Source organism: Tursiops truncatus, chromosome 17 (genome assembly GCF_011762595.2).
Source record: "Tursiops truncatus isolate mTurTru1 chromosome 17, mTurTru1.mat.Y, whole genome shotgun sequence".
Classification (NCBI taxonomy): domain Eukaryota; kingdom Metazoa; phylum Chordata; class Mammalia; order Artiodactyla; family Delphinidae; genus Tursiops; species Tursiops truncatus.
In genome coordinates this window covers 5,172,424-5,244,512 of record NC_047050.1, presented here as the reverse complement: position 1 = coordinate 5,244,512, position 72,089 = coordinate 5,172,424, and the positions used below count along the sequence as shown (strand labels likewise).

The 72,089-nt window shown below is 41.2% G+C and overlaps 1 protein-coding gene and 1 long non-coding RNA gene across 3 annotated transcripts; one reads left to right on the top strand and one right to left on the bottom strand.

Annotated features, from left to right (window-relative positions):
- Window positions 1-36,086: 36,086 nt before the first annotated feature.
- BPNT2 (3'(2'), 5'-bisphosphate nucleotidase 2) lies at window positions 36,087-66,904 on the top strand. 2 transcript variants are annotated; one of them, XM_019925306.3, is made up of 5 exons: window positions 36,094-36,682; window positions 49,399-49,561; window positions 50,643-50,738; window positions 60,464-60,625; window positions 62,122-66,904. In XM_019925306.3, exons 1-5 carry the CDS (start codon window positions 36,296-36,298, stop codon window positions 62,391-62,393), a joined length of 1,080 nt encoding a protein of 359 aa, XP_019780865.1. In that variant the 5' UTR covers window positions 36,094-36,295; the 3' UTR covers window positions 62,394-66,904. The 2 variants fall into 2 exon arrangements, with proteins under 2 accessions (XP_019780866.1, XP_019780865.1); XM_019925307.3 differs by lacking the exon at window positions 60,464-60,625 and having other exon boundaries at window positions 36,087-36,682.
- On the bottom strand, window positions 52,915-57,648 carry LOC141276887 (uncharacterized). The gene is made up of 3 exons (XR_012327153.1): window positions 57,510-57,648; window positions 54,450-54,597; window positions 52,915-52,996 (listed from the first exon to the last, which is right to left on the bottom strand). It is a non-coding gene; the product is annotated as an uncharacterized lncRNA (long non-coding RNA).
- Window positions 66,905-72,089: the final 5,185 nt, after the last annotated feature.

The following is a 72,089-nucleotide window of genomic DNA, read 5'->3' as shown; positions in this document are numbered from 1 at the left end:
GTCAGGGCACAATTTTGGATTTTATTATGAGTTAAATTGGAAAGTCATGTGGACGCTCTATTGTAAATAAGCAAGGGCAGAAATGCGGAGACCAGCTTGGAGACCAATGCATGATCGAAGCTGAAGACGACAGTGGTGGGGCCAAAGAATTTCAACATAAAATGGAAGCGAAGGATATAAAATGGAAAATCTCATGAATGTGCTCTCAGGAAAACGAAACTTAAAGACTGAGAGACAGGTTTCCTGTAAACGTCTGATTTATAGACAATTGATCATATTGGAATTTTCGTAAATGCAAGGGATTTGTCAGGGGTTTTGCCTCATATCAACCTTGGGAAAGTTTGCTTCTGGCTCCCAGAGGCATGAACAAGAAGTGACCCACGTAGGGTTGGTCTTGCAAAATAAGCTGAATTGAGTTTTGTTTGTATGACTGGACTGGGTTTGTCTGCTTGGGAAATTTTCAAAGCTCGTCTCTGTTTGGTTTTGATTTTAAAAGACTCTGACTGAACTCTCCCTTCTTTCTGTTCCTGACCATAAGTACAACCTACCTCAAACCCTCAACAGACTCGCCTGTGTCTTGCTACAGTTTGCATGTCCTGAAATGAAATTCCTCTGCTATTCTCAAATAAACTCAGCTTTGACAGTTTCGGGCCTGTCTCATTTTACCCTTTTATTTAGGTCTACAGTAGCAAACCAAAGCATTCCAACTGATATAAAATCTGGCTTTGGGTAGATAAAATTAGGAAATGAGGCCACAACCAATGATACTCAGAATATGAAATTAATATCGCAATTACATTCTTTTTTTTTAAATCATGAGACAGAATAAATCGAATGGTTTAAATACTTTGAATTTTTCTGCATTATATAAATACAAGGTCTAATTTACTATATTGAATGGTTAGGGTTTAGTCTTTAAATTACATAGTATATCGCACAAGTCTAATGTAAACATAGCCTAAATTCACCCAGCTTATAAATGCATACAACTCATATGAAAGTCATGCTTTGAATAGAGGAGAGATATATGTCTAATAAAAACAAATCTAAAATACTTTAAATTATAACACTTTTAATGAAGAAATTATTATTACTAGTATTATTGTTACTAAAATTATTATTACCAGAGATTCCTAAATTTAAGAAAATCTAAATTTGTAGGAGTATAGCTGGCGATATTGAGCTGCCGTTAAAGAAAAATTGGATTTTTCCATAATCCTTTCCTATTTCTCTGACGTGAGTAGATTACTACTATCAAAATACAAAGGTCTTTGTGTTTTTTACAGAAGGTATTTCTTTATGCCAATAAGCTTTTCATTTTATATTCTTAAAAATGGTGTGGGACCTCCCTGGTGGCACAGTGGTTAAGAATCCACCTAACAATGCAGGGGACACGGGTTCGAGCCCTGGTCCAGGAAGATCCCACATGCCGTGGAGCAACTAAGCCCGTGCGCCACAACTACTGAGGCCGCGTGCCACAACTACTGAAGCCCGTGCGCCTAGAGCCCGTGCTCTGCAACAAGAGAAGCCACCGCAATGAGCAGCCCGTGCACCGCAAGGAAGAGCAGCCCCCGTTCACCACAACTAGAGGAAGTCTGCACGCAGCAACGAAGACCTAACGCAGCCAAAAATTAATTAATTAATTAATCTTTTTTTAAAAAACTGTTAAAAAAAGGTGTGGATTGTGGGGACGAGGACAAAGAAACTTGTTACAGAGAAAACAGAAACTGATATCAGACGGGTTTCCCAGCGCACTTGACTTTCCTCAACTCGCTTTACTGAGTGGCTGCTGGTGAATGAAGCATTATACCTCTGAACTGTGTCTGATCTTCAGGAAGCCTTTTATAATCTGAAGAATGCCTTATTTACTACATTTAAAGATAAACACCTTTTAAAAGGAATCACTTCCTTTCTTAAAAGTGTTATAGAGCCCTTTTCAATCTCAAAAGGTGGGAAAGAAAAAAGTCCCCTTTGTGGTAACCTGATTTCCTCCAGTGAGTTAGATTGCTTCAACAATTGAATGCTTTATGGCTCTATGTGCTGGAAAATGGCAGAAAGAATTCATGTAAATTCTCTTTGTGTAAACTGCTGTTCCTACTGCCATCAGCTTATTAGCTGGTATTTTGTCTACTCATCTTTATGTAGTGTCACATTAATGTCAACAAGAATCGCATAGACAAAATAAGAAGGGAGCATCTCCACATGTTTTCTAAGAAACAGATTTAGCCTAAAAATACCCGCCAAGTACAAACAACAACGAATTCCGGACACTCAGTATTAACATTTAAAGTCATGGCTAGTCTAATCTCTCATTTTTCTGCATTTGTATCCCCCAGATTAAATTGTGAGGAGTTTGATTCGTTGAAACAATTGAGGAAATCATGTCAAAACTATTTTTTTCATAATACTCCCTGGGATATACGTTTGTTTATGAGGGCTAAGTAGCAGAAATGTGAAAATTTAAAGGATTAAATTATAAAAATTCAAAACTAGAACCACCTGTAGCTCTGTACCTCATTTCTTGAGGCACCAACATTTTATAGAGATTAACGTCAAGGCCAGGCAAAGTCTCAGTAAACACAAGTACTTTCCTTCTGCATCTACGCAGACCAAAGGCAACCTGACCATATAAATATGCAGGAAGAAAACCAAAGCTACAGATGTATCAATACATATCAAATTATTGAGCATCTATATCTTTTTTTCAAATGCTAATGTTTATTAATTCTAGGTCATAGATACTTGTATGTTTCTTAAATTACTGACTGATTTTTTTCTATATCTTTTTTTTCTTCTAGTTTTATTATGATACAATTGCACTGTGTAAGTTGAAGGTGTGCAGCATAATAATTTGGCCGATCTACATCACGGAACGGCTACCACAAGAAGTTCAGTGAACATCCATCATTTCACATAGATACAAAATTAAAGAAATAGAAAATAATGTCGTAGGTCATGAATAAGATTTTTCTTCCTTTGATGCTTCAAATTTAGCTCATTCATATATAGTGTGACATCCGTGAGAAAATGTAAATCACACTGAAACATTTGTTTGACTGTTTAGCAAGCATTTCTCTTGTGGTTACTGAGCACTTGAAATATGGTTAGGGCAACTGAGAAATGAATTTTTAGTTTTATTCAATTTTAGTTAATTTAAATTTATATTTTAAAATAGAAGCTATGGAAAATCGTTTTCCATGAAACACAACTTTATTGTATTGGTAAAACTATGTTTTACAACCACTGCAACATGTAAGACATCATCATTACAGTGTAGAGTTCATATGGGGCATATTTATAATTTCTAGTCATCGTCAAAGGATTATTTAAGTTTGAATTATTTTTTCTATACACTGATGTAACATTGTAATGTGTTTAATTGAATATTTTATATATGGGGCGTAAGTTACTATATAACCTATAGAGATAAAAATTTGTAATTAAATTGAAATATTTATTATTTTAATGATCCCATAATTAAACAATTTTCTAGTTTATCTCTCAACCCACTTAACTATGAGCTCTTTAAGCTTCAGAGGACTGTATCTTTTTCTGCTCTGTACTTCCAGTGCCTAGTAATGTACACAGCACAGAATAGATGCTCAATTAGCACTTGTTGATTGGATAAATTCAGGGCCGACCATGCAAATTTTCCCTGCTCTGCCCTCCTCTGGCCTGGACTGCCAGTACTGCCTCACCGCTCTAGATGTCAGCTGTGTTCTTTATGCAATGGATAGTATATCCAGAAAAAAAAAGCTTTAATAAGACAAAACTTGAAAGGAATTCTTCATATTTTTTTTCCCAGTATCGCTTTCAAAACGCTGAGGGTTCAAATATTCAGAATGCTATCTGTAAAGATCAGAAAAGAGTTTTTTAATTCCAGACTTTATACATTTGGTTGAGAAGATCTGTGCTTATTCCATAGAGTCAATACAGTATACGCTTTACTTTCTTGATTAAAGGCAAGTTAAGAGGTCCGAGAGACCGTGGGTTCAAACCCTGTCTCCTTCACCTGATGGTGTTGTAATCTTAGGTAAACTGCTTAATCTCTCCAAGTCTCAATTTGTTCAGCAGTATAATGGCAAGGATGCCTGCTGTCATATCCTGAGGCCATTGTGGAGATCAAGAAGCATACAAAACTCTTAGCACAATGCTGGTATGGCAAGACCTCAATACATCTTAGCAATTTTTATTATTGAATATTATGAGTAGTAAGCAGTGTATCACGTAGGCTGTTCAATTGTAAGCATAGAAATAGATGCTGATTAACTTAAGCAAAAAAACGGGGGATAGGGAGGAGACAGAAAACTGAAAGTTTATAAAATAGCAGAGAACAGAAAGAAAGACTAAATCAAGAAAAATAGAAAGGAGGGCAGTTGTGAGAACCTACATTTCATGAATTAAAAACGATCTCTTCAAGGTGCCATGATTGGATGATTCAACTCCAATTATTTTTCCACGCTGGGCTCGTAGGTAGATATTCAAATTCTAAATTCCTGGAAGAAAGTCTGACTGCCCTAGCATGGGTTTTGTGCCAATCCCTTGGCATGGGGGATCAGGGTTGAAGGACTGCAGCATCTTGATTGACAGTTACTCCAAGAATGGAAGTAAAAGGGGGGTGTGGATTATCCTTCAAAGTAAAACTGGAGTGTTGCTATCAAAAGAAGGGGTAAAGGGCTTCCCTGGTGGTGCAGCGGTTAAGAATCCGCCTGCCAACGCAGGCGACACGGGTTCGAGCCCTGGTCCAGGAAGATGCTGCGGAGCAACTAAGCCCGTGCGCCACAACTACTGAGCCTGCGCTCTAGAGCCCGGGAGCCACAACTACTGAAGCCCACGCGCCTAGAGCCCGTGCTCCGCAACAAGAGAAGCCACCTCAATGAGAAGCCCGTGCACCACAACGAAGAGTAGCCCCTGCTCGCCGCAACTAGAGAAAGCCCGTGCGCAGCAACAAAGACCCAAGCCCGTGCGCAGCAACAAAGACCCAACGCAGCCAAAAATAAATAAAAATATAAGTAAATATTTTTAAAAAGAAAGGGGTAAGGAATGCTTTGCAAGTTAAAACAGCAGACGTCCTCTGCCCATAAGTTTTATCATAAGCTCTAAATTACACAGACTCTGATGTTATTTGTGTAAGATACATGATACACACAAGTTTCCATTATCATCTAGCTGCCTTCCAAAGGTGTGGATCTGAGGTAAGTATTCCTAGAATGGTTGAGCCCAGAGGGATGTTTTACCCAAAGCAATCTATAACATTTGAGCCTGTAGGAAAACCTGAATTATGGTGGAGGGGAGCCAAGGTCCTAGATGGGAAGACCTGACCTTTGAATTCTGAAGAGCAATGTGAAACAAGAAAATGAGCAAAAATTAGTGACTGTAAAAGTAGAGAACAAGGGCTTCCCTGGTGGCGCAGTGGTTGAGAGTCCGCCTGCCGGTGCAGGGGACACGGGTTCGTGCCCCGGTCTGGGAGGATCCTACGTGCCACGGAGCGGCTGGGCCCGTGAGGCGCCTGTGCGTCAGGAGCCTGTGCTCCGCAACGGGAGAGGCCACAACAGTGAGAGGCCCGCGTACCGCAAAAAAAAAAAAAAAAAAAAGTAGAGAACAAGATGGATTGGGTTTGAAAGAGTTAGAGCACCCAGTTCAGAATTATAAATAGGAATATGGCAACACATTTCTTGTTTTTCTGGTTCGCAGAGCATTTCCAATGGCCAGAGGTAGATGCTTCAAAGGGTCATGTAAAGAGATCCTAGAGGGCTAGAGAGATATTAATTTCTATGACTCCAAACAGGGCAAACACTTAACCAGATGAAGCTGCTGAATTGTTTCTGTCTTTGTCTTGTCCAGATTCTTTATCTCTTTCATTGTGAATTGCTCTATTGTCTCTGAACCAGTGTTTTCCAGATACCAGTCTGTAGATCAGTGCTGATATATGATATCATTTTCACTGATCTGTAGTTAAATTTAAAAAATAGAGAGGAAAAAATTAAGATTACTGCAGTAAGGTTTTCATAAAACTCAATCTATTCAATTCAAAGGGCTTTCTTTTATTCTAAAATTGTATCTTTTTTACACATTGTGATGTTAAAATATCCTTTCTTCAACGAAATAATGGTGGAAATGGATGGTAGTTTGTTTGTTTTTTTAATTTAATTTATTTATTTATTGGCTGCGTTGGGTCTTCGCTGCTGCACGCGGGCTTTCTCTAGTTGCGGCGAGCGGGGGCTACTCTTCATTGCAGTGCACGGGCTTCTCATTGCGGTGGCTTCTCTTGTTGCCGAGCACGGGGTCTAGGCACGCAGGCTTCAGCAGTTGCAGCACGTGGGCTTCAGTAGTTGTGGCTCGCGAGCTCTAGAGCGCAGGCTCAGTAGTTGTGGCACACGGGCTTAGGTGCTCTGCAGCATGTGGGATCCTCACGGACCAGGGCTCGAACCCACGTCCCCTGCGTTGGCAGGCGGATTCTTAACCACTGTACCACCAGGGAAGTCCCAGTTGGTAGTTTTTTAAAATACCTTTACATGGCAAAATAAATACTGGCCACTCTATATTGTATTGGTTTCCTATTCTTTTTCTTTCTTTTTTAAAAAATAATGTTGATTTATGCAATACAAAAGCTGGGAACTATGGTTCCAAATGCTTGCAGGTCTTTTGTTGTTCACTTCCCACATGGTTCTGATGGAGTAAGATCGTCTCCTGCAGTACCCATCAGTGGTTAGGGACAAGGCAGACCTAAATCCAAGTCCTGCTGTTCCTCTCCCCAGCCCTCTCACCTAGGGCAACTAGTTTAGTTTTATCTGTAAAATAGCAAGAGTAATAGTCCCTGCTTCATAATGTTTTTTGTGGAGTGCTCAAAAAACATTAGTTCTAACCATGATCTATTTCTGTTACTAACTTCAGGAAGACTTTTTGTGTCTCAATTTATAAACACTCAGACTTCAGACTTTAAGGACTGTGTCTTTTCAACTAAATTTCTGTATCTTGAAACACTGTCCAACTAATGAAGGGCTAGAGCTGTGTTCCTTCAACACAGTGTGAAATATACCAGCCACCTGTCCTTCAGGAAGAGCGCCTCTGTATGTGACAAGGGTGTGGCTTTCCCACGTTGCGCTGTGTCCTATTCTGCCGGGTATTGGTAGGAGAGATCCATATATGATGTCCAGGGGTTTTAGTTGTGCCAGAGGAAGAATAGGAAAAAACACATCTACTCCATTTTCCTGGAAGTGAAAGTTGCACTATTTTTTCTTCTTCACATTCTGTTCTTTTGTCCATTCAACACTACCTAATAAAAACTTGTATTTTGTTTTATCTGCTATGCCTAATAAACACCTAATTTATTCATATAGACTTCTACTTCTTACTGCCTTCACCTACCCATTTCTCGGTATTCAGAGAACAGATTAAAGTAACCATTTAAATACATTCTCTACCATATATATATATATATATATATATATATATATATATATATATATATATGGATAACAGAAAGTGCAAAGGTCCTGTGGCAGATCTGAGTTTGACACGCTTGGGAAACAGCAAGCAGGTCCCTGTGCCCGAAACAGATTGAGCACAAAGACTGGCGAGTGATGAACTTGGAGAGAGAGGCAGTGCACAGTTTGGAGGGCCTTCCGGGCCCTGGTTAGGAGTTTGGATTTTACTGTTGAGTTGTTTTTCTCATCCACTCGCTCTTAAAATTAAAGGCCACCATTTCTTGTTTGCCACAGATTTTCACTCTCAGCCTTGTAACTTTTCATTGTTGTCACAGGCAGCATAGCTGCAGCACACAAATGATCAAAATCAGCCTCCCTCACCCCGTGGGGCTCTTGGCAACAAGTCCATTTAGCTCTCTCCACACCCCACAGGGGTTCCCAAGTGACAGCACCGGAGCCCAGCGTGAAGCAGCTAATGCTACGTTCCAGATGCAGCTACAAAACACAGATCCAGTCTAGATAATCAAGGGGGCCCGAGGGGAGCATCCCTCAGATGTCGACAAGCACACGATTCCCGCAGCTCATTTTGTATTCTCAAGTGCATCCCTCTGAATTTAAAAAGAAAAAGAAAAAAGTGAAATTGCTTTGATATCCCAGGATCTTTGGGGACAAAAACCTGATTGATATGTTCTCCTGCTGGATATAAAATATAACCAGAAAAGTAAAGCAAAAGCAAAATCAATTACCTGCCAGGAAAGGAAATTCAGAATTTACACATCCTACGAGGAAAGTTGGGTCGTAATTAATAATCAAACATTGTTAGGTTTGAGTAGCAGCTGCGTTCTGGTTTTGCTTTGGAATGTCTGGCTGTGGAGACATTCTGGACCTGACACTATTTGGCCACCTTTTTTTTTTTTTTTTTAACGTCTTTATTGGGGTATAATTCCTTTACAATGGTGTGTTAGTTTCTGCTTTATAACAAAGTGAATCAGTTATACATATACATATGTTCCCATATCTCTTCCCGCTTGCGTCTCCCTCCCTCCCACCCTCCCTATCCCACCCCTCTAGGTGGTCACAAAGCACCGAGCTGATCTCCCTGTGCTATGCGGCTGCTTCCCACTAGCTGTTTTACGTTTGTTAGTGTATATATGTCCATGCCTCTCTCTCGCCCTGTCACAGCTCACCCTTCCCCCTCCCCATATCCTCAAGTCCGTTCTCCAGTAGGTCCGTGTCTTTTTGGCCACCATTTTTATACACTCAGCTGCTGTCTAGAACTTCTACCTGGAACAAAAGTATTTCAAATTCTCGTATTCTTTTGCTTTCTTATCAGAATAATGACTATTTACCAAGTGGTGCTCAAGGAATTGGGCCCAGTTCTCTAGAGAATCAAGGGTAGACGTAGAAATAGGTGTGAAGAGCAGTATTTGTGGAAGCAGATAAACTAGCTTGAACTCTCTTCTGTTGTGCTCTTTGTCATTTTACATTCCAAACCCTTAGTTTACTCAACTGAAAAACAGGGATAAAAGCTAGCCACGTCATAGTGTTCTGTTGTGAGGACTAAGTGAGATAAGATGGGAAAAGCATTGGAACCTAACACGGAGTAAGGACTTTACCAACTGTAGTCATTGTGTAGGCTCACAGGAAGGTGCAAGAAGGGCGTGGAGAGGTCCCTGGGCCTTCCCCCAGTTTCCCTCAATGGCTTCATCCTTTTTTTTTTTTTTTTTTTGCAGTACACGGGCCTCTCACTGTTGTGGCCTCTCCCGTTGTGGAGCACAGGCTCCAGACACGCAGTCTCAGCGGCCACGGCTCACGGGCCCAGCCGCTCGATCCTCCCGTACTGGGGCACAAACCCGTGTCCCCTGCATCGGCAGGCGGACTCTCAACCACTGCGCCACCGGGGAAGCCCCCATCTTGCGTAGTTTGATAGGGAATTGACATGGGTCCAGTGCGCGTGTAGAGTTCTGTGTCACTTTATCACACGTGTGCATTCATATGACCCCACCACGATGATCAAGACACAGAACTGCCTCATCACCCGAAGGTCTCCCTTATGCCACCTCCAGCCCTCATCATCTCTAACCCCTGAAAACCACTCCTAGTCTATTTTCTTTCTCTATAATCTTGTCACTACAAGAATATTTTTTATAAATGGGCTAATACAGTATGTGACCTCCCGAGACTGACTTTTTCTCACTCAGTGTAATGCTCTGAGGTCTACCCAAGTCGTTTCATGTATCCATAGTTTCTTTCTTTTTTATCCCCGAGCAGAATTCCACAGTATGGAGATAACCATTCGTTTAACCGTTCATCTTTTGAGGGACATTTTGGTTGTCTCCAGTTTGGGGCTATTACAAATAAAGCTACTTATGGACAATCTCAAACAGGGTTTTATCTGGATAAAAAAATTTCATTTTTCTGAGATAAATGCCCAGGGATGTGATTTCTGGGTTTTGTGAATTTTATAACAATTTCTCCATTCTGTTACGATTATGAGTCACAAATTTGCAATTGTTACAATGCAAGAGATTATCAGTAAACCCCATGGAAGACAAGGAGAAGAAGCTGAATAAAATCCTTGGGTAGGACTGCCAAGTTATATTAGGATAATTAATGACAGTCTCTTTAACAACCAACCTGCAATCTCAGTAGCTCAAAACAATACCAGTTTATTTCTTGCTTGACCAATATCCCACGTGTGCCAGGCTGTTCTTCTAGGTGGCGTGCTTTCTATTCTGTGATGCCTATTGTAGGGCTACAGCATCTCTGCCATCTTTGCTTTGAGCTGGGTAGATGGGAGAGGGAAGGAGAGGATATGAAAGATAACCGGATATTGCAGGCGTCGGGCCTGCATGAGACTCCATTTCTTTTGCACTGCACTGACCAAAACTGGTTACATAGTCTCTACCTACCTGCAACGGAGCTTAGTAAATGCAGTCTTCCAAGAAGAGGTGATGGGACTTCCCTGGTGGCGCAGTGGTTAAGAATCCACCTAACAATGCAGGGGACACGGGTTCGAGCCCTGGTCCAGGAAGATCCCATATGCTGTGGAGCAACTAAGCCCATACGCCACAGCTACTGAGCCTGCGCTCTAGAGCCCACAAGCCACAACTACTGAGCCCACACACCACAACTACTGAGCCCACATGCCACAGCTACTGAAGCCCATGCGCCTAGAGTCCGTGCGCCACAACTACCAAGCCTGCGCTCTAGAGCCCGTAAGCCACAACTACTGAAGCCCACATGCCACAACTACTGAGCCCGCGTGCCACAACTACTGAAGCCCGTGCCCCTAGAGCCCGTGTTCTGCAACAAGAGAAGCCACCGCAACGAGAAGCCCGTACACCGCAACGAAGAGTGGCCCCAGCTCGCCGCAACTAGAGAAAGTCCACACACAGCAATGAAGACCCAATGCAGCCATAAATAAATAAATAAATAAATAAATAAATAAATAAATTTTTTAAAAAAAAAGAAGAGGTGATGGAGCATCTATGAATAGTGAGAGGTGTCTGTGAAAAGATGGAAAGATAGAACACTTCCTTTCTGCTCTGAAAGCATTGCATGTTGAGCTAAGTCCGGCTTGACGAAAGCTCAGCGGCAATCGCTGAATCACTTCCTATGAAGGCAACAGACAGAGTTAAAGAAAAGGCTTGACACTTGCACCAGTGAACCCTGAACTGGTAGCTGTAAACATCCAAGCAGTGGCTGTGAGACAAGCTGGGACCTGGGACCCTTGGCTGCAGTGCCTGCACCTGGACACATCTCTCCTCCAGCAACAAAATACAAAGAAACTATAAGAGACTAAAAATAACTGCATGCACGGGCAGGAGCAAACTCTGAACAAGATACAAAGAGACCAAAAAGCCTAACCGCCACTTCTGAAGATCGCGGATCAAAAGCAGGAGGTCTGGAGGAAAAAGCATGCCCCCTGCACACAGCGCTACCTAAGGGGTGGGCAAGGCACCCCTCCAGCCCGACCCCTGGACACACCCCTGCCCTCACCCCCTGTAAGGAGCCAGCTTGCCGCTCCTCAGCAAGTGAGCAACCAAGGGAACCTGTTGTTTGTTTGCCCTCCCCCAGGCGCCCCAAGGAAGCCTTGCTTGAATTTCTTGTCGGGCCTCTGATCAATTTCTGCTGATTAAGGAGGCCAAGAACCCTGGCCGGTAACAGGTACACATATATTAAACTCTCCTGCCTGGAAGCAAGTGATCTTTGGAAAGGACAGGAGTGGGGAGGGGATGCAGAAAGAAGAGAAGCAGGTATGCCAAGGGCAGTCTCACCAACCTCGCCTGCTGGCTCTCAAGGGCTGTGCCCGTTAAACATGCCACGGCTGAGCTGAGGTCAGGAGAAGGCAGGATCAGCAGGGCGCGGCTCACGGATCCCGCCCCGGCCTCCGCCTGCCTTTGAATGGCTTGTATGCTAAGGATGAGTCTTGTATGTTTAAATGATTGGGGGAAAAATTCAAAGGATAGTATACTATTTTGTGACACTGGAAATTATATAACATTCAATTGCATTGTTTGTAAATAAAGTTTTCTCACAACACAACTTCCTCATTTGTTTATGTCTTGCCTGGCTGGCCTCACACTACAGTGAAAGAGCTAAAGAGTTACAGCGAAGATGGGCCAAGACCTGCAAAGCCTAAACTATTTACTCTCTGGCCCCAGTTTGCCAACCCCAAGGAGAAACCAGCTGGACCTAATCGTTTTTCAATGGTTTTGAAAATATTAAGTTCGTGGAAAACTGTGCCCCTCTTCAAGCCAACTTTCTTTAACGACTTTTTCACGTTGGAAAAGTAGCATTGTCATTTTTTAAAAATCCACTTTTAACAGACCTGCACTCCCTGCTTGTGACAAGAGCAACCATCCAAGAATTAACCATCCTATCGCTGAGCCTGAAGGGCTAAGGTATCATCCGTGAAATCCATCAGCACCGACCCTCGAGCCTTCGGTCTGGAAAAAGAGAGGCAACAGGTCCAGCTCTGGAGAACCCTAAAATCTTACATAACTGTAGCACAGTCCTATCAGATGACTGAAAACCTTAAGCATGAAAAACATTTTCCTCAGGCATGAAGTGTACACGTTTTTAATGGTCATCTGTAAGCTGACATCTTCAGCTTTTTATTGGTTCCCCCGCGAGCAGCCAAGTTCAGAAGAGTGTCAGCAAAACACGAAGTTTTCTTTTAAAAAGTTCCCATATTGTCCATGTTGTGAAACACTTCCTCTTTTAAAGTAACCTGCAAAGACGAAACATTAGCATCACAATTTACAGAAATGAACAAAGGGCACTTGGATTATTTTGATCTCCAAGGAAAAGCAAGTGTATCTTTTCTCCTAACACCTTGGGAAAATTATCACATTTCATGCCTTCTTAACAACTTGCTAGATTTTTTTTTTCTCTACATCTGATTCTGCTTTTTTAAAATGTGTCTTTGATAAGAGCACTGGCTTAAAACTCAGACTGCCCAGGATCCAAATTCCCCTTTGGTACTTAAATTGTGTGACTTTAAGTAAACTACCTAAAACTCGGTCTCAGTTTCCTTATCCGTAAAATGACTTCAGAGATTATCGTGTGAATAAATGGAACATCGCGTGGAAACTGCTTAGCCCGGTGCCTGGCACCCACAAAACGGTCCATATTTTCTATGTCTTTCATTGTCTATGGTTAAGGATTGTTATTGTCACTGGAATATCTCACTGGACCAATGAGAGTCTTTCATTTTGATGTCATAGCAAACACCGTGGCTGCATGGTTAGAACATGTAGAAATAGGGTCGGAGACAAATAGTGTCATTGTCAACAAACTCATCTGTCAGTGGATTAAGCAGATTCAAACAGAAAGAGTCTCTCCTGTTTATCAAGGCACAGAAGAAAGTATATTAATTATGTGAACAGAAATATCACAGGTATTAACTTGAGTCAATGTATTTATTTTGCATTTAGCTCTCTTCAGCTCCTAGGAAATCTTAGTATTTATGCAGTTCAACCACCTGTCTGATTAAGTCTTTCTGCCCCTATTTAAATCCTTCCCATGGTGAGGAAGACATCCTCCCTTGAGACAACCTATACCAGTGTGAGACTCTTCCTTAGATTGAGATGAAAATGATGTCCTTGGGGCTTACAGCCTTTGGACCAGGTTCCATGCCCTGGGGCCAAATCTGCTCTCTCTCACTGTTGATGAGAACGTCTATACTTCTGAGCTCACTTCTCCGGTTCCTTCAACTCTGCACCACACGACAGGATTTGTGGGGTCTTCACCATCCTGGCAGCACGTCCTGTTGTGCTTTACATACACCACAAGTGCTTTCTTCTGAAAACAGCTCATCTCTCCTGGACTCCGCCCTCTGGCAAATGTACAGTCGTATAAATTCACCAGGCCGTGGAGCTAGATGAAAGTGTTCTGAATATGTGCTCAGGCCCACTCCTCATGTTTAAGAGCAAATTTCACAGCAAAATTATTTGAGGTCTTCCCTGGGTCGTGTTCTACAGGTCAGAGTTAGCAGTAACACTGAAAGGCAGCATGAGAAGCCAGAACCTCAGGAGGCAGCATCTAGAGAATTGAAGACGGGGCGTCTGGTTCACTCTTTTCTCCATGCCTCTGAAGGGAGTCGGATCGACAGAGAACCCAGCAATTAAACGACTGTGCGCTTCCTTCCAAAGTTAAGCCACGAATGGTGAAGGGCCTGAGGGTTGACTCTACCTGCAAGAGCCGACACGTGCGCTGGCCACAGTGTCGCGTGGATGCTGCCGGAAGACAGGAGCCTCCTGGGTCAGAGATGAAGGAGCTTGCTGTCCACGGCTCAGCAAGCAGGCTTCAGGTTCCTGTTGTTTCCACATCCCACGGGAGAGGTAGAATGAGAAGCTGCTGAGAACTCAGCATGTTTGCATCACAGCTGAGAAATTCTGAGCTCAAAAGTCCCTCATTCTTTCCTAATGGGCCATATCAAATTTGTACCCTGAGAGAGACATTATCTTTACTACATGGGACAGCAGACAAACCTGCCCTCTGCTCCAGTGGAGTCACTAACTGCATTTTCCAAGGAGGTTTACTATACAGACATCCTTGAAAAGGGAATCTAGAATAAAAGCTGTTAGTGCCTCTTCTCGTAAGACACGCAAAGCACAGCACACCCATGATGAGAGACTCCCAGGACACTGTACGACTCTATTAGGGGAATACTCAATTTCTCCAGAACGGGAAACCAATCAATAAGTGTTTATGGAATGACCACTGTGTGCGCAGCACTTCCCTAGGTACGGTGGATGATGTAAAGTCCACGGTCTCTAGACTCAAGGAACTTAGAGTTGATCAGGGACTACCTGGCCCAAAACCATAGGGAACAATACAATATAAGCTATAGTTAAATTAGGAATGATTCATTCATCCACACAAATAAATATGAAATGTTTAGTATAAACACTAACTTTACTTAGCGGTGATTATATTAACAGGTACTAATCTAAGCCTTTTACATATATTAAAACGAGCATATGAAGTAAATCCTAGTATTAGCCCCATTTTACAGATGTGGAAGTAGAGACGAAGCATGTAAAGGTGTTCATCCACGGTCACACCGCTGGGAGCTCGTCATTGTGCTGAGACAGTGGCTCCGGAGACTGAAGTCTTCCTCCCAACACCACATGGCCAACGCTGGCACAGACACTGATAAAAGCTGGAGCTCCAGAGTCAGGGCAGGGACAATCCCTGTCCCCATAAGGCTTACAGTCTTCTACGTGGGACACACTTTGATAAAGGCATGGGGCATTTTTGACAAGGAGACCAGCTCGGAAGCAATCGCAATAATGCAGGTGAGAAGTCATGACAGCCTGACCTAGCAGGGGCAGAGGAAATCGAGAGGAGAAGCAGAAGAGATACGATATGATGGAAATATAATTAGTGAGATAAGGACCAACTGGAGGTCAGAGGTGAAGGTGGGAGAAGTGTCTGGATTGGGAGCTACTGGCCAAGGTCAGTGAAAGCTGGAGGAGGAGAAGGGCTGTGGGAAGGGACATTGATTCCATATCGGACATGCCAAGTTGAAGGTAACAACTGTTGCGTGTCCAGACGAGATGGCAAGCAGACCCAGAACATGACGGTAGTTGCCACCAGAGATGTGGGTGATTTGGCCCAAGGTAAGTGTGGAGCCTGAGAAGAATACAGAGCCCAACTGGACAACAGAAACACAGTCTAGGGACAAGCAGAAAAGGGGAGGAGGTGTTCAAAGGAAGGAGAAATCAAGCAAGGTCAGGGAGGCTTGGGGGTCAGGGCTGTGAGTGGGCACTGCCGCTGACCCGTGGACAGCCCGAAGGTGATGGGAGGAGCCCGTGTGGCCAGAGCTAGCATGATGCTGTCATTATCTATAATTCTGAGTCCTGGTAACTGGAGGGTCCTCGTTTCCTCAGTGCCCAGAGGGTGGAGGCATGCAGGTTTGAATGTAGAAGCTAGCTGATTGTCAGGGATGGAGGGATGTCACACAGAGTGTGTCCCAAGACAGGAAGCAGGGAGGAGAGTGATGGCAGTGTGGGCTTTAAGAGCGTGTCCCAGTATATATTATTCATCTCCCTCACGTATCTCCCCTATAAAATATACATGTGTTTCTAATGCTGAACTCTTTCGGAGTAGTACAGGATGCAAACGTGGCTGCAAATGGGAGCGCCAGCTTCTGGTCATGCTATGAGGCTCTTGTCTGGGAGCCTTGGATTACATTCTGGGTCCCAGCACCATCCTGGTCCCCAGCCAGGCATCCTGGTGACTGTCAGTGTGCTGGACATCACTACAGGGAAGCAGACATACACTGAGGAGCTGTGACCATCCTTACACTGTCGCCCCAAAGGCAGAGTGAGGTTACAGTAACTGAGAGCCCTCATCCAGGCCACATCGTGCTCTCAAAGCCCATGTTTTCCCCATCAAAGCACCTGGTACAGGGCAGGAATTAGTGACACAGTGTCGTGGGGAGGGCATGTCTGTAAATCACAGTGAATGCCTGAGAATGGGCAGGGAGAGGATGGGTCAGAGCCCAGGGCACCCAACAGGGGCACCAGGAGGAAGGAGGGTGAGAAGGAAGCTAGCAGGTGGCAATACTGAGACTTCCAGCCTCCGGCTGACGCAGGCTCTCTCCCTCCAGCTTGCTTCCTGCTCGTCTGCCCTTGGAGAGCTGAGTTAAAGGACATTCAAGTTCACATTAAGGTCATGCTTTTATCCAAGCAGGGATATTGACATCTTCAAATACCTAAAAATCCCTCTTCCAGGTCACAGGTGATGTCAGTGACAAAACAAAACTGAGGACCCTCGACTCCCAGGGTCATACATCCATCTCCAACCATATTTCCCCTGAAGATTCTAAAGGGTCATCATTCATCAGAACAGTGAACTCACTGAGGGTAATTTGTTATATCGTTCACCAAGTCAGAGGCCAAGTGTGTTAATACTTTTTGAAAAAATTGAAATATAGTTAATTTACAATGTTGTGTTAGTTTCAGGTGTACATCAAAGTGGTTCCGTTATATGCACATATATTTTCAGATTGTCTTCCATTATAAGTTATTACAAGATACTGAGTATAGTTCCCTGTGCTGTACAGTAGGTCCTTGTTGTTTATCTATTTTATATATAGTAGTGCGTATCTGGTTTTCTTTTTAATATTTATTTATTTATTTTATTTTTGGGTTGCACCAGGTCTTAGTTGTGGCATGCAGGATCTTTCATTGCAGCACACAGGCTCTCTAGTTGTGGTGCACAGGCTCAGTAGATGCGGTGCGTAGGCTTATTTGCCTCGAGGCATGTGGGATCTTAGTTCCCCGATCAAGGATTGAACCAGTGTCCCCTGCATTGCAAGATGGAGTCTCAACCACTGGACCACCAGGGGAGTCCCTGTATCTGTTAATCCCAAACTCCTAATTTATACCTCCACCCCACTCTTTCCCCTTTGGTAACCATAAGTTGGTTTTCTATGTCTGTGAGTCTATTTCCGTTTTGTAAATAAGTTTATTAGTACCATTTTTTTAGATTCCACATATAAGTGATATCATATGATATTTGTCTTTCTCTGTCTGGCTTACTTCACTTAGTATGATACTCTCTAGGTCCATCCATTTTGCTGCAAATATTTTTTTCAAGGCTGAATGAATCCCTGTTGGCTTTTTGAAGTGAAGATAAGAATGCAAACCCAGTAGTGAGGGAAAATTTAAGACCGAGGCAATATTAATAAATCTTAATTGCTTTATTATTCACATTGACAAAGCAAGCGAAGGCCATAAGGAAAAATACTGCAGGAGCCATTGTGCTGTTTTGTGCCAGTCTGCGTAAAAGTTGTCGCTTTGGGCTTTCTGGTCGCTTTCAGTATTTAGCTACACATCCGTGATGTCTCAACAAAACCAATGTCTGCCTCAGACTTGGCCTTAAAGTGATTTTCCAGGTTATTTCAATGTGTCTCTCAGGAGGAGTGTAATGGTGCCTAACCCGAGGTTATCCTTCAGTTCATCAGTGCAAGTTTTTAAATTCAATTCCTCTCTCCCCTTCACTCCCTACCCCACAAACTCCTGACCAGTGTTTTCGAAATATATAGGATTTTTCCTGGAGGAGAAGCAACGTTCTTGGAATGTAAATGAGAACTAAATGTCAAGCTTTAAAAAGGACAGTATGTCTTCTCAAATATGAAACAAGGGGCATTTCCAACAGAACATTTTTCTTCTCTTGACCTTCAGTTCCACGACCTACTGGAGGTCATTTCATTTAAAGCCCTCGGAAGAGAAAGTGGTTACATTTTTACAGACCTGCATGCCCAAGAGCTAGAGAGGGAGACAGGCAACTCACCTAATCTTCTCCTCAGAAACTGCCCCAAATAGCTCTTGAATGATTGTGAAGACAACTTAAGAGGAGATTATGCTTAAAGAATGTGTATACATGTATAATTGAATCACTTTCCTGTACAGCAGTAATTAACACGACATTGTAAATCAACTATACATCAATTAAAAAATTAAACAGTAGATTATGCTTCCTTACAATGAAGTACAGTAATAACTGCTCAATTCTTAGAATGCCAGTCCTCATATTTTTCCTGAAGGAGAGCATACAAAATACAAAAATGAGGAATAATGATGCACTTTTTATTTTATTTTATTTTTTAATTAATTAATTAATTTATTTTTGCTGTGTTGGGTCTTCGTTTCTGTGTGAGGGCTTTCTCTAGTTGCAGCGAGCGGGGGCCACTCTTCATCGCGGTGCACGGGCCTCTCACTGTCGCGGCCTCTCTTGTTGCGGAGCACAGGCTCCAGATGCGCAGGCTCAGTAGTTGTGGCTCACAGACCTAGTTGCTCCGCGGCATATGGGATCTTCCCAGACCAGGGCTCGAACCCCGTGTCCCCTGCATTGGCAGGCAGATTCTCAACCACTGCGCCACCAGGGAAGCCCCATGATGCACTTTTAATAAAACAACAAATAGATCTCTCTCCTAATTTGACTACTTAAAATTATAAATTGGATATTATATGTAATCACAAGAGAAAACGTATACTGCTTGGTGTTAGTTTTGTCATATTTTATGACAAAATTTCATTGTCAGTTACTCACTTGGCATTTTGCCCTGACCAATTAAAGCAATCACTTCATTAAAGAATATACTGTTAAAGAAACAAACGATAAGGGCAGGGTGGTCATTTTTCTAGTGTTTATTCTTGATTAAATCTACTAGTTTTACTGAATGAGCCACTTAAAATGACCAAAAGAGAGCAGTATTTATTTTACCAACTACTCGTAGATCATTTGAGTTTTAAAAGATACTCATTAAAAGGTGTATATGGTGCGTGTGCATGTGTGTGCTCGTAGGCGGGTGTGCGTGTGTGCATGTGTGTATGTGTGTTTGCATGTGTGTGTATACACAACTTGGGGGTAGTGTCTGATTAGTGGTTGCACTTCTAAATATAGGAAGCTCTCCAAGTTCTCCTGGGACCCTTCTAGTCTCCACAGACAGAGAGATTGCTTACCACTTGGCCTAAACCAGGAATAAGAATGATTTTGCTCTACAGTGGGCAAATGATCTGCAGTAAAATAAAAGTAACAGTATCGACTATTAAGACAGTTGTCATAGGTCGTGTATATTTAAAAGTTAGTTTCTGGACACATACTAATAGCAGTAATATTAGCTACTCACCCAGGGTGAACATATTTCAATAAACAGCAATGATGATAAGACAGTATCATAATTATGTACAAGGAATGAACGGGTGAACAAGGCAGCTAAAATCCTGCACTCTTATTTGTTGTAAATTCTCTGAAAATAAGGACAGGGTCGGTCTCAACTCCGGGCCAAGTCTCAACTCCTACCCAAAACTGAAGTACCAAAACATTTTGGTAGTAGTAGGAGATCATTGGTTATCTTTAAGGAAGTGTTAACTCCTTGCCAGATACAATTCCTTACAAGGTCTGAGAGCACATTCCAGAAGGCTATGATTGTAAGAGGATCTCTTTATGACCAAGACCACCTTAGCTGTCATCACAGCTCTGAAGGTCTGAGCGTGGGCCGTGTCTGGTGGTGGTCAAGCATTCTTGTGGGCTTTACTGAGCACGTAAATCTCTCACACTATCTTCCTGCACTTGGCAATGAGAAAAGAACACCTCAAATGTCCTCTTCTGTCACAACTCTACTCACTGTTCTACGAACTGCCAAGAGGACGTGTAATTACCCAAGCTTAGCAGATGCTGACTGATGGCAAAAAGGACAGGAGCCCATCTCAGATAATGTTGGCTTAGCTGCTACTCTGCTATCTTATACCAGGAACACTTCAGAATTTTTTTCCCTGTCCTTCTCTTTGTTTGGGTAACCCAGTTTTGCTCTAACTGTTGTAACTTGACAAGAGCCAGGAAGAGAGCTACCGCAAAGACTACAACAGAACAGAAATGTGAGCGTTTTGGTCTTCATCCTAGAGAAAGAGTAACTGCACAGATTCACTTGTTGCCTCTACAGAGAAACGAGTTATTTCACTGCTATGAAATGTGAGTAACCGTAACTAACACAGTATTAACCTGGCTACTACACAGTAGTAACACAGTATTAACACAGTATTAACCTGGCTACTCCAGAACTGCAGAACTGAAACGCAGAACTGCAGTTTAGGTGTGGTTGGTTATACAGCAAAAGCTAATTGATAAAAGCAGCAGCATTTTCTTCAGGTAAAATGCTTGAAAGTAAATATGCTGCCATATGCTAAATTATATTCTCCATAAACTGCTTAACTTCTCACTAATGTAACTCGTTCATAAATTTTAGTAATAAACTTTCCTGAGAATATAGAATATATATGCATGTTAAATGTGAAGAGGGTAGAAACTTGGGAATTCAGATGAGATACATTTCTGAAAAGCCAACGTGATAAGATACATCCAAGTTGAAATTTATTAATATAAAATATGATGTCCTATATCTTTGGCTATATTTACAGCACAGATATAGCATGTCTTCTTGTGTCTTGACTGAAGCGTTTGAGGATAAACATTTAGGCCAATTTTTCCCCTCAGTGCAGAGGAGATAAGGGAAAAACACAAGAACATGCCAAGGTCACCTTGAGGACACCATTGGATACTGTATCAGTGAAAGCTGCCTAACTGGGCAAGGCTGGGAAGGTGAGCAGACTGACAGAGTGGCCCTCTTCCATGCAATCCGTAGGGAATCCAGGCTGACGGAACTCTGTCGTCTCCAGCATGTGGCATCATTATCCCTTGCCCCTAACATCCAATTCAGTCCTACATCCCTTGTCTATTTCACTGGGCTAGAGGGGGAAGGAGCGTGAAGGATCTTGTGTAGGAGATACTCACGTAGCTTTGAAATAGCTCAGACAACAGCTTGTACTCAGTTACCTGGCTATCCAACTTTAAGGGAGGCTGGGAACTCTAGTCTGACTATGTGTTAGGAAGAAAGAAACGTGGAACTTGTCAAGTAGTCAGCCTTTCCCACCACAGCATCTCATAGGTGTGCACACTTGCCCAGCACTCCTTCCCATCCTCATCTTCTGAGGACCCACTGCTTTCCCTGCTCCAATCTTTCACTTTATTTATTTTTTATTTTTGCAGCACGCGGGCCCCTCACCGCTGTGGCCCCTCCCGCCGCGGAGCACAGGCTCCGGACGCGCAGGCTCAGCGGTCATGGCTCACGGGCCCAGCCGCTCCGCGGCACGCGGGAACCTCCCAGACCAGGGCACGAACCTGCGTCCCCTGCATCGGCAGGCGGACACTCAACCACTGCTCCACCAGGGGAGCGCCAATCTTTCACTTTGAGTGAGTCGCTGCCATTAACGTGCAGGAGGCTGCATTACTCAGTTGCAGAGAAAACTGTTGCAGATTAGAAATTGTTCAGGTCCATTAACTCAGAGAGCTTTATTCAGTACAAATCAATAGTGGATATGACCGCAAACAAGCAAAAAAACATCACTGATATCAACATGACATCCAGAATGAGAGAGATGTGACACTTGTTCTTCACCGATTATCTCAAACATAAAATATTTCATTCAGTTGTTTGTATCACATTTGCAAAAGGATAAGGTGGATCACAGAACAAAGCCATAGGAGAAGAGATAAAAGAACTGGAGTTATTGAGGTAGAAGAGCAAAGAAGGTTGAAGGAAGAGGCTATCATTGCCTTTAAATGCATATTTTCAAAAATCAGCTTTTTCTGACTACAAAACTACCAAAGAGAGAAAAGAAACTTCATCCATATTCCCACTACCCCAAGACAAGCACTATTAACATTACTTTTTATATCAATCCTTCTGGACTATTTTCCATGCATAATCTCTTAAGATATTCTTGCATTTTATCTATTTCTCTAACTTTCGCATGCTTTGGTCAATTATACGGGCATAGCGTTTGACCATGGTTTTAAAAAGTCTTCACAAACGCGTTTTCTAAGAACACATACTGTTTCACTGTGAAGATATTTTATAGACACTTACTGCTGAAGACTTAGATTGCTTCCAAGGTTTCACTATTTTAAATATCACCTAGATGCATCTTCGTGTGCAGAAGCCTTTCTCCAATCCAGTTAATCAAAGTACTGTCTACAAAGTCTCTTCCTACATATGCTATATTATTTTTTAATATTTTTCTCCCACTGGTAAATGGGAGGCTAGGAACCCATGTTTCATCAAACCTTCTCTAGCATTTGGTATTGTCTAAAAAGTATTCCGATGGAGAGAGAAAATTCATATCTTATTTTGTTTAATCTGCCCGGGTCCCTGCATCCCCTCCATAGCTTGATGAATGCTCGTGGGGCTGAGCATATGCTTGTAAACTTCCCCTAAAGAGCTCCCTTGTAACAGATACTGTGCTGCCTTCTTCTACTAACACGCCCTACCTGGTGCCCAGCGTGAGGCAAACACAACTTGTCTTGGTTGTGGACCCTCCCAAGGTGGAGGAGGTGGGAGACATCCCCACTGAGGATGGTGACAAGTTATCTGTATGGCGCTGGCTTGTTGATACCCATGAGATGTATGTGGCCTGAAGTCCATAGACTGTGGAAACCCTGGTAAGGGATACAAAGTCCCCTGCAATTCTATCCCCTGCAATTCTATCCCTTGACTCGATTCAGAGTTGGTAAATCCTTCTGAGCCCTAAGGATAAAAAGGAAGAGAAAAAAGAATTTCCATATCATTCCCAGGCAACCTTTGGAGTGGCTAGAGCAGTCTAACCACTTAGACCTGAAGCCTTACGTTATGCAGTGTAACCCAAGGACCTTCTGCGGGAAAACAAGTGTGAGTAGAGTGAGACAACACATAGAAAGAGAACTGCACTCCTCTGAGTGTATTATACCCAATACCTGGAGGAATTGAAGATAGTTCGTTTTAATGATGAAGTACTTAGATCAATGCAGTTGATGGAGACCCCATATTAGAAAATAGGAGGTGATGAATGCAGGACCCTCAGTTGCTGAAAGAATTTTCTAAACTGACTAATAAAATAATTAGGGGCTCTGGGGAATCGTGTTCACATTATCAATCTGAGGATACTTCTCCAAGTATTTAGGATAACAAACCTACAGAAATCTAATGGGTTTAGCTGCAAATTTTGATCATTTGCAGTTCACCGGGAGCCCATTAGCTCTTTAGGGAAGCTGCTTTTTAAGCAGTGACACAGGGATCCAGGCTGGGTTTACCTGAGGCTGTAGCTTCTCAACTGTGGCCAAGCCAATCAACATGGAAGGGAAAGTGGGAGACAGAGGAGGCACAGGGCTCTCTGACATTTAATGGCCAGGATGACATAGTTCACTTCCTCCCATTTCCCGCTTACCAGTATCAGCTCGTGGTACCATCCCAACTGCAAAGACTAGGAAATGGAGGCCTGTCCTGAGTGTGTAATAAGCATTAAATATCTCTGCTGTAACATTTTTATAGGTTAGGAGGAGCGAGAAGAGATACCATAAGAAAGTCAAATTTGGTAATGTTAGACTTGGGTACCTAACACCCATATTCTGTGCAACATTAATCCGGGATACAGAAGAAAAGAAGATGGAGATGTTTACATATCCGTAGCTAGAATTATGACCTTTTGATAGCTGCTCTCTAAGCTCAGTTACATCCATTTATATCTCCTATTATAAATGATACATTTTATTGGTTTTCCTAATCTCCTTTATTTTATGTAGAGAGCTTTAACAGTCATTAAGGCTGATTATCAATGTACTTGTTAATGTTTTCAATCCAATTCAAGCATGAAGTGGGGTTTATGATATTTCTACCACAAATCTCATTATTAAGTGATTATTTCTTCCATCCAACATTCTTGTTTTCCCTGTTAGTTTTAATTAAAAACCCATTTGAACCACAACCATAGCCTGACGAATATAATACATCAAAAGCTCTACGCTCCATGAGAAATGCAAGAATCAACTCTCCAGACAGCCTCATGCTCCTGTCATAACACTGTGCTTTTTATGAGCAGTACTTAAGAATTCAGGGAGAAGATTCATGGAGCTCATTCATCAATTCACATTTAATCATATCGCTATAATTTTAGAAGTGTGCATGTGGTTCTTAAAGCGGGTGATGAGCTTTCAGTGAAAATTATTTGGGCTACTTTCAAGACAAATTGTGAGTATAAGGCAATGACCCTTAAACAACACCCAACTGGCATGATAATAAATTAATATTATGTCAAGTAAATGATGCAATTAACTATTACTTGCCTTCTTTTCTCTGAGAAACTTTTCTCAACTGTACTTGAAGAGCTTTTAGTTTGCTCAAATTTAAACAGAAGATTTCAACTCTTCAAGAATAAGAGCATGTCTAACAACCTATCTGGGAACGGTTGTGAAGTACTCCATTATTGTTTATATATATTATATGCATGTATATATAATGCCCCTCGAACTGGAAAGTCACATTTTGGTATCTGTAAGAAAAGCAATAGACTTAATATATTTAACCCAGTTGTAAATCGCAGGGTCTTTCAAGGTCATGTAGTTGACCCTTGTACTCACTGTGTCATTCCTTCTATGTTGCCACCAGGTAGTCACCTGGCTTCTGCTGGACCGCCTTTAACCAACAGGGGTCCATGATGCCTCTAAGCTACGCACTGTTAGAGATAATTGTTGGACAGAAGCTCACCTTTTTTGAACAAAAACTTATTTTTATATAACTTCTTCCCAACTGATTAATTGTACTATAATATAGTAGTAATATTATATTACACATATAATATTCTATAGTAATATAATATCTCTCCCCCTGACAGCTATGATGTCTGCCTTTAATCTTCATCTAGTCTGAAGCCCGAATATAATTAAATGCCGCAAACATTAACATGAGATGGTCTGGCCACTCCCTCCTAAACAGACTGTCCTCTGCATTAGTGACCCGCAGCTGGTGATGGGTACACACACCGGTTGGGGTGGAGAGAGGACTCAGGGTTGCCTGAGAGGTGAGGAGGGTTTTTTCCCCGTGTGGTTCTGTCCCTCCAAGATTTATCCCTGAGGAGAAATGCCCTTTCTTCTGTCCAAGAATGACTGCTGAGTGAATCCCCATAATTAATGGAGTTGGGGGAAAAGATTTACTTAAAATGTATTCTTCAACTTGTTAACACACTCTTCTAATATGATGCCCAGATTTTAGTACAGAACTCCAGGTGTAGTTTGATCATTACAAAATATAATAAAGCTACTCTCTCCCACATTATTTTCTACCTGTAGTAATTTAGCTATGACCTGAGTTTTCTCAGGCCTTACAAACCTATACATATAAATGGTTTCTTATTCATAGTAAAAATACACTGTACTCAATACTCTGTAATGACCTATATGGGAAAAGATCTAAAAAAGAGGGAATATGTGTATATGTATAGCTGATTCACTTTGCTGTACAGCAGAAACTAACACAACATTGTAAATCAACTATACTCCAATAAAAATTTTTTAAAAATAAAATGGGGCTTCCCTGGTGGCACAGTGGTTGAGAGTCCACCTGCCGATGCAGGGGACATGGGTTCGTGCCCCGGTCCAGGAGGATCCCACATGCCGTGGAGGGGCTGGGCCCGCGAGCCATGGCCGGTGAGCCTGCGCATCCGGAGCCTGTGCTCCGCAGCGGGAGAGGCCACAGCAGTGAGAGGCCCGCGTACCGCAAAAAAAAAAAAAACAAAACTCCAAGACAGTGAGAAAACTTGTCTCACCTCCTGTTGCGTGTGGTCAATGCCCCCTCTTTTTTTCCAGGCACCAGGCATCATGTCATCAACTGACAATCACTGTTGATCTGGCCAGGTCTGGGCCAGGTCTTGAGGATGTTACAAAGGAAGATGAGGTTACAAGCCTTTGAGAACTAACTGTCAACTGAAAAAAAAAAAAAAATGCACAACCTAAAAGTTGAGAGCTGCGTTTTACTCACAGGACATTCTGAGGATTTCAAGTCCCTGACACAGCGTCTCAGATAACTCTGAAAGACTCCTCAGAAGAGGCAAGGTGGTGGGGGGAGGGTGAAGCCAAGAGATATAGGAGTTCTTGCAACAAAGACCAGGTAGTTGGAACATCTAAAGATTACTGTTAATTAAGGAAAACCAGACATCTCAAGTTAAGGAACTTAGCGCTTTTCTGTGTATGAGAGGATGCAAAGTCTGGGCTCACTGAAATCATTCCTTTGATATGCACCTCAGCTCTCTGGGGCCAGTGTCCTGTGTTTTCACATCCTGAGTTTCCGCAGGGCTCACCTAGGGAGTGGCTGCAGTCTGATGGCTGCTAGATGGCAGGTATTCTTTCCTTCCTGCATTCCCTCAGGACTCACCTTTGGGGCGGCTGTGATGTGATGGCTTGACGGCTGCAACATCCTTTGTTTATGGATATGGTAGGCAACGTTTTTCATTCACATAATCATCCCCAAAAATAAAACAAATGGCTTTAATTTAAAACACATTTAGTCAACAGCAGCCCTATGCCAGCTGGCGCAGCCCGATTAGGCTGGTCAGACCAGGCACAGGAAAGCAGGGCTGAGGAGCTGCCTCTGAGGCCAGAGCCCCTGGAGGGGATTTGGTGGGAGCTGATGTCAACCCCTCCTCGAGTCTTCCTCAGCAGCCACAGGACAGTGGCCTAAGGCCAGAGTCTTGGAAAGGGAGAGGGCATGGGGAGGGAAGGGTCTTGGAAAGGGAGAGGGCATGGGGAGGGAAGGGTCTTGGAAAGGGAGAGGGCATGGGCAGCTGGCCCTGTCCCACAGGGGATACTGGAGAGTGCAAACACAGGGGCCTCCCTGTGTCAGCCAGTTCAGGGGCCAGGGGGGGCCAGCTGCCCCACCCAGGGTTCCCAGTCCACAGGGAAGGAACTTCCTTAGCCAGAAACAGCCCATGAAGTTGATGTCTGCCAAGAGCCTGTAGCAAGTGGAAGGAAGAAGAGTCAAACGTGGTCTTCACAGTGTTGAGAAATGCAGGTAATGAATGAGAATTCTTGGTGGCCAGAGTGTTTCTTTGATTGTGTGAGACTGGATCATGTTGGTGGAGAGTTATGAATATTATGCATAATTAGGAAGACAACGCAGTTCTAGAGTGAGTGGTAAAGGTGAAGCACACCATAGAGAATTGGCTGGTGGAGGAGGCTGGAGGGGAATGAGGGTCACCTGTATGGGGCCGGGGGGCTGCTGGGACTTGAGGCACAGCGGAAGGGAAAATAGCTTCAGCAACTGAAAGAAACACCCCCTGTAACAATCTCACCCTCTTATTCCACGGAAACAAAACTGTGCTTTTCTTTTGCATCTTTGTTCCCTCTAGTTTCAGCCCAGGAGCTCTTTCCCGGACATCGCAGCTCTGGCTGAAGTCACCTTAAGCACTCAGTTAGGATGCCAGAGGAGCCCCTTTCCCAATTCTGGAGTGAGCATTTGTCCCCTCCTTCTATGTGGCCATAGCCTTGCTGTGATTAATGTAGACAATTGGCTTCACTTTTAAATGATGCCCTAGTTTTTCTTATCCAGGTTCATCTTTGTAGGATGCCAAGTCACAAATCCACCAGACGGGGGGACTTTATCACCCACATGATTGATACTCATTTGCCATGTGCTCCTTCGAAAGGAATACGGGGTGACCCATTCCCCAGTCATCTGCATTCTAAGTTGACTAAAGGAAGGGTTGTCTTTTCTCTCTTGATTCTTCTGTGTTTATTTTGTCCTTCATAAGTCAGTGGGGAGAATGAGCCTGCAGATTGTGCAAGACAGGAATTGAAGATATTTCTTGCCCTCTTAAAACATTACACCAGAGCAATCTTGTTGGGACATGCAGTATGGCATGCCCATGACCATGGCAGAAATGCCGATGTCAGCTCTACCCCCGCCCTACTTTGTCTCGAAAGGGTTACATTGGCATGATATGCACCATCTATTTCTTGACTTGGCCTGTTGGTCCTTCCTTCCTTCTCCCCTCCCTCCCTCCTTCCTTTCTTGCAAAAAATCTGTTTTATAATGTATAATTTATATACCATAAAATTCATTAATTTTAAGAGTTTGATTTACTGAATTTTAACAACTGTATAGAATCAGGTAACCACTCCCACAATTAGAGAACACCTCTGTCACCTAGGGGTCTCTTGCAGTCAACTTCCTCCTGCTAGCCCGCCCCTGGATGTGGGCAGTATAAAAAGAGCGTGGCGCCGTAAGGTCCCCTAGGGCTTCCTGTTCTTTATCTACAGTAATTGCATTCTGCCGGTCATTTCCTAATTGGTATCCTGGAGAATCAGGAATCCTGAAAATCTGTCTACCTTTCGCCCACTTCTTCAGAGGCACCCGCTGAACCCACCACTTTCATTGACTAGCCCCATGTATATCAGAGATAAGTTTGCTCCATGTTTCCAAAGGTATGTCGCTCTAACTGACATCTCTTCAGAGGCTGAAAGAGAGCAGTCTGAGCTTAAAGAGAAAGAGATGCACATCTGAAATTAAATCAAGTAAACTCTACCTCCTCCCTTGCTTCCTATTACCCTTTGACCTGATTTGGATAAGGTTTTATATCTGAGAGATGGTTACCCCTATTCTACTAACCTACGGGAAGAGGAACAGATACAGAGTTGAGAACAACTCAACTCAACTCAACTCAACAACTCTTCCCTGAGAACAAGGCCCAGGGAAGAATCGGGGGACAGGCAATGGCCGTGTAAATGTTGGCATGGGGAGGTGAACAAAACACATAATAAATTCTTTGTTGAGTATGCGTTAAGCGCAGTGCTGGGTTCTGGGACACCAACCCAGAATAGGCTGTGGGTCTTGCCCACAAGGAGCTTACAGCCCAGGAGGGGAGGCAGCCAGGTCACCAGGCAGTGATGATACGATGAAATGCACGAAATGACAGAGGCATCCCGTTTGCTATAGGAGCAAGCGCACAGAGCATGAAGTCCAGGGACGCCTCCTGGGCACCGTGATAGCTAAGACCAGGCTTGAAGAACATGCAGAGTATAAAACCCAAGAATTTGTTTTTCAGGGCTGTTCATGGTAGTAAGCGACTCCTAGTGTAGAAATTGGAAAATATTTAAAATTAAGTCGTATCATTCAGAAGCGCTCAAGAAGTGAGAAAAAATTTTAAGTGCGATCTGAATCAGATTATATGCAAATCTAAAGTGATTTAATTTAAATTCTAAAAGACATGGCGGGTGGGGCAGAAGGAGATCGTGCCCTGTCATGGCCCAGGCACCGTGGCAGGGCTGAGAAGCCAGGCTCTGCATTTGAGGGGCCGATGCTCTTGCTGCCTTCCCAAGGAGGGAAGAACGTGTAACTTCGTACTGACGTATGAGGATGTTAAAATGTTACTTGAGGGACTGTAGTAGATGGGTCATGATGGCTATAGCTGTCCACGGCCCTCCGCAAAGGAGACATCGGGCCACTGTTCTTCAAGTAACTATGGCTTTTATCAAGTGTGGGGATGTCAAATGAAAGTAATCTTGCTACCTTGGCTAAAATGACTCAACTAGTGCCAAGTACACCCACGTAGGGGCATTACAGAACTACACCATGAGAAATAACTTGGCATGAAACACTGCTAGTATGAGTGACGCCTTCAGGCTGGTGTGAACATGAGGCAGGCAAGAAAAGGTGGATCACTGGAGCTGCCTTTGTATTCTACAGGACTGTGAGTCATCCTTGAAGTACTCGGTGATCCGCTGAATATTCCAGTTTTAGAAGTACTGAGACACAGAATGACTCTAAGTTGCTGCAAGGGTCCTGGGGGTCCTCATGACTGCAGATATTCTTACATAAACCCTTATCACCGAGAGCAATCTGGGTGTGTCTCACCTTTCCTAACTACAAAAGCCTGGAGGACAGGCAGAGTGAATGGGGCTCTAGGGTAAAGACAGATGAGCAAGAGACTTAGTTCTGCTAATACGATAGGTGATTCTGGAAGACACTTTGTAGCAGAATATAGTATCATTAGTAAGTTCGCGCTGCAGAAAAATGTATTTTCTATTTGCTTTGGGATTTAGATGAAGAAATCAAGTTGTGAAAATTGGCTTTATGACTTAATTGACGATGTGGGGATATTGACTGTCAAAAGAGGTGAAGGGTCTGAGATTTCACCCTACCGGCAGCTAGGAAGTTAGCCTGCCAGTTTCATGGAAGCTGGCGGAGAACACGAGACTCCTGGCTCAGAGACAAAACAATTGCGGCATTCAGAGTGTCAACATTCCCACTTGTTTCTCAAGCCCCAATTCCCACGGGGTGACACTTAGAGGGTCAAGACTCCTGCACGCATGCATAGCGGCTTGCCTAACAGGAGAGGAAGTTTGAACTTAGGGACCCTGAATCTTTTATAATTGGTAGTAAGCGTGCCTGCCATTATTTTTGTAGAGGAAACAAATAATAATGTACAGGAAACAAACGTGTCCTTCTCCCTGGAGGGAGATTCCATCTCTGTCTTTCCAAGCTCTTTGCTGTACAATCATCCTTGCAAAGATAAATCCTTGAAAAGGGAGTCAGTGCCTCTGCTGGAAAGACAAACAGAAAACACAGAGACTCACAGAGAACTGTCTCCCAACAGTGACCCATGAATAGAATCATGAAATTGATTCAGAGGGTTTAAAACCACAGAAGGATATTTCAGGTCATAGGGTAAGCACTGTTTAGTGAAGCTCTCTTTTGTTATAGCTATAAAGTGAAAAAAAATTTTTTTAACTTTTTTTTCATTGGCAAAAAGTTTGAGACACATAGGCTAAGATATTAAATTATAGAGTTCTTACATTCTGGGTGACGTGACTTGGCTTGAATTATACTAATCTGTGCAATAGTAATGTGTATTACGTTGGGGTTCTTCTGTAATATAAATTTTGAACACAGTTCCATAGACTATATATTCTAATCATATTTGATAAACACATTCAAATACTATTTTTTGCAAATCAGAACATTCCAGATACTAAATATTTTTTTAACTAGATGGGTTGGGTTTGTTTTTTTTTTTTTTTTGAGTTTTTTGATGTGGACCATTTTTAAAGTCTTTATTGAATTTGTTACAATATTGCTTCCTTTTATGTTTTGGTTTTTTGGCCACGAGGCATGTGGGATCTTAGCTTCCTGACTAGAGATCGAATCCACACCCCCTGCATTGGAAGGTGAAGTCTTAAGCACTGGACCGCCAGGGGAGTCCCAACTAAATGGAGTTTTAAGAAGATAACTTTACCTTATTTAGGTTTTGGGTTGTTAATGGGCAAAATGTGTAATATGAGCTCAGACTACCTACAGAAGAAAATATAATGTTGGACATTTTACGTTATGAACTGAGCCGATGCTTTGCCAGCACTGGATTTAATAAAGAACACACACAAAAATTAACAAATATTTGACTTCTCAATAGCTCCAAAGCTAATATTTATTTCAGCTTACTTGTATCCTTGTGAAACGGATGTTTTGAAAAGACAAAATGAATGTTGGGTCTTTAATGTATCTGCTAAATTCAATATTTGAAAAAAAATACTTTACACAATAGACAAAATTTTGTTAAAAATCCAGTTTCATAAATATTTACTGAGTTCATACATGCAAAAGGTCTGAGTTAGGTCAACAGATATAAAGATATGTAAGATACCTACCTGGCTTCATGTTGATCATATGGATTATAATTTCAAAGGGTAGAAATTATATCCAGTTTTCTATTGTACATACCTACAACATTGCCTCTATTTTAAATAAGTTTTAACTATTATTGTTGCTAAGATCAGGGCTGCAGTAAGGGTTATAATGCTAACATATTACTTTATACGAAATGAAAAACTTACTCAGTTGAGTATTTCTAAATCTTGGGGGAAATCAGTTTTAAGAATGGACATAAATCATGTTTCAGAAACTGACCATCCACAATCTTAACATATGCAAGACACTGTCCCAAGAATAGTATGATTTACCAAAGAGAGAACGTCAGTGGCAGAAGCAAACACCATATCACTGGATCTACTAAAAATCAGAATTATTGATTTTATAGGATTGAATCATTTAAGGGAAGAATATACAAATAATACTCTTTTTGGAAGTTTAATACTTAAACGTGAAGAAATGCCATCAGTTTGTTGTTTTGTTTTGCTTTCTCAGAAAAGTAGTAAAGCCACTGTTACCTAGGGTTCACCTGGCCTGAACTTTTAACTAATTTAATTGTCCCCATAAAATGCACTTTTATACAAAAAAAGAAAAATACAAGGAAACTAACTGGCAGAGACTTACCACAAACATGCTAAGTTTCTCCAAGGTAAGTGTGGGGGTCAGGAGGCATTCAGACAAACCAAAATATGCCCATCATTTAAGACGTTAATAACGTTTCATAAACGGGTCTGACTTATTTCACACACGATGCAGAGCAGAAGGTGAGGTGGTACTTGTAGGAAGAAGGTAGTAACAACACCCAGGCGTTCGGGAGAGCTCCTTGTCCGACGTCCTCAGGACTGTAGCAAGTCGGTTAACTGAGAAAACTCAAAGTGGGGAATTACAGAACAGATTAGACATCTTAGGCGCTTAGAAGATGTAAATATATCATCATTTGTCTATCTTTTAGTATAAGGCAGGACTTTCTTTGCTAGCACTTGTTGCAGTGTCAACTATATGGGTGATGCATCGTCCACAGGATGACCAGATCGGTTTCTTTAAGTCCAGCAATCTGATTTCAGCATCAGTTTGAACTTCCACAATTCTTTTTCTTCACAATCAGTTTTTGCTCCAACACCTAATTTGATGGAAATTTTTGTTTTTGGTGACTCGCCTTAATCAAGATACTTAACGCTTTCAGCTTTATATTTATACTCATGTTTGATTCTCTTATATGATATTTAATTTACGTGTAATTATAATAATAACCACAATGGCAAAATGGGGTTGAAATAAACAAAACTAACTCTTATGGTATATATAAAGTTTTACTAGTGGGAGTGAAAGGGAGCAGGTGCCCCAAGAGCACATACCCTTACTAGGTGTGAGCACATAGAGAGGAGCATGTGTGAAGCCAGTTAAGTGGAAGGTGGTTAAAGAAGTTTCTGCTCTAAGTCAATGTTCGTTGCCATCAGCACTTACACAGAAGAAATATTAGTTAGTCCTCATATTTTTCGACTCCTAGAGAAAAGATTATTTTTGAAAGATCAGTTTGCCTCAGTTCACAAACCTATTATCTTACATTTACTTTCATATAATTTTCATTAGTATGTATGCAGTTTTTCAAGCTTCTAGCAACTTGTTACTGAAACCGCAAGTTTCTTTCAATCAAATTCCTATGAAGTTTCAACAGAGGAATGGATAAAGAAGATGTGGTACATATATATAATGGAATATTACTCAGCCATAAAAAAGAATGAAATAATGCCATTTGCAGCAACATGGATGGACCTAGAGATTGTCATACTAAGTAAGTCAGACAGAGAAAGACAAATATCATATATCGCTTACATGCGGCATGTAGAAAAAAAGGGTACAAATGAACTTATCTACAAAACCGAAATAGAATTACAGATGTAGAAAATAAACTTATGGTTACCAGGGGGTAAGGGGGGCAGAGGGATAAATTGGAAGATTGGGATTGACATATACACACTACTATATATATAATAGATAATAAGGACCTACTGTATAGCACAGGGAACTCTACTCAATACTCTGTAATGACCTATATGGGAAAAGAATCTAAAAAAGAGTGGATATATGTATAACTGATTCACTTTGCTGTACAGCAGAAACTAACACAACATTGTAGATCAACTATACTCCAATAAAAATGTTTTAAAAAATTCCTATGAAGGTTCTAAGACAATACCGCTGTCCCGCGTGTAAATTGTTCTTCTTGCCATAAAGTTTCTCTTAAGGATTACATGCTGCCTTTTATCAATATCTATTAGCTATTATCAGTTGTTACCTGAATACTAAAGCACTTGGAACTACGATCTTTAAACTCACTTTCATTCTTTGCATGTGCCTTGTCATCTTCTCTCTCAAGTCTTAATGCCTTTCCTGCAGTATAAATGCCTCAGAGCTTTAAACATCTCTGTGTCTCACGAAGGCTTTGTATAGTGCCACAGTGAGCAGAGCCCAGTATTCCTTTCCACTATCCTTGGAGTATACTATTGATTATTTTTACAAACCTCAGCCAGACTTTCCAATAACGCTTTTAATATTTTCATAACTACTATGCAACTCACATCTTTTGCTGATCTCATGGTGCAGTTTGAGGTGATTCGGTTGAGCTGAATGAAGCCTTCACTTCAACCCCGGTTTTTATATTTATCCCTGGATTTGGTAACCATAATTACCCTGTGTGACCTTCACTTTCAGATGTCTTTGGAAAGCAGCATTGCTTAATTGTGAACTTGCTCCCCAAAGCTGACAAAGACAGTGCCAGTTCCTTAAGATCTGGTGCCGTCAACACTCCAGGAACTGTTCCTACATTGATTTGTATTTGTACGTGACTTTGTGCTGTGATTATAAGCGAGGAAACCAAGCAATCAATAGTCTTTGTTTATTGTATCTGTATAACCACAAGCAAATTCTACGGGTGCTCTGAACTCAAAGGAAGTGGTAAGAGTCAGCTGTCTCTAACAACTTGCTCAGCAACGGATGTTCATAATCCATTCTGTATACCTAAAGTTTTTAAGGTCGTTAATATTAAAGCTCATTTAAAACCAATGACTTCTGGCTGTGAACAGTAAAACCGGCTGCATTTTAAGTTGATTTTGTGTAAATATTCTAACACTTAAAATGATACTGCTCACCTTAATATTCACTTTCAAGATGGAGGATAAACTTACTAACGATTATAATACTTATTAAAATTTAGTAAGCACTCATATTATTGCTAAAATCAGTGGCATAGTAGAAGGCAGTTACTTCTGTTAAATGCTTCTGCAAGTACATTTGAAGGGCCTACATTGACCCAGAGGTTACATACTCTAGATTGACGGGCCATCGTGAGACAACCTTTATATTGCAGGCCATTCCTCTGCCCCCTCAGCCTCTGGAAGGTACTGTATGGGTAAGGTGGATGTGGCAGTGAGGCAAGCCCGGAGTGTTTTCTCACATCGTGAAAGCCCAGAATCAAGGTAAGTTCTTCACCTGCCTACTGGATGGTTTATTCTGGGGGGGTAAGGTAAAGGGAAAAATCTATGCAGACAGACAGATATAAATGCATAAACGTTTAGACTGGGGTGCCGAAAGAATAAAAAGCCAAGTAAAATTCCTCCCATCCCCGCCCAACTCCCGCTCCGCCTGGAAGAGCGCCGAGAGGCGATTTAAAGCTGCAGGCTCTGCCTACACAAGCGCCGACGGAAAAAAAGCATAGGTTTCTCTTAAAATGGATTGCAACGTCCTCCGTTCCTCAATAATCAGAGTGACGGGACGTCTAGACCGTCCCTATGGCTCTATTTCAGATATACGCTGTCGTTCAAAGAGAGATTTAATTTAAATTTCCACACGGCACTCAGCATCCTTCCGTGCCTGGGAAGTAGCTCCGCCGTATCCCGGAGTGATCTGAAAACCCAAACACAGCCGTCCGACCGGAATCACTGAGGCGCCGCCGACCAACACGACCCGGAGCTACCGGCCGGCCGCCCCGCCTCCGGTCGCCCCGCCCAGGGGGTTGGGGCTGGCTCACCCCGCCCCTCACCAGCGCCCCGCCCCCTTGCGTAACCCGGATACACACCCACGCTCCCCTTTCACCTCACGGCAGTTGGCTAACGTGTAAGCCAGGCGCGCGGGCCGGCTGAGTAACTGGGAGCGCGCCGCCCCGGGAATCGGGCGTGCGGAAAGGCGGCGAGGGGATTCTTGGAGCGGCTCGGCCTTTCCCGGGAGCGAGCGATGGGGCGCGCGGGCGCCGGGGAGCGGGCGCCGGTGTAGTCCGCGCGCTGCCCGACCCGGGAGCGCGGGCAGGCCTGTGAGGGCTGCCGCCCCGAGGGCCCGGCCTCCCGCCATGGCCCCCATGGGCATCCGCCTGTCCCCGCTGGGGGTGGCCGTGTTCTGCCTGCTGGGGCTCGGCGTGCTCTACCACCTCTACTCGGGCTTCCTGGCCGGCCGCCTCAGTCTCTTCGGCCTGGGCGGCGAGCCGAGCGGCGGGGCGGCGGGGCCCGCGGCCTCGGCCGACGGGGGCACGGTGGATCTGCGCGAGATGCTGGCCGTGTCGGTGCTGGCGGCCGTGCGCGGCGGCGACGAAGTGCGGCGCGTCCGCGAGAGCAACGTCCTCCACGAGAAGTCCAAGGGGAAGACGCGCGAGGGGGCCGACGACAAGATGACCAGCGGGGACGTGCTGTCCAACCGCAAGATGTTCTACCTGCTCAAGACCGCCTTCCCCAACGTGCAGGTGGGCGTCGCGAGCCGGCGCTGGGGCGGGGGGCGGAGCGGGGGCCGGGGCGCGGGTCCCAGCGCGTCGACTCCTGCAGCAGCCCCAGGCGTTCCGGCTCTGGCTCCGATTTCGCAGATCCGGAGATGGAGACGCAAAGGTTTAGGTGCTCAAGGTCATAACAGAGAGTTCTTGGAAGAGCTGGGTGAGGTCGCGGGGCGTCCGACTCGGGGCGCGTGACCTTCTGGCCCCTCCCCAGGTGTGCGCGCCCGCTTGGCACCTGAGATCTGGAGCTTTGGCTTCTGGGTGGGCCCTGCTCTCCGAAGGCAGAGAAAGTTAACTTCGCTCCCTGCCGCAGGCTCTTCTGTCGAATGAAAGGGTTGGACTAGCACCCCCAAGGCCCTCTAGCCTCCTTTCATCTAATTGCTGGAAGGGTCGTGACTGTAAAATACATGTTTTCTGGCGGACCTGCTAGGAACCAGGTAGACGTCTTGCGGCAGAGCTCTGGGTGTGCAGGACATGTGTGGGCTGGTGCGCCCACGATTTACTTTAGCTGTGGTCTCATCAGGACCCTCTTACTGGCATATATTTGGGGGGGCCCTTCAAGGAAGTGTTTCGAAGTATATTTCCCGGCAACTTCAGCCTTCTATCCCTTATTTACTCCAAAGAGGAAGGATTGAAGAACGTTTCTGGGGAAGGAATTGACATTTTCTTAGGGAAATCCAGACATTTTGGATTCGTTATTAATACTTTAAACTTCATCATTTCAGCGCTGTTGAATGAATAAAGCTTTTTAGAATGTATTACAATCCAGAGGAAGAGCTACCATAGTGTGGCGGTACTTTCTATGCTTTAGCTCACCTAACAGTAGATTTTGGCGATGGGGAAGAAAAATCGTTTCCAGTGGAATTTTATTGATTAGATAAACAGTGAAACGTAAACCCCAGCTTCTTTGGAAGGTATCTGACCTTTTACTGTTGTTCTTGTAAGACTTAGGAGTATTGTCATTGTAGAATTACATATCTTGTTTAACCCTCTCTCCAGTCTGTTATATTACTGCTTTTTCTTTTTTTGGTCTTTTTTTTTTACTTTTTTTTTTTTTTGGTCTTTTTAAAAATTTTTTTGCAGTGGGAAGGAACTTTGGCTCTTGTATCAGAGCTGCTGGATACCTGATGTAATTGACATGATAGTTCTCAAACAAAACATAGAACACTTCAGGTTTTTCTTTTGCCCTACTGTGCTTTATCGTCACAAATAATACTTATCTTGTGTTGGCTTCTGGGTGTAAGATGTGCTTGTAAAATTTCTTTTTCACTTCTCCGAAGCACATGGTGTTCCCTAAGAGTTTGTGGAAAAAAACGGGAATTTCAGAGAAGTTGATATATGCTAGTTATAAACAATAGTGATAGTAACCACTTATTGAGTGTATTTTAGGTGTCCAGATCCTGGCTACACAGGACTTGGCTTGATCCTCACAGCAACTTTAAGAAGTAAATTTGATTTTCCCACTTTCCACGTGGGAGACCTGAGACTCATGACACTCCTCTCCACAGCTTATATGAACTACCTTTAGGAGGCTACTTAAAACTTGTAGTATGATTTTCTGGGGAAAATTTAAAATTGTAGAAGCTTAAAGGCAATAATAGTGAAATATAGCAGAGAGTTGACTTTTTAAAAAATGCCAGTACAAAAATATTCTCAAATATTGGATGTGTATATCCATATGTACACGTGTGTTCAAATGTGAACTCCACCCCACTGCACGTCTATCAAAACTTCTGCCTTGGGTAACTTCCGCAGGATTCTGCATTTGTTTTCTCCCCTCTTAACAAACGCTGGGGGAGTAACTGCCATGGGTGATGAGCTGCATCTCGTTAAAACACAGAAACTAAACTTTTTACAGACGTTGAAGTCTGCTTTATGTAAAATAACTTTTTGTTTTCTTGTGACTGAATGTTTGCATGTACGTCTTTTGCGTGTCTTTTTGTGTTCGTGTTGGATGGTGATTAGTGGAATAGAGGAGGTTATGTTCACTTACACAATGTCACAGTAGGATGGTGTCATGATGAGCTGTCTCCTTTTGTCAGTAAGTTGTTAGACTAGAGGCCAGATGTTACTGCCATCTAGGTAGTGACTCAGCCCTACATTCTTTCCTGTCTCCTTCCCTTCCTCCAACACCTAGAAGTACAGTCTTAAATGTCTAGTTGTTTTTGAAGCTGCACCTGAAATTTTTTGGTGAGGATCTTAAGTCGAATCCCACTCAGTTTATGTCCCCATGGAAAATTAGCATTGAGAAACCACAGATCCTCTCTTCTTTTATCCTGGTGCCCTATGCAAATGGAGAGAGGTCCCTTTCTCCCATGACTTCCCTGTCTGGAGTCAGAGGCTTGAGCTCCCTCTCTTAATTGTTCACTCCTTAGTAAGAGGATATTGCAGGTGTCACTCCCTCTCAACTGGACAATTTTGCCCCCAGGGGACATTTGGCAATGTCTGGAGATTTTTGGTTGTCACAACTGGGGGCAGAATGCTATTGACATCTAGTAGGTAGAGGATAAACATCCCATAATGCACAGAACAGTCCCCCTTAATGAAGAATTATCTGGCCTAATTTCTCAATTGGTGCCGAGGTTGAGAAGCCCTGCTCTAAAGCAGTGCATGTTGGACTTCTCTGGTGTTCCAGTGGTTAAGACTCCCCTCTTCCGGCACTTCTACCGCAGGGAACCCAGCTTTGACCCCAGGTGGGGAACTACTATCCCACATGCTGCCCGGCGTGGCCAAAAATAAAAAAAGGTGCGTATGCTGTCCTAAGAAAACTCAAGTTTGGCCTAGGATCTCTGGATTCCCTTTTGCCTTCAGTCTTTCTCACGTTTGGGATCTTGGGAGAGTTCTCAGGGCAGCCTTTCTCCTCTTCCTAAACACATTGGCAATGCTTGATTTCATGGTGTGAAAATAATAGTAACTGCAGCCATTTGTGTGACACTGCCTCTCATTGTATGCTTGTGGATAATGGTGAAAGTGGAGGCTGGCGATAGTTCTCTGGAGTGGATTTGCACTACAGAACACATTTGGATTCATAGCTTTGCTTTAATGTACAGGGAACTCTCTTTTTAAGGGGCTCCTGTCCTCAATTGGTTAAAAGTTTTTGACAGTGATTTATTTGAAGATAAAGCATGATACTTCAAGCTGGTAGGAGTCTTGGGTCTGTGCCTTTCTTGACCTCAGGGATGAGAGACTCTTCTCTCTCAACAGGAGTACTCACTGGAAAAGTTTGAGAAGTGCTAATATAGTGCAAAGAACACTTGCCTTAACGTCTTGTCCTGTCACCAGGCTAGGTGATCCTGGCCAGTCATTTAACTTCTTTGGGCGACAGTTTCCTCTTCTATAAAATTGAGGTAACTAGTAATTTGATAATTAGTACAGACATAAGCATCACAGACAGAGAAAAACCAAGTTCAAAGGAGCAGGCGGTATAGAGGTGGTAGTATAGTAAATTCAAGTAGCCTGATGAACTTGAAACAGATGCACATGGAAGACTTACTGTGGAAGAAACTAGGAAGGTAGGCAGAGGCTAGATCCTATGCTAATCTCAAAGAAGTTTGAACCTGATCTTTAGTTTAATCCTAGAGTACTAAAAGAAGGCCAGACTTACCTGACTTTTCTTGAAGCCTACACGATGCCATACTTTGTTTGGGCTTTGGGCATTGAGAGGTGAGTGAGACCAGTTAGGAGACTGTTTAACTAGACTTTGGAGAGATGAGGACCCAAACTCAGGCAATGGGAAAGCTATACTCAGCTTGTTTTACTAGCCAACATTTATTTAGTCCTCGGTAAGTGGCAAGCCCCGAATTAAGCTTTTTCTTACCATTATTAATTTACTCTTGACAACAACGTAGAAGGTTAAGTGCTATTACCTCCATTTTGCAGGTAAATAAATTGAGGCTTGGAGAGGCTAAATAATTTGCCAAGGGTTACACAGGTAGAAAATCATCTTAGGCTCACAGAGATTCACTTAATGGTCTGGGAATTATCTCAGGTCTGTATAATTTTGTATATAAGGCAGCATAGGAGTAGCAAATAAAGTGTACTCTTAACTACAGTTTTTTAAAGGTTGGAAGAGCTCATGGTGTAGATGCTTAGAGAATGGTTTGGAGGGGGTAGACCAGTTAGGAGGCTTTCTCAAGTGAGAGATGATGCATTTTGAATTGGGGGTCATGGTTGTAGAGAGGAGGATATATGTGGAAGGATATGAGAGAATTTCTAGGGATGTGTGTCAAAATGACTTCTGTTTCTGGCTTTCACAGTTGGCGTTTTGCTGGTGGTGAAGGGCAGTGGAGGATGACAAGTGCAAGAGGGCACATTATGAATATGCCGTCTTAGACTTGTTAAGTTAGAGGTGCCTTTGAAAGGTGCAAGGGGCCTTGTTAAAGTGGTAGTTGAATATATGGGTCTTAAGCTCTGAAGAGACATTTGCATTAGAAATATAAATTTGTGAGTCATCAATGTTGTAATATTAATTGAAACCAGTTTTGGACAGGGGTGCTTCGGGAGAGAATACAGTGTGAAAGGGAAGATCAGGGCCTAGGACCAAGAATAACGAAAACTGAAAATCATCATTTAGTAAGAATACTAGCAGCCAGCTTTTATGGAGTGCTTACTCTGTGTTAAGCACTGCACTGTTTGTTTGTTTTGCCTATTGTATTTCATTGATTCACCCAAAGAACCCTATAGGAAGGTGTATGTATCACCCACTTTTAGCAATAAGGTAACTGCAGCTCAGAAAGATTAAGTGACTAGCCTAGGTAAGTCACATACCCAGTAAAATGAGGAGCTGGAATGTAACTCAGGCAATCTGATGTAGAACACATACTCTTTATAATGGCTCTGTGTGCAGGTCATTGGTAAATTAGATGAGAGTTCTCTTGGTGTCTTGATGAGAAGGAAGCAAAATTTAAAAAGATGGGAAGTAAGGAAATGGAGACATTAAGTAAAGACAAGTCTTTCGAGAAATTGGGCTCTCAGGAACTTGGCTAGGGTATTACGTGGGACTAAGAGAAGGTTCTGTGGATTTTTTGTTTCATATGTTTGTTTTTAAAGTGTGAGACACCAGAGCATGTTTATTTATAGGGGTATATTTGAGAGGTAATAGCTGGCAGTAAAAGGCTTCTATACGTAAAAGGAGAAGAGGACAGCTAGAGAGCTATATATATCCATTTAGAAAATAGTTATTGAATGCCTACTGAAAGCACAGTGTGAAGCATTATATCTAAAAACTTATTAGGATATAATGATTTAGGGAGAAATGCAGTAAATGCTACCTTCTTAAGGCACTAACCAAAAGTTTCCTTGACCCCAGAGTAACTGAACTGTCATATGAATGGCACTAATTGTATTTTAGGATCTTGATTTCTTATTCTTCAATTCCTTGGTGAGGACTGAGACAGATAGGCAGTAGTGATGAGAGTAGATTGAGTGGAAGGTCTTACAGGGAAGAAATGAAACTGCGTTGATGAAGAATAATGTTGTCAATCAAGAAGTATTTATGTAGCACCTACTGTGCCAGGCCCTGGTTTGGGCACTGGGGATAGAGCTATAGTAATGAAGGAAACTGGGTCCTTGAACTCACAGAACTTATGTTCGAGTGAGTCAAGATAGATAGTAAACATATAAACACATACGTCAGATACTAATGAGGGCTTTGAAGAGAATAAGATTTTGTGGGGAGAGGGGTGGGGTGGGGTGGGGCCCTGCTCTGGCCATGGTGGTCAGGGAAGGCCACTCTGGGGCCCTGTTTTGGGGCTGAGAACTGAATGACGAGAAGCAGGCAGACCATCATGCAGAGGTTTGGGGAGAGTGTAGATGAACCGAAGAGTACAGGTGCAAAGGCCCTGAGGCCAGAGGGTCAGACGAGGGCAAGTGAGTCTGGAGTGTAGTAAATAAGGGCGCAAATAGAGAAAGGTTACTGGAGCCAGATCATCCTGGACTTAACCTTGTAGGTGATGGTAAGGAGTCTGGATTTTATCTCAATGTAATGAGAAACCATTGGAAGGTTTTAAGCAGGGAGTGACATGATGTGATTTAGGAAGATGTCAGGTTGCTGGGTTGAGAAGTGAAGCTTCAGAAAGGCAGTAATTGATCTCTTTTATTCACTATTATATTCCCTTGCCCAAAGCAGTTTAGAATATGTAGTCATTAAATTGTTGTTGAATGAATGAATGAATCAGTGAATGCACGATTGGAGGCAGAGCAATCAAAGGCTATTTTTGGAATCCGAGCGAGAGACAGAGGGTGGTTCAAACTAGGATATATTTCTTGGTATACATAGTGACAGATATTTAGAATCGAGAGCTAGAACTTCCAGGGCTTACTGGCTGGTGGAATGTGGAAAATAATTGAGGAAGACTTACTGGTTTTGACTTTAACAACTGTTGGTAAGGCTGTCTACAATGGTGGGAGTGTTTATTAAATTTGTAGGTGTGACGTGCTAGTAGCAGGTAACAAATAGCTGTTGTGCAAAAACAGATCAGGTAATTGTGCTGATGTTCTTATTCTCTTACTCTGTTTCTCCCTTACCTGACTCTCAGTGAAAATCTCTTCAAATAAAGTTCTGTAACTTGTTAGCACATACTCAGTTGAAAGAATATGAAGAAGCTGATGAACTCCAAACAAAAATCTTAATCATTAAGGCACAGTGATAGGGCTTTCCTGGTGGTCCAGTGGTTAAGAATCCACCTTCCAAGGCATGGGACGCGGGTTCGATCCCTGGTCAGGGACTAAGATCCCACATGCCACAGGGAAACTAAGCCCACGCACTGCAGCTACCGAGCCTGCACGCCACAGCTAGAGAAGCCCGTGTGCTGCAACTACAGAGCCTGTGTGCTCTGGAGCCCGCACGCCACAACTAGAGAGAAACCCATGCATAGCAACAAAGAGCCCATGTGCCGCAATGAAAGATCCTGTGTGCCACAACTAAGACCCGACACAGCCAAAAATAAATTAATTAATTAAAAAAAAAAAGGCACAGTCGTTGCTACTCAGACTTGGCACTACCGTTTTTGTAAAACTGGAGTGATCAAGACCCAGGAACTGCTTCTCTTTTCTTGGCGTCACATCCATTATTTGTTTTAAGTTTATTCTGGTTTTTGCATGTTCTTACTGCTGCATTCATTCACTGAGGTGGCCTAGCATTGTCATTAAGAGCATGGGCTCTCTACCCAAAATACTTTAGAGTGATATTTGCAAGATGGTAGTATAGGAATTCTCTATTGTCATTCCCTTATGGAACATTGATTTTGGCAGTCACCCACAGACAAGAGTTTCTTTGTGGGAGTCTGGGAGTCCAGCAGAGAAGTTTCAGCACATTACTGAGACAAAAAAAATCCAAAAATAGATGCATCGAAGAGGATAAAAGGAACATTTTCACTTTTCTTACGTTGCCCCTCTGTCAAGGTAACACAGCTCAGTGCCAGGAGAGAGAGAGACCCCTTCAGCCTGTGATTTCACCCACAGGAGTGTGTGAGTGAGTGCCTGGCTTTTCTAGCCATGCAAGACACTGGCCAAAAGGCCTACTTTTTTTTCACCTCACCTAGATTACTGAGGTGATCTGCAAGTCTGAGGGGTTGGGAGAAACTGTGGGAGCACCTAAGTCAGGACTCAACTCATCAAACGGATGCTACTAACCTCTTTGCAAATGCCGTCAGGAAGCCTGCCCATGAGCCACTGGGGACTCCTTACCTGCAAACCCCCCCAAATGGCCTGTGAACACCCCCAACAATACATGCCTCACCTACACCACCCACCCGCTTTGGCCTGATTTTGGCACATGCTTCCACAGACCATGAGATTAAGCCTTTGCAGATGGCTAGTGAACAAATGCAGAAAGTCACCATGACTCTGGGATGGGGAAAAGGCTCACAGACTTGAGCATTTCAGGACACCACCCTAGAGAAAACAAATGAGAAGCTCTCAGCACTTGGCCTGGCTGTAGGGGATTGAGATAAAGCAAACTATAACAAGGGATGAAGAAGGTCAATCTGTAATGATAAAAGGGTCATTTCATTAGGAGGATATAACAGTTGTAAATACCTGTGCACACAACATCGGAGCATCTGAATATATTAAGAAAATATAGATCTGAAGCTAGAAAGAGAGCAATGCACAATAGTAGGGACTTCAGTACCCCACTTTCAGTTACAGATCATCCAGACAGATCATCAAGAAAGAAATAATAGACTTGCGCCATAGATTGAATGGACCTATCACACATATACAGAACATTTCAGCAGCAGCAGAATAATACACATTCTTCTCAAACTCACATAGGATATTCTCCAGGATAGATCACATATTAGGCCAGAAAACAAGTCTTAACAAATTGAAGAATATTGAAATCATATCAAGCATCTTTTGTGACCACAATGATGTAAAACTAGAAGTCAGTAACAGAAGGAAAGCTGGAAAATTTACGAATATGTGAAAACTAAACAACACTCAGAAAAAGTCAAAAGGGGAATGAAAAAAAATATCTTGAAGTAAACAAAAATGGAAGCACAACATACCAAAGCTTATGGGATGCAGCAAAAGCAGTTCCAAGGGGGAAATTTATACAAAAAAAGAAAAAAGCCTACATTAAGAAAAAAGAAAAATCTCAAATAACCTAACTCACACCTCAAGGAACTAGGAAAAGAAGAACAAACTAAGCCCAAAATTAGCAGCAGGAAGGAAATAATAAAGATCAGAGCAGAAATAAGAGACTAGAAAAGCAATAGAAAATATGAACTGAGATCTGGTTTTTTGAAAAGGTAAAATTGACAAACCTTTAGCAAGACTAAGATAAGAGAATACTCAAATACATAAAATCAGTAATGAAAGCATAGACATTACACCTGATACTGCAAAATACAAAGGATCATAACAGACTACTATGAACAGTTATATGCCAACAAATTGGATAACCTAGAAGAAATGGATAAATACCTTAAAACAAAAACCTACCAAGACTGAACTAGGAAAAAATAGAATATCTGAACAGATCTGTAATTAGTAAGATTAAATCATTAGTCAAAAGTCTCCCAACAAAGAAAATCCAAGGACCAGATGACTTCTTCAGTGAATTCAACCAAACATTTAATGAAGAATTAATTCCAGTCCTTCCCAAATTCTTCCAAAAAATTGAAGAAGTAGCAACACTCCCAGCATTACCCTGATACCAAAGTCACACAAAGACACTACAAGAAAAGAGCATTACAGGCCAACATCCCTGATGAATATACATGTAAAAATTCTCAACAAAATACTAGCAAACTGAATTCAACAGCACATTTGAAGGATTAAACAGCATGATCAAGTAGAATTTACCCCTGGGATGTAAGGACAGTTTAACATATGCAAATCAATCAAGGTGATATACCACTTGAACAGAATGAAAGATAAAAATCATATGATTCAACATACTTCCATGATAAAAACTCTCAACAAATTAAGTATAGGAGGACTATACCTCAACATAATAAAGGCCATATATGACAGGACCACAGCTAATGTACTCAGTGGTGAAAAGCTTTTAGTTTTCCCTCTAAGATCAGAAACAAGACAAAGATGCTCACTTTTACGACATCCATTCAACATAGTACTGCAAGTCCTGGCCAGAGCAATTAGGTAAGTAAAACAAATAAAATGCATCCAAATCAGAAAGGAAGAAGTAAAATTGTCTCTGCAGATGAGCCAATCTAACATATAGAACACCCTTAAGACTCCACCAAAATACTTTTGAAGTAATAAACAAATTCAGTAAAGTTGTAGGATACAAAATCAACATGCAAAAATCAGTTATATTTCTGTACACTAACAACAGTGAACTATCTGAAAGAGAAATTAAGAAAACAATCCCGTTTACAATAACATCAAAAACAATAAAATATGAATAAATTTAACCAAGGCAGTGAAAGACCTGTATACTGAAAACTGAAAGACATTGATGAAAGAAATTGAAGAAGATACAAATAAATGGAAAGAGATTGCTTGTTCTTGGATTGGGAAAATTAATATTGTTAAAATATCTGTACTCCCCAAAGCAGTCTTCAGATTCAGTGCAATCCTTATCAAAATTCCAATGGCATTTTTCAGAGAACTAGAACAAACAATCCTAAAATTCATACGGAACCACAAAAGACCTGAGTAGCCAAGCAAGAACAAAGCTGGAGGCATCACACTTTCTGATTTCAAATTATATTACAAAGCTATAGTAATCAAAACAATATGATAGTGGCATAAAACATACACATAGACCAATGGAATTTAATATAGAGTTCAGAAATAATCCAGTGCATATACGTCCAGCTAATCTTTGACAAGGTGCCAAGAACACACCATGGGGAAAAGATAGACTCTTCAATAAATGGTGCTGGGAATGCTGGTTATCCATATGCAAAAGAATGAAACTGAACCTTTATCTTACACCACGCAACAAAAATTAACTCAAAATACACTGAGGATTTAAGTGTGACACCTAAAACCTAAAATTCCTTAGCATGGTCTTAGCAATGATTTTTTTTGGAAAAGGCACCAAAAAGCATGGAAAACAAAAGCAAAGATAAACAAGTGGGACAACATCAAACTAAAAAGCTTTTTGCACAGGAAAGGAGACAGTCAAGTAAATGAAAAGGCAACCTATGGAATGGCAGAAAGTATTTGCAAACCATATATATGATAAGGGGTTAATGTCTAAAACATGTAAGGAAGTCACTCAGCTCAGTAGCAAAAAATAAATAATTCAATTAAAAAATGGGCAAAGGACCCAAATAGACATTTTTCCGAAGAAGACATGTAATTAGCCATCTGATACATGAAAAGGTGCTCAACGTCACTAATCATTAGGAAAATACAAATCAAAACCACAATGAGACATGAATTCACACCTGTTAGGATTGCTTTTATCAAATAGACAAGAGATAAGTGTTGGCAAGGATGTGGAGAAAAGGGAGCTCTTACCTTTCATACTGTTGGTGGGAATGTAAATTGGTACAGCCATTATGGAAAACAGTGTGGAGGTTCTTCAAAAAAAATTTAAAATAGAACTGCTATATGATCCAGCAGTCTCATTTCTGGATATATATCTGAATGAAATGAAATCAGTATCTGGAAGAAATACCTGTACTCGCAAGTGCATTGTAACAATATTCGTCATAGTTAAGATATGGAAACAACGGATAGATACGTGTCCATCTATGCATGAATGAATAAAGAAAATGTGATGCACACACACACCTAAAGTGGAATACTATTCAACTTTCAAAAAGAAGGACGTCTTGCCATTTGGGACAACATAGATGAACCTGAAGGGAACTCTGCTAAGTGAAATAAACCAGACAGAGAAAGTAAAATATTGTATCACATTTATATGTAACCGCAATGAGAAGTGCACGCACCGCAGTGAAGAGTAGCCCCTGCTCGCCACAACTAGAGAAAGCCCGTGCACAGCAATGAAGACCCAACGCAGCCAAATTTAAATAAATAAATAAATTTATTTTTTAATAAAGCAACTTTCGGGCTTCCCTGGTGGTGCAGTGGTTGAGAGTCCTGCCTGCCGATGCAGGGGACACGGGTTCATGCCCCGGTCCGGGAAGTTTCCACATGCCGCGGAGCAGCTAGGCCCGTGAGCCATGGCCGCTGAGCCTGCGCATCCAGAGCCTGTGCTCCGCAACGGGAGAGGCCACGGCAGTCAGAGGCCCGCGTACCGCAAAAAAAAAAAAAAAAGCAACTTTCAATTATAACTAAGATGAATAAGTTCTGAGGATCTAATGTGCAGCAAGGTGACTGTGGTTTATATTACTGAATTATATACATGAAATTTGCTTCAAGAGTAGATCTTAAGTGTTTTCACCACAAAAGAAAAAAGTGAATACATGATGTGGTAGATATGTCAATTTACTTAATTGTGGTACTTACTCCACAATGTATGTGTATATCACCTCATCATGTTGTACACTTTAAATACATTCAGCTTTGTCAATTATACCTCAGTGAAGCTGGGGGAGAAAGCCAAAATATGTCAAGGAAAGTCACCCCACCATGATATTTATATATGTATATATATATATATATATACACACATACATATATATATATCTCATATATGTATCATGATATATCATATATATATTTTTTTCCTTTTCCCCAAAATGGATTGTTCTGTTTCCAAGAAGGGGTTAAAAAAAGTGTAGGGATTTTGATTGAAGTTGCTTTAAATCTGCAGTTTACAGATGGGAGAATTGACATCTTTATCATTGTTTTTAAGTCATATTGTTTTTAAGGCATAATTTTAAGTCTATTGTCACTTTTCTCTTTCTGACTCTTATAGTTACTTGTGTTCAGTGTTCCATAATATTGTCAGTCCATTTTCACATGTTTAGATCTGTTATTTTTCCTAAATATTATCAAGTTTTAAATAGCTTGTTTCCTTGATGTTTAGTTTCTTTTTATATTTCTCTATGTTTAGATTCTCTGTCCTGCTTACACAACAAGCTAATTTCGAATATTAGATTGGAAAGCACTGGAAGACAATGTCGCTGGAATTTCTTACATATTTTCATTTTTCATTGGCATTCCTTGAAATAAAAATATTTATCTACTTTCAATTTATGGGATTTTGTCTGAATTGTTTTTCTCTATTCTGTTTTTTCCAGGTAGTGATTTTTTTCTAACTTTAAAACTTTTCTAACTGTCAATTCTTTTTAATGCAGATAAATACTGAGGAACACGTGGACGCAGCTGATCAGGAGGTTATCTTATGGGATCGTAAGATTCCTGAGGACATCCTAACGGAAATAGCCACTCCTCAGGAAGTGCCAGCGGAGAGTGTTACTGTCTGGATTGACCCACTTGATGCTACACAGGAATATACTGGTAATTTTAAATTAAAGTTGATCTCAGACTTCACGTTGCCATTATGTATCGGAGAACCAGAACAAGGGCAGGTGGTGTATTCCTGGTGGTAAGTACTTTACCAGCCTGACACAACTTTTCCAATTAGATTTTAAGATGGAGAGCTGGATTAAAGCACTGTGGTGTGCATCTTCTGGAGTGGATCAATTATTCTCAACCTTTTTTTTCCCTCAGATCACTGTATTATGGCATCCTCCTCTCACTGTGTCACTGATTCTTTAGTGAAGGGAAGTTTCTAGCAGTCACAGCAACAAAATAGTTCCTATCGGACCCCAGTTTATTGAAGTGTTGATTTACATATTGATTTACTTATTGAGGTGCTCGTTATTGAGGTATTTATTTATATAGCCAGAATACAATATTCACTTGTGATTTTTGGAATTTAGGTTTTATTCCATATGCATCTGTTCTTGGAATTCAAGATAGTAAATCCTAGGCACCCAGGGAGCAAGTAAACAGCAAAACAGAATTACTTCTCCCACCTCCTATTGCTGTTCTTTTCACCTAGTCCTAGCTCCTGTTTCACTTCTGTGGATCTTCTCTCAGTCCCTATCTCTTACACAGAGATATATAATGTTCTGTGTTTGCTTTGTTCTCCTGGTGCGTAAAAGTTGATTGCTTGTATATCTGTTCTTCTAAACGGTACGTTCTCTGAATCTGGAGGCTTCTGCTTTTTCACCTTCGCAGTCTAGCGCTTAAGTACGGAACTTGGCCCAAAACAGACACTCAGTAGAGAACTATTTGGAGAACAGGGAGAAGACACTAGGTGTGTATATCTGATAGTAACTGAAACTATAAAACAGTATTTTGCAGAAATAGTAGAAATATGGAATATTGAGGGGTTTGTTTGTAAAGAGTTTTTCCTAGAGTGCAATTGATTTGATGATATAATAATGATGATATTTAGTGAGCACATCCCTTGCACAGGGACTATTCTAAATGCTTTTTAAAATTCTAAATGCTTTAAAAATTGAATTTTTAAATTCAATCCTAAAATTATTTTAATAATAATTTTTATTATTGGATTTTTTTTTTCTTGTAGAGGATCTTCGAAAGTATGTTACTACTATGGTGTGTGTGGCTGTAAATGGTAAACCTGTGCTAGGAGTAATACACAAGCCATTTTCTGAATATACAGGTAAGAAATATGCTAGAGCTTCCAAGAGTTAACGTTATTAAACCATTTGTCTGTAGTATTTACTGTCCTGTTGGAATCTCAGCTGTGGCTCAGTAATCGTTGAAGTCAGTCCCCTACCCTACCTCACCCCCTCCCTGGATACAGTGAGGATTTTATTGTTGGTACTAATAATATATGACAAAGCAGAGCTTTCTAAACCTTGTTCAGAGAACAGAAACTGTGTTAAATGAAGATGAACGATTCTTAGTGTGTCGGGGAATACAACTGGGCATGGACTCCCCAGCAGCTGAGCTCCTCTCTGCTTCTATCATGCTGTTGCTGGGGATAAGGTCCAGGGCTCTTACACATTGGATTCTGTGTACATTCTGAGATCCACGTGAAGTGGACTTAGCCCAACCTGTTGTCATATCAGGAAATGAGCTTCATATTGCGGTGGTTAAGGGCAGTGCCAGTCTCAGCATTACAGTTGGGTCGTATCACTGTGAAAGTCTTAATAATCAGGCCAATCCCTCTGTAGGTCTGGACGCCCTTCCGAGCTCCTTTAGACCCTTGCTTCCCCACTTTCTTGATGTAGTAATGTTTGTTAGCTTCCTGCAGGTGACAGGTCAGATCCATGACAGTCGTGTTGGGAGGGGGAATATGGAAGGCCATGCCAAAGAGCTTGCCATTCAGCTCAGGAATGACCTTGCCCAAAGCCTTGTCAGAGCTAATGAATCCTGGGATGACATTTTGGGATCTGCACTTTGCCAGAGAGGCTAGTCATGGTCTTCCAGATATCAGTGATGGTGTGCACTCTGGGTTACAAGTCCACGATGACACCATGAATTTTCAGGGTGGTGAAGTGGAGGGAAACAATTAGTGGTATAAGCAGTATTGCTGACAGTCTGAAGGGAATCCTCATACTTTTAATTGGTAACTCCCGTCAAAAACTTGAGGCTAGGATTATGGCCCTTTTGACTCCAGTGTTCTCTAAGATGATGAAGTTCTTTTTTTTTTTTTTGCGGTACACGGGCCTCTCACTGTTGTGGCCTCTCCCGTTGCGGAGCACAGGCTCCGGACACGCAGGCTCAGTGGCCATGGCTCACGGGCCCAGCTGCTCCACAGCATGTGGGATCTTCCCGGACCAGGGCACGAACCCATGTCCCCTGCATCGGCAGGCGGACTCTCAACCACTGCGCCACCAGGGAAGCCCGATGATGAAGTTCTTGATGGGGACAGTATCTACTTTGCCAGTATTGAAAGCAGCCCTGATGACCAGTTATAGTAGGCTGAATAATGTCTCCTTCAAATTCACATCTATCCCTGTATTAGTTTTCTAGAGCTGCCATTAAAAATCCCATAAACAGTGTGTCTTTAAACAGCAGATATATAGTCTGTCACAGGTTTGGAGGCTAGAAGTCCAAAATCAAGGTGTGGGCAGAGCCATGCTCTCTGAAACCTACAGGGAAAAATCCTTCCATATCTTTCTCTTAGCTTCTGGTAGTTTGCTAGCAATCCCCGGGGTTTCTTGGTATAAATCCAGTCTCTGCCTCTGTCATCGGTGTGTGTTGTGTCTCCCTGCGTGTCTGTGTCTGTGTGTCTTTTCTTGTAAAGACACAGTCATGGTAGATTAAGAGCCTACCCTACTCCAGCATGACTTCATCTTAACTAATTACATCTGCTAGTAACTTATGATCCTGTTTTCAAATAGAGGCAGGTTCTGATGTGCTGGGGGTCAGGACTTCAGCATATCTTTCGGGGGAAAACAGTTCAACTCATAACAACCCAGAACTTCAGAATGTGACCTTTCTTGGAAATAAGGTCCTGGCAGATGTAATTAAGGTAAATATCAGCATGAGCTCATCCTGCATTAGGGTGGGCCCTTAAGCCAATGCGAGCATCCTTAGAAGAAGCAGAGAGCACGCAGACATACCAGGGGTAAGACGATGTGTTAGGAGGCAGGGCCTGGAGTGATGCGTGCAAGCCGGGGGACACCAAAGACTGCTGGCAGCCACAAGAAGCTAGGAGAGAGGCGCAGAACAGACTCTCCCTTCGAGCTTCCAGAAGGAACAAACCCTGCCACCTTCGGGATTTTGGACTTGCTGGCCTCCAGACTGTGAGAAAATAAATTTCTCTCATTGTAAGCCACCAAGTTTGTGGTAATGTGTTATGGCAGCCCTAGGAAACTAACACAGTGGGCATCCGTATAGTTTTATCGTTTACTCCAGCCTCATCCATCGTGTCTCGTTGGTGTGGCTGACACTGCATAAAAATGCTGTCTGTCAAGTGGAGAGAAATAGAGACAAAGTTAGTTTTTTATTACTCTAGATTATTTGCTTTGCACAATAACCTTGTACTCGAATTCTAGCTGCTCTGAGATAGGCTAAACATATATGTGAGGATTGGCTCTGCATTTCAAAACGAAATCTGCTTTGTGTATCTGACCTTTTAACTCCTTTTCATAATTCAGGTCGTTTTTTTCAGTTGACAGTTTGATGAGCTACAGCAGCTTCATGCCATCACTGTGGTAGCGTGCCTTAAGATTAATTACATAATTGCTTAATGGTTTATGGATTGCCTTCACATATTTAATCCTTACCAAGTTAGTTATTATACAGGTTAGACTTCTAGCTGAAGCTGTGTAATAATCTGCACCAAAATACAGGAGATTGAACAAAACAGTTTATTTCTCTCTTCTCCAGCAGCCTGTATGTCAGCAGACCATGGCAGCTCCCTGGTACCAAATTCTCACACAAATTCTCTTGCTGTTTTGCTGTACTAGAGTTAGTTGCCCTCATCTGCATGACTGAGGATGGCTTACTGCTTCATCCACTTTGCAGCAGTGGAGAGGGCTAGAAGGCAGACGCGGAAGATGTTTCCCACTAAGGGTTGGACCTGTAAGTTGTACACATCACTTCAGCTCACATCCATTGACCAAAACATAGCTGGAATCCAGCCACAAGGGAGGTGAAGAAATGTAGTCTTTATTTTCAGTGGCTATCCAAGCTGAAATTCAGGGGCTCTGTCCCTCAGGGAACACAGGGAGAGTGGATATTGGCGTGTAATGTAGCAGTACTGCTACACTTTGTCCAGCTCCTGAGGGAGGGACACGGTTACTACTAGCATCGCACTTACAGGTGAGAAAATGAGACTCAGAAATTTGATATGTTCCTCAAGATCATCCAGCTAAAGCAGAGGAGTCCACCCCAGGAATTCCATGCAAATGGTGTATCACACCGCTTTCGGAATAATAACTCCATGAGTCCTCACGTGTGTGGTGTTTACAAGTTTATGTTCTCGCATTTGAACCTTTCGATAACTCTGGGGGACAAAGAAAAATGTTGTCTTTCTTGTAGATGAGAAAAGGACCTTAGGCAGCTCTCATCGAGAAAACCATACAGTAAAATGTTACTGTAAGAGCCATCCACTCCTTATTAGTATCTTACATTTGTTTAGTATTTTCACAGTTAGTGAAGTGTATTGACATAAATTCATTTCAGTCTCAAAGTAACTCTGGAAAGAATATAAAATAGGAAATAGGTGACTTTCTTTTAATAAAAAAGAGAAAACAGGCACATAAAGGTTGTGTACAGGGCTTAAGTCTTTGAGATCCTCTCATTCTTCTGACAGCGTCCCTCATGCCTGTTTCTGTCAGTTAGGACTGCCTTTAGCTGCGTATAAAATAAATCGTCTTTGCAGTGGTTAGACAAGTAAGGGCTTTATTTTTCTCACCTAATTAAGACGGCCCAGGGTAGGAGTGATTCGGTGGCTTCTGATCCTCTTAAATGCCTGACTCCTCTTTCTGCTCTTTCTTCTTAGAAGGTGGCATTTTGTTTGCTTGCTCACAAAAATGGGTGATTCCGGTTACCATGGCTCTATTCTAGGCAGGAAGAAAGGGCAAAGAAGAGGGACAAAAGATCTATCTTAGATATTCTATTTGGAAAGACTGACTTTGAAGCCCTCCGCTTCATCTCATTGGCCAAATGTCACGTGGCGTGCTTAGCTGCCAACAGAGCCTGCTGCCCAAAGAGAATTAGAAGTGGGATAGAGAAAATGCAGAGAAAGTTGATATCAGAGAGGCCGATAGGTCCTGGTCTCCACATCTGTTCATGTTAGGAGGGAGAATGGTGATAATAAAACCTCCATTTTTAAAAACCTTTATTCCATCAGAATATGCGATATACCCCCTCATAGGCTTAGGAACATAAGGTGCTTCTAGTCAGCAAACATTCCAAAAGAATCAATACGCCCTTAATTAGGTGTGGGTTGACCTTCCATTCCTGGATCGAAGGTTTGTTTGGCTTGTGCCCTCTTTGGGACTATTGTTTTCACATCCAGACTGTATATTGATGTTGGCAGAGTACAAACTGTCAAGTATTGTGTATTTACCAGAATTTAGCTACACTTGACCATAATGGGAGCTAGATATTATTGTTGCTGGCAACAGTTAGAACAAAGCTGATCAAAATTCTTCTCAGACTTAATTAGAATTAATTCACTGAGTGAAATACTTAAAGCAAGAGATACTAGAATAGTACGTATTTTAATGAAGTAATATCAAGTAGGTGTAGTGTATCCACTCAGTGGAAATTTGTAGCTATAAAAAGAAGTGATAATGTCTGAAGTATGTGTAGAAAAGTGCCAACCACTTTCTATTTCCTACTGGACTTTTTGTTAGCATGTCTTATAGACTAAACATATTCTGTTGGCTGCTGTTTTAGCTTATCACTGCTGCCTTATCATCAACATCAATCGCTTATATTTATTTAAGCACCTACTGTATTTTTTTAAGGGGTTTGAAATAATTTTGTCCATATAAATGTTATGACTGAATGTCTTGAGTTTATGTGATCTGAAATATATATTTTTAATATTAAATTAGTAATTCTTATCTAAAATTACTCTTGTACTATCTACTGAGATATAGTCTTTATTCTCTTACACAATACTGACCTCTAGAGATACAGCATTGTAAATTCACTTCTTAATAAAACTTTTTGATCATCTCTAAAAAGAATTTAGAGGATTTTTTTGCTTCTCATTTCTTATTTTACTTTTATTACGAATAATTCAAAAACCCAATTATAATGAATTTTCATGTACTCCATCCAGATTTAACAGTTGATAACATTTTTATATATTTGCTTTTATTCATTTATTTATTTATTTGCCTATGTACTTTAGAGAAAATTACAAGGATCATGACATTTTACCCCTATATATTTCAATATGCATGTCTAAAAAGAACATGTTTCTAAACAAGAACAGTACTATTAATATAATAATAAAATTAAGAAATATTCCATAATTGACCCAGTAGTCACATTTCCCCCAACTGTTCCTAAATTGGATTTTACAACCTGTTACATCAGACCAAAATCCAGTCAAGGACAAGCATTTCTTTTGGTTGTTAGGTTGCTATGTTAAATTCTTCTAATCTAGATCCTAGAACAGCCCCCAGTCCCCTGTATCTCCAGACATTGACTTGTTGAGATCAGGCCCCTTGTCATAGAATGTCCTGCCTTTTGGATTCTTCTCATTATTTTCCCAGGCTGTTGTTTAACTTGTTTATTTTTCATCTTCTTTTTCTTATAAAGTGTAACAGATCTGGAGGCTTGATTGGATTAAGGTTAAATATTTTTCTCAAGAACACATTTTAGGTACTCTTCATGTACTTCCTACTGCATCACATTATGTTACATATGTGTCATCTCACTATTAATGATGTTAATAAGATGGTTAAGGTGTCATGACCAGACTTCTCAGTTATAAAATTATGGTGATTCTCTTGGTATCAGCAGGTAATCTAGAGAGAGATTTTGGCATCATTTGAAATCAGGATTCCATTAAACCTTCCATATAATAGTTTTAAGATCTATTTAAGATGTAAAATGGGATTTTCAATTCTGTTGTTTTTTTCTACGTATGTCAGCTGAAGTTCTGTAGAGAAAGTTCTCCATCAACTTGGGGTTATTTATTTACTGTAAAACATGGTTTCTACTCAAAGACACTGTACTCTTTTCCTTTACCAATTTTTCAAGTTAGGGTTAGGGTAAAAACCACCTCCCGTGCAAACAGATGTTATTCTGGGGCAAGAGTAGGCATTCTCTCTCTCTCTTTAATATCCGTATCTCCTGGATTTTTATATATTCAATGTGACTCAAACTACAGTTATTATTTTTTAAGTTTAATTTGTTCTTCTGTTGTTGCATTTTTTAGTAACACTTTAATATATACTTTTCTCTTTAAATAACCACTATATAGTCATCTTCTTCAGGTATTACCTATTGGTTCTCTCCTAGCAGCAGCAATTAAATTAGCTTAGTTTAGCCTTCTTGACCAACTATCCCCATGTTAGTCAATCAAATTTTTTTGATGTTTATCTTTCTACTCCACTATTCAAATCTTCAGATTTAAATGGTGTCCTTCAACTCTCAGTAATCAACTATGAGGTAACATTTCTACACCTTTTTCCTATCTTTGTCTTTCTCTTAAATCCACAGTTACACTTATTCAGTGCTTACCAGCAGTACTTCCGCTGAGAGTTCCTCAGTCATCCTTTGGTTGGATAAAGCCTGTCCTCTAATAGATTACTTTAGAAGAGCTAGCTCATGAATGCCAAATTACCTGAGTTCTTACATGGGAAAAGCTTTTTCTATAGTGTTGACACTTGGAAAGACCACTTGGCTAGTTATAAAATATATGTATTTTAAAACTGTATTTGTTTCCTAGGGAAGTTATAACAAATTACCACAGACTGGGTGGCTTAAAACAATAGAACTATATTCTCACATTTCTGGAGGCCAGAAGTCTGATCTCAAGTGGTTGACAGTGTCACACTCAAGAGAAGACTCCTTCCTTGCCTCTTCCAGCTTCTGGTGGCTCCAGGCATTCCTTGGTCTGCCTTGGTTTGTAGACACTTCCCTCCAATTCATGTCTCCTTCTTCACATTCTCTTTGTCTCTGTATTTCTGCATTTCCTCTTCTTATAAGGATACCAGTCATTAAATTTAGGGTCCACTCTAATCCATTATGACCTCAGCTTTACATCTGCAAAGACCCTATTTCCAAATGAGGTCACATTCTGACGGCTCAGGGTAGACCTGAACTTTGGTAGGACTTTATTCAACCCACTATACACTGCTTTTTCTTGGTTAAATGGTATAAACTCTTGAACTGGTGTGACATCTGTGTAGGCATGTGTTGAATCTTGACAAAAAGGCTTATAACCTGATTTTCTGTTCTTTGTAAGTAGCTTGGTCTTTTTGCCTGGAATGCCAAAGAACATTATCTTTAGAGTCTCATAAAAGAACTATGACTTATCTCAGATTCAGAGTTGGCATTCTGGCATTCATGAGACATTCCATATTATGTCTCAATGTGGACATTTAGGTTCTCTTTATTTCAAGGACATTTTCTTGAGTCATAATTTTAAAGATTAGTTCTGTTTCATCTTGTTTTTCTGTTTCATGGACTCCTAATGTATGTATGCTGACTCTTCTTTCACTGGCTTCCATATGGATCACTTTTACTCTGGTCCCTTTTATGTGTTTACTTGTCTCATTTATTTTTTGTTTTTCTTATTGCTTTCTATGCTTTTGGGCATTTCTGTTGTCCCTTGTGTATCCTGTGATTTAGTACTAAGCCTTTAATGATTTTGTCCTTTTGTTTGTTTGTTTGTTTTTGCGGTACGCGGGCCTCTCACTGTTGTGGCCTCTCCCGTTGCGGAGCACAGGCTCCGGACGCGCAGGCCCAGCGGCCATGGCTCACGGGCCCAGCCACTCCGTGGCACGTGGGATCCTCCCAGACTGGGGCACGAACCCATGTCCCCTGCATTGGCAGGCAGACTCTCAACCACTGCGCCACCAGGGAAGCCCTGTCCTTTTTTTTTTCTTCAGTTTATTTCCTGTTTTATATGAGTTCCCATTTCATATCTTCCTATTGTTTATTTACCTCTTCTGATTTGTTCTTTTTTATTTGTTCCATAGCATTCTTTTTATTTTTTTGTTGCTTGTTTATTTTTAACTGTGTTGCAATGTTGCATTATAGTCTTAACTCTGCTTTGTAGAAATTTTCAAGTAGCCTGAAATGTTTTAGTCGTCATTCCTTATGTTTTTTTCTTTTTCAATAGACATTGCAGTTCTATATTTCTTATTTCTATTAGATCCAGTTTCTGTGGAATTGGGGGAGGGGTGGTAGCAGGACAGAGGTTTGGGTAATTCTTGGTTTACGAGCTTTCTTTAATGTTAGTGTGAGGAAGGCATTGTCTTTATTAGTAGGCCTCTTTTTTTGTTGTTTTCACATTTTTTCTTTCTTGTTTGACCCTTTCTTGTTTCAATAGGGCTCTTACCTTCAACCCCGTCCTTCTTTTTAGTCCTCTTTGCCGTCTTCCAAATTGGCTCTCTTAGAGAAACGTCCTAACAGATGTTGTTCTTCATCCAGTATGCTCTTGAGACGTCACTCTTGTTTCCGTGTCTTCTCCGAGCCTCCTTTACCCACTGCTTTGTTGCCAAGTCTCAGGCCTCCTTTCAGTAGTGCTCATTTTAGATGGGACCTTTCCTTCTGGGGAGGGATTCTGGCTATTGCTGTCTGAGTTTGCCACCACTTCCATGAAGCTCCTGCCATATTCCCTATACAGGGTCAGCTGCGGTACTTACTCTGCTGATCTTTGGTATTTACTCCCCTTCTTTCTGATAAATCTGTGTTTATAGCTATCCTCTGTCTCCTATTTATTCTTTAGGTATTAGTTAACTCTGTTTTTGTTCTCTTTGTTGCTGTGTGTGGTTTTGGAAAGACGTGGGAGAAGAATCTGAGAGACTGCTGTCAGCTTGGGGAACTCAGAAACCTAGACTCTGTTCATTTTTAAAATTTTTTTCTGCAGCCAGGAGTAAGTGGTAACGTAGCTGCCTACATTGCTAGCTGTGGTGGACTATATTTTATCTCACAGTGAGTGACTACTAGAATAGTAATCTCATTGAGATATTTATGAGGAAGTTTGTTTTCTTGTATAGTTTGGTAGTCAGTAAAGAAAACTTCAAAACCAAGAAAAACATTTCAAGCCATCTCTGCAATCTCCTCACCTTAAAAATTTCTGGTCTACTTTGAAATCTAGTGCGTTTTCTTTTTATACTCTCTGGTGTAGCAGGTATGTAAACCTAACTCTCTTACCTCTTTGACTGTTTTATATTTATAAAGCTCATTAGGAAATTGAGCCAATATACAAATAGTTGAAACCATGAATATATCAGACGAAAAGGTAGTATAGAAGAAAAGTCGTTTTTAAATTTTGAATTATGTCGTAGGTTGCCGCAGGTTGTGTTGCCCAGGAATCAGACTTTGGGGTGGAGATTAGAGTGCAGGATGTTTACTAGAGAGTGCTCTCGGGATCAGATTTGTGGAAGGGAGGGAGGCAGGGAGGAGAAGTTGAGTTGCAGCATGGTCCCAGTGAAGACTCAGCAGCTGCCCTACAGGGAGCTCTGGAGCCCGGGCTTTCTTAAGCCGAGGAGTTGATAGTCACTGTTTCTGGTTGGGCAGGATTGCGTAGCCTCTTTTAGTTTTGTTTTAATATGTGACTATTGTAAAAAAAATAAACATATTACTCTTGTACTCAGAAAATGAAAGCTTCCTGTTTTGGAAAAAAGTATGAGTAATTCTTTGGAAGAAGTTTTTTTTCAGTCACTCTTGGTACTTTGAGTTCTGGTTTTAAAAGCTCCAGTGCCATTCCTGGCTGTTCCATTTTCCTTCCAGCCTGGGCGATGGTAGACCATGGGTCAAATGTGAAAGCCCGCGCTTCTTACAACGAGAAGACCCCGAGGATCGTTGTGTCTCGCTCACATTCAGGAATGGTCAAGCAGGTTGCTCTTCAGACTTTCGGAAACCAGACCACAATCATCGCGGCGGGTGGTGCTGGTATGTTCCTGCTCCCCTGCGGTGCCTGTGCAGTGTTCCCTGTGGGGCCAAGGCCATGTCAGGAGGCACACTTGGTTGTCCCATCCTTGGGAAGAAAGACAGGCATGGTCTCCTACTTGGTGATCTCGAGAGTGGGATTCAGTCATACGTGCCTCCTTGGTAGAGACAGTCTCACAATAGAAACAGTCTCACAATGGTGATTTCTGTTCCTCGAATACTACAAAAGCATATTTCTGACATTGATGGTGGTTATATATATGATCTGATGGTGAAATAATTGTGCTGTTAGTTTAACTGTAAGAATAGCAAGGAGAGGAAGAAAGATCCAGCACATCACAACGCTTTATTTAGCAGCAGGGTGCCAGGAATCATCAGAAGTGTTACTAGAATGGCCAACCCCTTGGTCACTGTTAACGCCCCTGAACTCCTCAGCTTTTGTGTCTGGGAGGAGCCACAGAGTCTAGTGCCCATCCAGCTTAATGCAGATCCTGTATTGTTGCATTCCCTATGTTCTAGCTCAGGGTCAGCTGACTTTTTCTGAAAGGCCCAATAGTAAATATTAGGCTTTGTGAGTCACATGATCTCTTTTGCATACTATTATTTGATTTTTTTTTAACCGTGCTTTAAAAATACCAAAAAAAAAAAAACAAAAAAAAACCATCTATAGCTTGAGGGCTGCACAAAAGCAGGCCGTGGCCCAGACTTAGCTCCTGGGCCATTTGCCCACCTTGTTTTGAGTGTTGTTTAATATGGCAGAAGTGTTGTAATTCAAACAAATAGCAAATTATAGTCGGAAACATTTGTGTTTGAAAACCTTTTCAGCAGAGTAATAAAGGGAAAAGTAGTGCTTTTAACCTTTAAGCCTAATAGTTTTCGTTTACTGCTGACCTATACGTGTCTTTCTTAACATGGCTTTATTGTTTTCTTACAGACTCTCAGTTTGGTTAGGAAAGGTGATATCCAAAATGCCCAGTAGGAATGGGATAAACTAGATTTTAGACCCAGTTTCTTCCGGGTTTGTTTTATTTTATTTTTAAAATTCTGCCTCATTACAAAAAAGACTTAAGATAGTAGCATTATTTTGTGCTTTCTTCTTTCAAATCCAGCCTTCCTGGAGACTCAAGGGAAACCTGTGGGTGTTTAGCTTTAGTTTCGTAGTCCATAGGAGACGATTCATGTTGAAGGTATCACCCCGTAGCAGACAAGCACAAAGTGGATTTAAATTTAAAATATTATAGGCATATATTTGTTTGTATTTGAGAACAGCTTAATAAATTACTTTGCAGTATTTTTTTTTGGCTCATTTGGGTTTAATGTCTGCGCTATTACTTAAAAAAAAAAACTTTTTAAAAATAAGTTTAGACTTAGCAGTGGCAAAGATAGTGCAGAGATCTCCTGCACACCCTGTGCTGTTATTTTAACAATGTACTCAAAGCAGTAAGCTCCTTTCTTCAAATCTTCCAGACAATAACCTGAATTCTGTGTTTATCTTGTAGGTTATAAAGTTTTAGCACTCTTGGATGTGCCTGATAAGAGTCAAGAAAAAGCTGATCTATATATCCATGTGACATATATCAAAAAGTGGGATATATGTGCTGGCAACGCCATCTTAAAAGCCCTCGGGGGGCATATGACTACCCTGAGCGGGGAAGAAATCAGTTACACGGGCTCCGACGGCATTGAAGGAGGGCTCCTCGCCAGCATCAGAATGAACCACCAAGCTCTGGTCAGAAAACTCCCCAGTCTAGAGAAGACAGGACATAAATAAGCCACGCTGGTCACAGGTCACCGCTCCTCCAGAGCTGAATGGTCAGCCTGGAACGCTGGAGGCTTCAAAGCGTTGGTGGAGCCTGCATGGTTAAGGCCATCCCGAACTTTTTAAAGTATTTATGAAGCATCAGAGACTTATTTTCCCTGTAATAGGATGCAAGATCAGGGAGAATGGGTTGCTTCCTGTCTCAAGTATCGTCTTTATTTTTGAGACTATTTTCGTACAGTTGTCATACACAAGGCGCATATATATATATTTGTGAATTAAAATCTATAGTCGAGTCTACATTGTTATGAGTCACCATTTTCACACAATATCATGAATCTTCACTGTTAGTACTTTCATATAGAATTGGGCTGAAGAAAGGATTGATTTTGTGTAGATGTTTAATATTACTTTACAATTATATCTCATTGAAAATAAAATAATTGGGGGTTTTTACCCCTAGTTCAGATGGAAAGCACAAGAAGCTACAAATTCATTAATATGCAACAAATTCTCTATCACTTACTGAATATATTTCTTATGGATTAAAATAGAAAAAGCTTAAATTGTTTTTTTTCTTTGAAATTTTAATAACAGGTTCACCAGCTAGTAGCGAGTATAGATATATGATGGTTGCGTTGTAACTGTAATTTCTGTGTGTGTGTGTTTTGTTTTGTTTTTATAAAGAAAAGTGTGTTTGTACCTATGGGTTCAACATTTCTGCCATCTTGCTGGTAGTTTTCATTTGCCCTGTGGACGGTGCATGGTTCCATCCTTTCCCTCTTGACCAGCATTTAGTCTTTAACTTGTAAGGTTTGGATTAAGGTTTCAGGGTTAGCATTAGAATTTGGTATATTTTCTCATTAGGGATAAAATATGCTGTATAAGGCATTATAAAAATATAAATGGTCCTCTTATTAACTGAAAGTTATTTGACATTATGTGAATTGAGCTAGCTTTTATTATTTTCAAAAGCCTTGTTATAGTACTTTTTAAAAAATTTGCCAGGTTTGTGTATAGAGATTCTCTCATTATCAAGAATAAGTTAAGGTTGCTTTTGCCGTGGTTAGTTTTACCATTAATAAATGGATCTAACCTAACCAAACTAAGTATTAACTTTTGAGATAATTTGTATCTTCCCTTCAGATTAAAAAAATGAAGATTGGAGTTACTTTTTGTTGAATTTTTTTCCTATTCAAGTGTGCAGAATCTGGTTGGAAGAAAGGTTGTGACATATTCACTGTGTCACTGTAATTTGAACCTTGCTTTGTAGGATATCTTCCATTGGGATGTCTGATTTCTCTCAATGTGATAGCTGGAAATTTCAGGTAAACAGTAGCATTATTTCACGTGACTTTGCTATGGTTTTATTCCATAACACCGGTAAGGAGAGGCATTTCTTGTGGTTTCATGGTTTCTTTTCTTTATATCTTTCTTCCTTCCTCTCTCTCTCTTTCTCTCTCTCTTTCTTTTTCTTTTTAGATTTTTTAACCCTAAATCAACTTTCCATTTATTTTCCTATCTTGGAGGTAAAGTTGACCAAAAGATGGGCATCCTCACCTGGTGGAATGTGCTCACAACATTAGGTTTGCAAATTACACTGTCCAAGGTCCTTATTCCTCACTGGGGAATTGGACCTAGTGTGATATACACATTACCACCCAGTCTCTAGCAACTGGTCACCAATCTGGTAGGGTAATGGGCCTTGATAGGTAGGGTTTTGATCATGAAAATTCAAAGTTTTGGTAGTTGGAACACTTGATATTTAAACAGGACTTAGGAATTCTGAGCAGAATATTAGAGACTGCATCTTTTTTTGCAACGAGATGAGGAAATCCTTTTTCTCAGGAGGGATGGCAAAGGCATATGCTGTTTCCAGAGTCCTGTAGTACAAACATTTGTTTTCATTGTAATGTGTCAAACTTAGGGAAAAGGGACTAGCATATTAGGAAATGGGACTAGTTCATATTAGCAAGCATGGTGCTTTGGTTTTATTTTTAATTTTGTTAAACCACATGTAGATAATGACTTTGTGAAGGGCTTTGTTGTGTGCAAAAATTAAGATATTGGCCGACAGTTAAATGCATCATGTTTGTGATTTGTTGGGTATAGTATAGTACTAATGATTTTTAAGTGCTTTTATAAAAATTTCATTTTAAAACATTTTGTTTCTTAAAGTCAGCATACATTATAGAACTAATGTAAGTACAAAGAACAGTATTTATATTTATTTATGTAAGACATTATTGTGCCAGGACATACCAGTAAAACACCTTCATGAATAAGTGAGACGGATAATATCTCCCAAGAATGACATAAATACAGTTATTTCCAAAATGTTTACTTTTAGTGATCCTCACCTCCCCAGTTCCTTGTCTCCCTTTCCCTCATCTTGACATTGATAACCTCAGGATCCATCAACTGTCCCCTTCCTCAGCCCCTCTTTGTCTCTACCTTGTTCCCTATCACCCTAGCCTGTTGATTAATGTTCTCCTTTTATTTCTGTTTCTCTTTCTTCACCAGTATACTCTTCCCCAGCACTTAATCCCCGAATTGTCTCATAGACCTACATCTCCACGATTGGTTGCTGAAATCTTAGGGCAGAACGGAGACTCTAGTAAAGTTCCGATGGAGAGTCGTCCTGGCAGAGTCCTAGCTGAAAATTACTTTTCAAAGACTCCTCAAAAAGTAAAGGAAAATCACCTTCAAAACCACAAAGTAACTGTCAAGTATAACCCAAGTCCTCTGTCTTTACAGAGCGTTTCTTCTGACCCATCCTTCAAAGAATGAAAATGCAGAAAATACAAGAGTTGGCTGTGCTCTGCCTGCTGGAGAGAACTTGCTTTCTCTATGAGTTTTCATATTGTATCCCTATTTCAGTTGAGAGTATCAGAGCCTACAAGATGGGTCATGTTTGTCTTTGTTATTCAATTGTCCCCTTTCCCCAATTTTAGAGTTTTTCTTTGATTCTAAATATTGAATTGTTTATGGCTGTATAATGAAGTAACAAGCGTCTTGGTCTGTGTGTTTTAAGTAGTAATTGTGCAAATTCTTCCTGTTTTCTGGGTGCTTCCTTTGAATATTGTGCAAATTGAGTCAGAGGCAGTGGGAGGGGCAGTGACTAAGAAAAGACTAGGGAAGAAGGAAGCCCAGGGGAAGGGTAGCCAAGGGAGGATGCCAAGCAGGCATCTGCCCTGTCTCAGATGTTTAATTCAGAAGTTGGATTTTACTCGGGCTTGGAAGGTGACAGCTGTCTCTCCTAGCTTAAACATAAGTAAAGAAAGCTGGAGTGCCACCCCCTGTTCCTCAGAAAAGGAAATATCCAGCTTGCCTCTCCTTGATAACAGCTTGAAAATGGCCTTCTGGAGACAAGCTCTGGCAGGTTTAAAACAGGGACTGTTTGGAATCTAGTTGCAACTACTTCTCCTGGCTGTGTGGTGGCTGCTTGTGGACAGAAGCAGTGATTTTTCAGTTTAGATCTTGGTTGAATTTAAGGCTTATTTAATTATTTTCAGCATATGCCTACAAAAGTCTGCCTTGTAACTGTTGTGTAAAATAAACCTATGGTTTCATTTTTATCCTAAAAACAAGTTGTGCCTTAACAACAGGGCATTGTATGTTAATAAGGGAAAACAAAATTCTTTTTAATAGATGGGGAAAACAGGAACTTTTGCCATTAAAATTTAAGTTCTTTTTATGTTTTTAATGTTAGAGTTGGGGAAAATTCATTAAAGTTAAATAAAATTAATATAAAATTATTTTTGCATATACAACTAAAGTGCATTTTTATAAGAACTGGCATCTTGATGTATATAGGTCTGAAATGATACTTCATCCTTTGATTTTTAATTTGAATTAATAAGACCATGATAGATATTTTTTTTTAATTTTACCCTTAAACTATTTCAGTGTGCTATTATATCTGTTCTAGTACTCTGAGTCACTTTGGTTCTAACAACTATTTATGGTACCATGTCAAGAATTTCTTAATGTTAAAAAATACTGTATGTCTGTGACATAAACCAGAATGGTTCGTAGATCGGGGAGGGTTCGGATTAGCATTTAGTAAGAGGGCAAGAAGAACTGAACTTTGTACTTCAAAAGGAGGTTTTGGTTTTATGAGGTGCTGGTCATAATAAGTTGTTTATTTTTATTTCGTCAAAGCCTGGCAGGTGTTTGCATTCCAATTTACCATTGATAAAGGCTTACAGGGAAGCTTCTTTTTTAAAAATTATTTTTTAAAATGAGTGATGAATTAATTCTGTGGGAAAATGAGATTTATAAATATTAGTTTTCCTTTAAGATAAAATAATATAACCCAAACTTTCAGAAGTTAAGGATGATGAATAATATTACAACTTGTTGTGTATTGTGTTTGTAAGGGTTCCCTAAAGTATTAAAATTCAGGTAATTTGTGTAAATTGCAAAAGCAGAAACTGTGATGTTTGATTAGTAGTATGTTGCATTAGAATTCTTTTTGAGATGTATGTTATACATATAGTAAACTAATATTCAGACTTGTTCATCCTGTATTTTTTTAAAATAGGAGATACAGCACCCCAAGTCATCTTTAGATCAGTTTACAAAGAGTTCATCTGTCTCCCCAAATTATCTCTTCTAAGCCCTCTTCGTCATCTATGTTCAGTTAAGTTTGAAATGTTTATAGACTTTAATTTGTGTGTAAAATATGGACTTCAGTTTCCATCGTGCCCTTGCATCCACCCTTGGCAGTAGCCAAAACTATCTTTATAGTCTAACGGGAGAGACTGTGTTCTGCCATGATGAACTGTGGTGCTGCCAGTGGGTTTTTTCCTCTTTTGATGGTTTTACTTAAGCTACTAAATGGATATACACAAGCAGTTGAGTTTACACTAACACTATGAAACGGTATTTCCCGTCTATGTCCCTGCCTCTTCAAACTTGGATGTGGTGGGTTTTTTTTTAATCATTTTCACTTCCTAGTCAATCTCTTATAATGGGCTAATGATGACAGGGATTAAAATAAAACTAAATACCTTTGAATACCCCTTCCCCTCTCACACACTGAAAGCTGTGGAGGAACTAGACCATTTCCGGTTGCCAAGACATGCTTAGACACCAGAGTTGTCTTTGCTTGGCATGCTATCCCCTGCCTCACCCACACCACCTAATTTAAGAGGGTCCCGACTTAAGCCTCCTTCCAGGTTTCTGAGCAGGCTTTTTGGCTTCTCACCCGTAGCCCTCACTTCTACACGTGCTGTTGTAAACTTCTTAAGGACAGGGATGACGTCTTGGTGATTTCTGTACTTCCACCTCAGCCTCGGCAGCTACCCCAGTGTCTGGAACATATTAGGTGCTTAATGTCTGTCGAACTAAATGGAATAAAGGGTTTCTACTAGCGTCAGCGTTTCTCGTGCCTCAGTTGTGTAAGCTGGTTGTTTGTTTTCCTCTGCAAATATTTATGTTTTATCACCCACACACCCTAAATTATTTTTTAAAGTTTTGTTTTCTTTCCTTCAGATACTACCCCATGGCCAAATAGCTCTAGAAAATGTGGTTGCCTCCGATGACATGATCATCCCAAACCCTGCCCCTGGATATACTTTGCCAAACTGAACTTTGAGTTTCCTGAATAAATTGGTCGTGTCTGAAAGACGGTGTGCTGCATCTACTTTTTTTCCTTTTCTAAAAAAATTTTTGCTGTGATGAAATATACACAACAAATTTACCGTTTCAACCATTTTTAAGTGTAAAATTGGGTGGCATTTACATTCACAGTGTTGTGCAAATATCACCACTATCCATTTGAAGAACCTGTTCAGCCCAAACAGAAACCCTGTGCCCTTTGGACAGTCACTCCCCATTCCCCACTCCTGGTACCAACTATACTGCTGTCTGTCTCTGAATGCTTCTGCTTTTTTTTTTTTTTTTTAACAGCTTTATTGGAGTGTAATTGCTTTACAATGATGTGTTAGTTACTGCTTTATAACAAAGTGAATCAGATATACATATATCCCCATATTCCCTCCCTCTTGTGTCTCCCTCCTACCCTCCCTATCCCACCCCTCCAGGTGGTCACAGAGCACTGAGCTGATCTCCCTGTGCTATGTGGCTGCTTCCCACTAGCTATTTTACGTTTGGTAGTGTATATATGTCCATGCCACTCTCTCAGTTCGTCCCAGCTTACCCTTCCCCCTCCCCATATCCTCAAGTCCATTCTCTATGTCTGCATCTTTATTTCTGTCCTGACCCTAGGTTCTTCAGAACCTTTTTTTTTTTTTTAGATTCCATATATATGTGTTAGCATACGGTATTTGCTTTTCTCATTCTGACTTACTTCACTTTGTGTGACAGACTCTATGTCCATCCACCTCACTACAAATAACTCAATTTCGTTTCTTTTTATGGCTGAGTGATATTCCATTGTATATATGTGCCACATCTTCTTTATCCATTCCTCTATCGATGGACGACACTTAGGTTGCTTCCATGTCCTGGCAATTGTAAATAGTGCTGCAATGAACATTGTGTTACATGACTTTTTGAATTATGGTTTTCTCAGGGTATATGCCCAGTAGTGGGATTGCTGGGTTGTATTTTAGTTTTTTAAGGAACCTCCATACTGTTCTCTGATAGTGGTTGTATCAATCTACATTCCCACCAACAGTGCAACAGCGTTCCCTTTTCTCCACACCCTCTCCAGCATTTATTGTTTGTAGATTTTTTGATGATGGCCATTCTGACTGGTGTGAGGTGATAACTCACTGCAGTTTTGATTTGCATTTCTCTAATGATTAATGATGTTGAGCATTCTTTCATGTGTTTGTTGGCAGTCTGTATATCTTCTCTGGAGAAATGTCTATTTAGGTCTTCTGCCCATTTTTGGATTGGGTTGTTTGTTATTTTGATATTGAGCTGCATGAGCTGCTTGTAAATTTTGGAGATTAATCCTTTGTCAGTTGCTTCATTTGCAAATATTTTCTCCCATTCTGAGGGTTGTCTTTTTGTCTTGTTTATGGTTTCCTTTGCTGTGCAAAAGCTTTGAAGTTTCATTAGGTCCCATTTGTTTATTTTGGTTTTTATTTCCATTTCTCCAGGAGGTGGGTCAAAAAGGATCTTGCTGCGATTTATGTCATAGAGTGGTCTGCCTATGTTTTCCTCTAAGAGTTTTATAGCGTCTGGCCTTACATTTAGGTCTTTAATCCATTTTGAGTTAATTTTTGTGTATGGTGTTATGGAGTGTTCTAATTTCATTCTTTTACATGTAGCTGTCCAGTTTTCCCAGCAGCACTTATTGAAGAGACTGTCTTTTCTCCATTGTATATTCTTGCCTCCTTTATCAAAAATAAAGTGACCATATGTGCATGGGTTTATCTCTGGGCTTTCTATCCTGTTCCATTGATCTATATTTCTGTTTTTGTGCCAGTACCATACTGTCTTGATTACTGTAGCTTTGTAGTATAGTCTGAAGTCCAGGAGCCTGATTCCTCCAGCTCCGTGTTTCTTTCTTAGGATTACTTTGGCTATTTGGGGTCTTTTGTGTTTCCACACAAATTGTGAAATTTTTTGTTCTAGTTCTGTGAAAAATGCCATTGGTGGTTTAATAAGGATTGCACTGAATCTGTAGATTGCTTTGGGTACTATAGCCATTTTCATAATTTTGATTCTTCCAATCCAAGAACATGGTATATCTCTCCATCTGTTTGTATCATCTTTAATTTCTTTCATCAGTGTCATAGTTTTCTACATACAGGTCTGTTGTCTCCTTACGTAGGTTTATTCCTTGGTATTTTATTCTTTTTGCTGCAATGGTAAATGGGAGTGTTTCCTTAATTTCTCTTTCAGATTTTTCATCATTATTGTATAGGAATGCAAGAGACCTCTGCACTAATTTTTTATGCTGCTACTTTACCAAATTCATTGATTAGCTCTGGTGTAGTTTTTCTCCCAGTGTATTTCTTTTGTTGGAGCATTTAATTCATTTACATTTAATGTAGTTATCAATATGTATGTTCCTATTACCATTTTCTGAATTGTTTTGGGTTTGTTATTGTAGGTCTTTTCCTTCTCTTGTGTTTCCTGCCTAGAGAAGTTCCTTTAGGATTTCTTATAAAGCTGGCTTGGTGGTGCTGAATTCTCTTAGCTTTTGCTTGTCTGTAAAGGTTTTAATTTCTCCATCGAATCTGAATGAGATCCTTGCTGGGTAGAGTAATCTTGGTTGTAGGTTTTTCCCTTTCATCACTTTAAATATGTCCTGCCCCTCCTTTCTGGCTTGCAGAGTTTCTGCTGAAAGATCAGCTGTTAACCTTATTGGGATTCCCTTGTATGTCATTTGTTGTTTTTCCCTTGCTGCTTTTAATATTTTTTCTTTGTATTTAATTTTTGATAGTTTGATTAATGTGTCTTGGCATGTTTCTCCTTGGATTTATCCTGTATGGGACTCTCTATGCATCCTGGACTTGATTGACTGTTTCCTTTCCCATATTAGGGAAGTTTTCAACTATAATCTCTTTAAATACTTTCTCAGTCTCTTTCTTTTTCTCTTCTTCTTCTGGGACCCCTATAATTCGAATGTTGGTGCATTTAATATTGTCCCAGAAGTCTCTGAGGCTGTCCTCAATTCTTTTCATTCTTTTTTCTTTATTCTGCTCTGTGGTAGTTATTTCCACTATTTTATCTTCCAGGTCATTTATCCATTCTTCTGCCTCAGTTATTCTGCTACTGATTCCTTACAGAGAATTTTTAATTTCATTTATTGTGTTGTTCATCATTGTTTCTTTGCTCTTTAGTTCTTCTTGGTCCTTGTTAAACGTTTCTTGTATCTTCTCCATTCTATTTCCAAGATTAAGATCATCTTTACTATCATTACTCTGAATTCTTTTTCAGGTAGACTGCCTATTTCCTCTTCATTTGTTTGGTCTGGTGGGTTTTTATCTTGCTCCTTCATCTGCTGTGTGTTTCTCTGTCTTCTCCTTTTGCTTAACTTTCTGTGTTTGGGGTCTCCTTTTCACAGGCTGCAGGTTTGTAGTTCCCGTTGTTTTTGATGTGTGCCCCCAGTGGGTAAGGTTGGTTCAGTGGGTTGTGTAGGCTTCCTCGTGGAGAGGTCTGGTGCCTGTGTTCTGGTGGATGAGGCTGGATCTTGTCTTTCTGGTGGGCAGGACCACGTCCGGTGGTGTGTTTTGGGGTGTCTGTGAGCGTATTATGATTTTAGAGAGCCTCTCTGCTAATGGGTGGTGTTGTGTTCCTGTCTTGCTAGTTGTTCGGTATAGGGTGTCCAGCACTGTAGCTTGCTGGTCATTGAGTGGAGCTGGGTCTTAGCATTGAGATGGAGATCTCTGGGAGAGCTTTCGCCATTTGATATTACATGGAGCCGGGAGATCTCTGGTGGACCAATGTCCTAAACTCAGCTCTCCCACCTCAGAGGTGCAGGCCTGACATCTGGCCAGAGCACCGAGACCCTGTCAGCCACACGGCTCTTGAAGGAAAATCACGAAGGTTGCTTTGGAGGCTTTTGAAGAGGGGAGCACAGGATGAAACCTAAACAACCCCACAGAAGCGCCCTTACGACATTTTGCCGGAGTGGCCTCTGGACCTTGCGTTCCGGGAGGCCCCGAGGCCACAGCAGAAATGAGAGTGCAGGCCTGTCTAAGCAGGCCCCAGGGCGGCCCAGAACAAACTCATTCTAGTTCCTCCTTCCACTTGCTTCCCTCTCCTACACGCCAGCCTAAC

Bases quoted from the DNA above. Each gene is read 5' to 3' on its own strand.
- BPNT2 (XM_019925306.3), top strand. From the start codon at position 36,296: ATGGCCCCCATGGGCATCCGCCTGTCCCCGCTGGGGGTGGCCGTGTTC. The intron at 36,683-49,398 runs GTGGGCGTCGCG...TTTTTAATGCAG, and splicing joins CCGCCTTCCCCAACGTGCAG to ATAAATACTGAGGAACACGT. The intron at 60,626-62,121 runs GTATGTTCCTGC...TTTATCTTGTAG, and splicing joins CATCGCGGCGGGTGGTGCTG to GTTATAAAGTTTTAGCACTC.